General features: G+C 43.8%; 1 protein-coding gene across 1 annotated transcript; it reads left to right on the top strand.

The window, feature by feature from the left end:
• The first annotated feature begins 21,715 nt into the window (after positions 1–21,715).
• LOC143942343 (uncharacterized) lies at positions 21,716–40,542 on the top strand. The gene is made up of 2 exons (XM_077463595.1): positions 21,716–21,810; positions 39,541–40,542. The coding sequence occupies exon 2, from the start codon at positions 39,560–39,562 to the stop codon at positions 40,175–40,177; it is 618 nt and encodes a 205-aa protein (XP_077319721.1). The 5' UTR covers positions 21,716–21,810; positions 39,541–39,559; the 3' UTR covers positions 40,178–40,542.
• The last annotated feature ends 25,248 nt before the right edge of the window (positions 40,543–65,790 follow it).

The following is a 65,790-nucleotide window of genomic DNA, read 5'->3' as shown; positions in this document are numbered from 1 at the left end:
AAAATACAAGATCCCCAACGACAATCGGAGGGAATTGTGCGCATCTGAGGGAGGAATCACATAATCAGGTATAACTAACACCACAATTCCCCCCGATATGAAGCAACCAATGACACAGAAGCAAACATATGGGGTGCATACATAAGGAAACATTATCCGACTCACAAATCCCCGCACCTCCCGCCACCCCACACACCAAAACCAAAGTTAACAGGTCCACTCCCCCGCAGCAACAAACGTCAAATGTTGGTGGATTGCAGCAAAAAAAAAAAAAAAAAAAAAAACCCCAAAAAATATCCGTAGTGTTCACCACGCCAGCCGGGATGGAATTAGGTAGCCAACCCCCATCCCCCTCCCCACCCGGGCCGAGAGAATACACATCCGGTTTCCATGGCAAGGAGGAGAGCGACCAAACGCACCAATAACCAATAGACCGGTGGGGTACTCCGAGTGTTATAGAAGTCACAGCCCGTTCTCACCGCATAGTAGCCAGGAGGGGGGGGGGGGGGGGGGGGGGGGACATCAGGCCGTCCAACACTGGAACGACAACACCCGCAGTAGTGGACTAGATCTGGAGTGCGCATCATGTCAGCCGGCATGTGGGTAGATTGCCAACCCCCACCCCCCCCCACCCAGGCCGAGAGAACACACCCAACCTATCTCCGCGACTGGGAGGGGGTCGATCAAAGGCAGCAGAGTCAGTTCGGTCTAGGAGAGACATTGAGTAGTAGAGGGTACATGTCCCGGTCTCTCTTCATAGCAATAAGGGGGGGAGAGGGGGAGGGAACGGCTGGCCGCTCGCCTCCGGGGCGACCGCCTCCGCCGAGGCGGTCTACATCCAAAGTGTACACCACATCAGTCAGCATGTAGGAAGGCCGCCATCCCCCACCCCACCCGAAAGAACACACATCCGGCCTTCACGATAGAGAGGGGCGCGACCAAAAGCACCATAAATGGCTAAACCGGTGGGGTGCACTGAATGGTAGAGGATGCCTGGCCTGTGCGCACCCCAAAGCACTAAGGTGGGAGTCCCCGGGTAACAGAAGGGATCACTCGGGTAGGCCCGACACAACAAAAAAAAAAAAAAAGGGGGGGGGGACACCCCCATAGGCTGCAAACCAAAACGTTACGACAGGGGCACTGCAGTGGGGGGGGATGGCAGTTGCCAATGATAGAGTTTGCGGTTGTATGCAGGAACAGAGGGCAACCAGTCTACTCACGTGGGCCCTCTCTGGAGGCCGAGCGACGTCTTCGTCCGGCTCTTCGCTGCTGGTGCTGTAGCGGGCCGCGGATCAAGAAAGCACCCGCTCTTCCGGCCTGACGAGGGAGGATCTGCAGCCAATCAGGGACTGGAACCGGGTCAGTGCCCAAGAGCTGGAAGAGGGCTGGTAGGTCCGCAGGGGTTTGCAGTGTGTAGGCGTCAGCATCCTTGCGGAAAGTTACAGACAGGGGGTACCCCCAACGGTAGGTAAACCCTCTCTGCTTCGCAATGTCCAGGAGGGGACGGAGTAAAGCCCTGCGCCTCAGGGTCGCCCTAGATAGGTCCGGGAGAAGTTTCACATTCGAGCCGTCTACATCCACATCGCCGTGCTCCCACGCCCGTCGCAGGATGTTTTCCTTCTGAGAGTAGAGGATTCTGCAGACTACATCTCGGGGTCTGCCTGGGTCGGTCGGCCTCGGGCCTAGCGCTCTATGGACCCTGTCCAGCTCGCACTCCAACTCCGGGTTCGCCGTCACCATACGGAAGATCCGCTGCACCAGGGCCCCCAGGTCCTCCGAAGCCGAGCTTTCCGGGATCCCACGGAGCCGCAGATTGTTTCGGCGGCTCCGGTCTTCCATGTCTTCAAGGTGGAGCTGGAGAGATATAGCAGTATCCCGATGCCGCTCACTTGTCCGCTCTAGTAACGACACCCTGCGCTCTAACGAGGAAGTCGAGGCTTCCCCCGAGGACACCCGCTCCGCAAGAGTTGCGACCTCCCCCCGCACCTCCTGAATGTCTCTGCGATGGGTTTCCTCCAGGCGCAAAATCAGCGCTTCAATGTCAGACCTGGTAGGGAGGGCCTGGAGGAGAGTCCTAATGTCATGGTCCGCAGAACGGAGGTCGGGTGGAGGGCTGACGGCCATCGTTTCCCCCTGTGTGTTTCCCTGGGTACTCCGGGGGAGATCGCTGGGTGTTGGAGAGTCGGGAGGGGCCGCGCTGCTGCTCCGAGATCCGTTTGGCAGACGAGCGACACGTGCAGGGCCTCTGGAAGCCGCGGGTGGAGTGCCTGCGGAGGGGCTTTGTAATTGCCGGAAAAAGCGGTGGATATCGCCCGATTTGCTAGCGACAGGGGTCCCCCGGGTTGCTGCTCTCGTCCTGTGTTGCTTAGCAGGTAGCATACCAGTATACAGTCACGGAGATGCCGGGTGAGGGAGGCCGGGACCAGGAGCTCTGCAAAAAACCTGCCTCACTCGGCCATGTCCAGGCCACGCCCCCAGGAATATTACACTTTTATTGTTTCACTTTAATCATTATTAAAATCACTGCTCCTGAAAAAGCGGCCGTTTTTAAAACTTTTTTTTTGCATTGATCCATGTCCCTTGGGGCAGGACCCAGGTCCCCAAACACTTTTTAGGACAGTAACTTGCATATTACCCTTTAAAATGAGCACTTTAGATTTCTCCCATAGACTTGTATAGGGTGTTCCGGCTTTTCGAATTTGCTGCGAACAGCCCAAATTGTTCACTGTTCGATGAACAGGGGAACAGGCAATGTTCGAGTAGAACATGAGTTCGATTCGAACTCGAAGCTCATCCCTACCCACCACTAAAAGATCATTATTAAAGAAGAAATCTACTTTTTGTCCAGCCCCAAGTACCTGTTCCAATGCAGCAGTATTCCTTAAATTGGTCTGTAGTGAACTGGACAATCTAAAAAAATATAGTAGGAATCCGGTAAATCTAAATGAGAAAATGCGTCCCTTAAACAACTCTCTAAGAACAAGAAAATTACAATTAAGCCGGCAGACAAGGGTGGAAATATTTTATTTATAATATTTTTTATGTTAACATGTGCAATAAAATAGTACCGCCGGATTCCGGCTGACATTGTAAAAAAGTATAATAGAGAATTTTTCACGCTTATCGACACCACCTATACAAACAATACAATTACCAAACAGCTCTGGGAATTCATCAAAAATGAATTTCTACGTACACCATTACCAAAGATCCATAAGGACGCTAACAATCCACCTGGGAGACGGATCATTTCAGGTGTAGGAGCCATTAGCGAACATGCAAGTCAACTAGTAGATGAATTCCTTAAACCTTTTGTTACATCGCTGCATCCTTTATCAAAGACACACTCCACTTTCTACAAGTGGATGCTGTGACGAACGGGTGGATACATCTAATACAACTTTATTAATGACTTTGACATATCTACAATCAATATTATGGTCTATATTTTGCACAATAATTGACAATTATTAATGAGTGTTATTAACAATAAATATATGATAACTGATGAACTTTATTAATAATTAATATATTTACATCACTGATAGTAATTAAATTCTATGAGTGCTCAGTATCTTCATTTTTAAAATCATTTATTGACAACGTTTTTGGATCTTATCAATTAAAATCATTCAAATTCTTAAATTTAAAAAATGTATTTATGATATCAGACTAATATATTCTGACTGGGTTGATATATTTATCGGCCTAGTCAATTTATAGTGTTGTCTGGTCGCATATTATAATCAAAATTCAATACCAGCTTGATTTTTAAAACATTTATAAATGTCCTATGATAAGACTAGGCTCATATATTTATATAACATCCAATTTGACGCTATGGTGAGCTGTCTGGCCATAATGCTCTTGGCCTACTGTTGCACACTAGCTGAAAATTTATATTTCCTTATAATAAAGTTATCAATCTAATTTTTTTAGGAGCAGCCCCGCTTGCCAATTCTACTATTATAATATCTACGGTATTTCAGGTATGATATTCTTTGCAAAAAAATAATTTCTTTATTTTTGGATGTTTAAAAAAGACTGTTTTGTCTATACATTTTTTTTTTTTATATATATGTATAATAAAGAAATTTCTTATACATAGAATTACACAGGGAGAGAGGGGATTTTTCTATTTCTTTTCCCCTTACCTTCCCGTTATAACTTTAAAATACATTTTATTTTTCTACTTAGGACCGATTGCTTTGCCCCAGTGTCTTTCTCAGGTTGGGGGCTTTCAGCTCCAATCATCCATCAGCACTAGGGGGGGCGGGTCTAATCTTTACATCTGCGGCTCTTTCAGCCTTTCCTGCCGGGGCGATCACACTAGAAGGCTTCGAAAGGGAAAATAACCATCAGCAACATTCACCCTGTTATTTTGTCATGTTTTTAATTACAAATCTTATGGAATGCCTATTCAACACACTGTTCTAAATATGTAAGTGTTTATTACAATAGTAAATTATACACTATATACAATATATGTATGTTCTTCTGCAGACAAATAACTCTTTTTAATGTATATTCTATTTTCTGTTTCAATAGACCACCTCTTACATTTATACATACCCCTGAAGAAGGAGATTCAGTCTCTCCGAAACACGTAGGGTATTTCGAGTAATCAGTGTATATACAGATTATCAGTGTATTTATGCATTTCGTGTTTTATGTACTTTTCTTAATTTTTTCAATAAAAAAACTTATTTGTATCTTCAAAAAAATTCTGATATCTATTGTACGTGCCTAAAAAGTCCACCACTAGGGGTTTTCCAATTTTAGTCTAATATAACAAAATGTGGACAAAGTGAAGTGCTGTGAATACATTCCGGATGCACTGTATGTATCTGAAACGATGGGTGAAATGTTTCCATTCTAAAGGTTTAACTGAAACTTTTTACTTTAGAAATTTAAAAGAAAAATTATAGATGATTACCATGTGCTCGGATAGTTTTTATTAAGCCCTGGGTCACACTGCTGCGACTTCTCATGCGACTTGCTGAGACGTGTAACAAAGTCAAAACAAATCAACTTCAATGGGTGTCTCCTTAATTGTCTGTGATGGAAAAAAATGACCGTGCAGAACAAGACCTGTACTTCAAGAATTTCAGCTGAGAAGAGGACAACGTTGGGTTTGATGGCCTTATAAATATATTTATCCTTAGTAATAAATTGAAGTCTTTCCTAAGCAGAGATATATGGAATTCTAAGGTTCCTCAAGCATGGAGCAACTTCTGACTCTCAGATAAGGGGGAGTATTTCTATTGACCAAAAATGTCTGTCAACAGATGTGGAATGTTACTTGTCACACTGCCTGCTACCAGATGTGGATTGCCAGGTGCCACGTCACTTGCCTCTCTGCCTGTCACCAGATGTGGAATGTAACTTGCAACGTCACCTACCACACTGCATGTCACCAGATGCGGAATATCACTTTCCACGTCACCTGCACGTTGCCAGTCACCAGATGCGGAATGTCACTTGCCATGTCACATGCCACGCTGCCTGCCACAAGCTGTGGAATGTTACTTGCCATGTTACCTTTCACCAGATGCGAAATGTCACTTGCCACGTTGCCTGTCACCAGATCTGGAATGTCACTTGCCATATCACCTGCCACGTTGCCTGCCACCACTGCATTGGTGGCAGCACTGGTCCATTTAGCACAGAGACAGGCCTCTGTGCAGTGGTGGTTTCCAAATGAAGACAGAAGAGCGGTGATGCTGTGCAAGTGGTGAGAGATGATGTCATCTCTCTTCTCCCCGCCACACCTCCGACATTGAGGATGACAGAAAACTGGCTGTGAGGGGGCGGAAGAGCGATGATGCAGGGGCGGAGAGAGAGATGATGTCATCTCTGCTTCCTCCATCCACCCAGCTCTCATATGCTGGCTGCTCGGCTGTCTCATGCCGCCTGCCCGGCTCTCTTATACCGGCCGCCCCGGCTCTTTCATGCTGCCCGCCCAGGTGTCTCATGTCGGCTGCCTGCACCGTTGGCCTGGCTGCAGAAAGGCCACTGCCTGGTGGTTGACGACCCCTATAAATAGGGATGATGGTGGACAAACATCTGTAGAAAAAACACCCGGGATTGTGCATCCACCACCCAAGGAAAGGTGTAGGTATTTCTTACCGGAAGATGTGGACACACACGCCAGTGGCGGTGGGTCAAACAAGCATGGAATGGAAACAGAATCTCAAACCACGGTCTCCAGAAATCCAAACGGTACCCACGAATCTGAACAGCTTAACCAGACACGTCCTGGGTGACCTTTAGTAAATCAACCCCACTGTGTCTACTACAACTTTTTTTCTTTGGGGGAAAGCTTCAAGGAGTGGGAAAGGGGCACCTGTGTCTCCAATTAATTGAAGTGGACCAACCATAGTGCCGCCCCTTCCGCAGTGCCTGGAGCTACCTGGAATAGAGAGGCCTCTTCATAGAAGGTGTTCCCATGAAAGTATTGTATTGTGGATGAGTGATCCGTGAAATGTGTTTTTTGGGTCTTCGATCCCTCCCATGCCTGGAACTTTAAGAATAGCTCTTACAGATTCTGAGTCACTCCTTTGAGCAAAGCTAACTATTTCGCTTGAGAGGTTGCAGCAGCACAAAATCTCAAGTATCTCTCCCTCCAGTCTGTACTCACTAATGTCCTTGGATAGTTGGATGCCTCCTTCCAATATCTTCAAGACACCTTTTCCAGTGATACCAGATGAAAGTCCATCAGTCAACTCCAGCAGCTTTCAATAAAATAGGCCCCCAAGCTAGTCTAGCTGGGACCTCAATGAACAGCAGATACATGTTAAAGTGGTTGTAAACTCTCCCACACAACTGTGTTCCATGTGAATCAGCATAAAAAACCACAATAAACACTGCTTGTAGATATCTCCTTACTAGGGATGAGCTTCGAGTTCGAAGGAAAAAAAAGGAATTTTTCAAAAGTGTGTTTGTCTTATTTAACTATTTTTTACACTTTCTTTGTGAAATGGTAGGGTTACTTTTGTACCCCCTTACCACTTCAAATGGGGGGGGCAGGATCTGGGGTCCCCTTGTTAAAGGGGGCTTCCAGATTCTGATAAGCCCCCTGCCCACAGACCCTTGTCCACATCAACATGGGGACATGGTGCTTTGAGAGGTCACAGACCCCCAAAGGCATCCTTCCAATGTTGAGGGCATGTGGCCTGGTATGGTTCAGGAGGGGGGCCGCTCTCTCGTCCCCCCTCTTTTCCTGCAGCCTGCCAGGTTGCGTGCTCGGATAAAGGGTCTGGTATGGATATTTAGGGGGACCCCCACGTAAATTAAAAAAAAAAAATTGACGTGGGGTTCCCCTTAATATCCATACCAGACCTGAAGGGCCTGGTAATTGAATTTGGGGGAACCCCACACTTTTTTTTTTCTTTTTTTATCAATGACTTTCAATGAGTTTTCTCTGTATTATGGTAGCCGACAATTCATTATAGCCCCGAGTGATTTTAAAAGACTTTTTTTTCCTGCAGAAATGACACTTTGTGCAGGGACAGTTCTAAGCAAGGGAAACATGCGCCCCTTCACAGGCATACTATAGGCACCCCCAGGTACGAAATTTAAAGGAATATTACACTTTTATTGTTTCACTTTAAGCATTATTAAAATCACTGCTCCCGAAAAAACGGCATCAGAGTGGGAGAGTTTACTTCCTCTTTAAGACTGCAGGTTGGGATCTCCTCCTCTAAGACAAGAACCGATCTGTTTCAAGTCTCAGAATATTTATCCTCTGTTCCAGCCACAATCTGGGCCCGTCTCCCTGGCCAGGGCTGCCTAAATATACAGCTGTTGATTTCACTCTCCTAGACCACTATTTTCCAGAACCTTTCCAGGCAGACAGGGGGAAGCAATCAACCCTGCAGCCAGTGAACACAGAACAGACCAAAACAATCACTTGCAGCTCAACTGATTACAGTGAGTAACCTAGTACTTATCTAGGAGGGTGCTATACAAACCTGTAACAGGAAAAGGCGGTTACAAATAATGCTACTGATTCCCGGCCTTGGGTAGATAATTTAAGAAGAACTACTTTACGGTTTACTTCATCAAATAGTCCTTGGTAAGACCCCCGCCCGGGTTCTGTGTGCCCTCCTCTTCCCCCCTTAAGGCCACCACAAATGTACTGATCTATTGCAGCCAGGCTGGCCAGCTTTAGTTTATTCTACATATTATTCTTCTCCATTATTTAGAATCATATGAGAGTGTGCTGCACCATTATTTCTGCTTTTTAAAGGATGTGGTGGTTGGATACAACTGAGAATTCTGGTCGGGACATTTTGCCACATTTGGTGTCCCTGAAGGAAGATAAACAGCTTATGTTTCAACTTGTCAGCAGCCAGGTCAAGCTAAAATATCAGTTTTAAGTGGAGTCGGCTTTCATAAGGGCAAAAAATCATTAGCTGTTGCTATAAATGGAACTTTAAGGAAGGCTTCAATTTTCACTAATATCTTTTCCCATGCCACATATAGTAAAGAAGATTAATGTGGACGCATACAGCAAGGCAGAGTCACAGTTCATTAAGTAGGAAATATGCCTCCTTTTTCACAACTTATGTGAGCCACAGTATTTATCACTGACATACACTTTGTACATTTTGAATAATTTTTGTTTATTTTAAACTCTGCAAATTAGCTTTAAATGTTTCTTTGGAGATCGCAAAACCTCCATAGAGATAGAAATGTTAGCAAGTGCGAAATGCAAATCCCTCCAGCGGAATATGACTGAAGAGTATTTAGTTTTGTAGCAGACCTTGAACCCCATCAGTCAATGCTAATAACAAGAGTGGTCCAGAATGAGAGCGTCTGGTGGAGCTGCAACTTTCCCTTTTCTCAGCTCCAAACTGGCTCCAGCGATTTAGCACATCTGGCTACTTAATGAGAGATGCATTACCGTTAACTATGTCTATTACTGTCGCTTGTTAAAGCATATGGACTCATCAAAAACATCTAACTGTCTCCACTGAAATTGTTCTCTTAGTTTGCACTGTGAATGCTAATTTGAATACAATAATATGTTCTATCTTGAAGAGTTTACTCTTTCAGTGATGGCTTCAAGTCATTTCTTAAAGAGGACTTCCTGATGGTGACAACAGCAGAACATGCCTGTTCAATGTGAATGAGCTCTTTCTAAACACCACTTAGAAGCATATATGAAAACACAGGAGCCCAGTTGGGAGACAGGGACTGAATGTTTTTACCATAACATAAAATACCTAAACAAGGCAGATTTAGAACCATGAAATCAGACTGAGACAGAGTTACAGTTAAATCACACTTGTTTAAAAATAAAAGTAAAAACAACAAACATAGTCAAAACATAGCCAAAGTTAAGTAACCGGAACGGATAGTCAGCCAAGCCAGAAGTCAGGGATCAATGTAGAGGAACAGCAAGCAGGATCTGGAGCCAGAAGGGATGTCATCAAAGCCAGCCTTTAAGCAGGAACGCCGGGGATGGTTTCTTGTGATGTTGACCAAGTTGATGCCAGAGCTCCTCTGGGCTGGACGGCTTCAGTAGGCAGGACTGACGAGCAGGATCATCAACAGCTGAGTAACTGTGGAGAGAGATTGGAGCTGGCAATTAGCCGACAGCTGAGCGGCCAGTTTAGAGAAGGAAGGGCTGAGCCCAGCCCTGACACATTAGCATGTTAAAAGAGAAGTGTGGGAATGTTATTTTATTTTAGAATTATACTTACCTAGGTAGATGCAGCATCGGTTCGATCAAACACTGCCGATCGCTCAGTTCTCAGAGCTCCCTGAGCAGACAGCTGGTGACTGCCCCTCCAGCGCTCACTGGACTATGGAGGGGGCAGGAGTGGCCGGCTCAGGCTCTTAGCTACTCACTGAGAGGCTGAGCCTGGTGTCATTCCAGGCATGAAGGCCGTTCACAACCATATAATCACCATTTTTCCCAAGCCTGGACCGGCTCTGGGACATCAGCCAACAGCGGGCTTCAGCCCGCTGTCAGCTGAAAACAGGTCACTGTAGGGCAGAATGAACTTCACTCCTGTGATCCACAGGGGAAGTACAGCCAAACGAACTTTAGCTGTACTTCTCCTTTAAAGAATATACAGTGAAGCATCTTGACCCCAAATGGGAAGTGTTTTGAGCAGAGGCAAGGAAATGTATAGACATGTACATGCCGGATATTTTTCTTTCGGATGCATTCATTAATTGAAGAAATTTATTTTATCATAGTTTTGATGTTGAACTGATTTGTTTTCGGAATTAGTTTTATATCTTCGCCATTCATTTCCTATATGGTCCGGGTGGATTTGAAAAATGTACCAGTTTTTACGGGAGATTGCTATATATTCGATACATTATCAAATCGGATGGAATAGAATCGGAAGGATTTGATATTTTTGAACGCTACTCCAACCCATCAAGAGAAATGGCATGAGCTGTTTGGATGATATCAATTGGCATCATGTGCATCCGAATTAACGAATGGAATGAAATTCAGATCTATTTGTTATCTGAATCCGAATTATCGAACAAATTTGAAAACTGAATTTTCCCATGGGCCCGAACTACTATCGTATCATGTGACATTATGCGAATGAAATTAATGAAACAAATGCATTCGTTATTTTTGTTATAACTTTTTTCAGATTCGCTGCCATTCATATCTATGTCCATTCAGAAACTTGAATACATTCAAATTCCTGAAAATGTAATTTCCGTCTGAAAAACAAATGAAAAATAAAGGAATCGCACATGTCTAGAAATATGTCTGGAGACAGTTTCTTCGTAGCATTGAGTGTTTATTGAGCATAAAAAATATATAAAACACTGCTAACGTGTTTCATGGCACATAAATGACTACTTCTTCAGCATAGTGTGTCTATTCACCATCCTGGAGAAGTGGGCATTTTTGTGCCAAGCGTTGACTGTGTTTTATATCTGCTCAATATACATTAAAGCAGAACTTCAGTCATTTTTTTCATCTTTACATCTATTAAATCTTCTGCCCTTGTTGTTTTAACTTTGGATAGTAAAACATTTTTTTTCTGCCAGTAAATACCTTATACAGCCCCCTTCCTGTTTCTTGTCTGGAAAAAAAGCTTAGGTTCATGACATCATGCACAGCTCTCTCTCTCACTCTCGTGAGAGTTTACCAGGAAGGGAGGGGAGAGAGTCATAAGAGGGCCAATGAGGGCCAATGAGAGCTGCAAAACAGGAAGTAAACAGGCAGCAGCTTCAGCTGCCCACAGTTAAAATGGCTGCAGCCAGACTCAGTGGAGGGAGATTTCTGTAGCATATTTGGCAAGTACAGAATCACAGTATATATTAAATAATATGCAAAGTGGTTGGAGGGAAGCTTCAGAATGGCAAAGATGTTTTTATTACAAATTATGTGAAGTTCCCCTTTAATCTCTATGATACAACTATCTCCAGACATATTTCCATATAGGGAGCCTCTACTCAAAACACTCACCATTTCCTTTGGGGCCCAAACTTTAGACAGCATACTACACTGGGATCCATAGACTGCTAGCATACTGTAGAATCAGCTGTGAATATGTTTCTTTATTAATATATGGTACTTATACCTGTTTAACCGATTGAGATCCGCGCTATAGCCAAATGACGGCTACAGCGCGGACCTGCTTTGCCGGGACGACGTCTATTGACGTCGTCCCATGCACGAGCGGCCTGCGCGCCCCCTGAGGGGCGCACGCGGCTCGCTCTGTGATCAGCGAGTCTATGAGACTCGCCTGATCACAGATCGGAGCAAGCGGTCGATCCCGATCCCGACCCCTTACCATGTGATCAGCTGCCAGCCAATGACAGCTGATCATGTGATCACAACAGAGCCGGTAATCGGCTATCGATCACCGGCGGCCATGAGAGGGACATCGGTCCCAATCACGGCGAGCTGGGGCCAGTGCAATAGGTGCCCACCTGCCCCCTGCCAGTGCCACCTAAAATATGGCAAAAAGTGACACCAGTTAGTGCCCATAGTGCCACCCATCAGTGCCCACTCTGCCACCTATCAGTGCCCACAGTGCCACCTATCAGTGCCCACAATCTGCCTCAACAGTGCTCCACCCCAGTGCCACATATCCGTGCCCATCAGTGTCATGTACCAGTTCCCATCAGTGCCCAGCAGTGCCACCTATCAGAGCCACCTATCAGTGCCATCTATCAGTGCCCATCAGTCCCATCTATCAGTGGTACCTATCAGTGCCCATCCGTGCCACCCATCCATGCCACCCATCCGTGCCACCCATCAGTGCCATCTTATCTGTGCCCATCTTTGCCCATTAGTGCCGCCTTATCTGTGCCCATCAGTACTGCCTTATTTGTGCCTATCGGTGCCACCTTATCTGTACCTATTAGTGCCGCCTTAACTGTGCCAATCAGTGCCCACCAGCACCGCCTATCAGTGCCCACCAGCGCCACCTCATCAGCGCATTTCAATGAAGGAGAAAAATTACCTGTTTGCAAAATTTTATAACAAACTATTAAACATGATTTTTTATTTTATTTTTATTTTGCATCTTTTTTTGTTTGTTTAGCAAAAAATAAAACTCCCAGCTGTAAATAAATACCACCAAAAGAAAGCTCTATTTGTGGGGAAAAAATTTGGGTACAGTGTTGTATGACCGCACAATTGTCATTCAAAGTGCATCAGCGCTGAAAGCTGAACATTGGTCTGGGCAGGAGGGGGGTTTAAGTGCCCAGTAAGCAAGTGGTTCATTATGATATAGCACCAGTCCCAACAGGTCCCTTTGTGGAAAAGGGGGTTGAAGATATTTAATTGTGACATAGATGGTCTGACAGACAGCTGTGATTAAGGCCTCACCAGCCAAACTTACTAGCGTCTTTTTCATGATTGGATTTTAGCTGTAATAAATTGTTGCTGAAGGATCTGCAACTGAATGCCAGTCTTTTTTTCTATTGCACTTATTGATGGGCTGCAGGAGTCCTAGTTGTGCATCGGTGTTCTGTTTCAATTAAATTGGGCAGTGGAGGTTTGATTGCTCCTTTATACAGTAGCCTGGGCAAAAATTGACATTTAACCCTTGCAGTGCAGGGGTAGTCCCACTGTGAGGTTAGTTTTTTTTTTTTATTCCTCTGAGTTCAACTTTACATCAGGGTCTCCCAGTTTAAAGTGGAACTCCTGGTAAATATCTCAATGCATCATTTAAATATATTTATTTACTGTTTAATCCAATAAAGGGTTTGTAATTGTATGTTGTATTAGAGGAAAAACCAATGGCAAGTAATGAGAATTGTCAACTACCTTATCCCCTCTCCAAAGCCTCCATCTACATCTATAGCATACAGTATTCCAGTGACATTCAACCTGAAAGAATATCAACACCTAGTAGAGTAGCTGACATTTTGGAGGAGAACACTATTGAATTAATTGAAAGCCTCTTATAGTAAATTGGCCCAGCCAATAGATTTTTACGATTTTTTTTTTTTCGAATAAAAAAGTTTTATTGAGCATTGAAGGTACATGTTCGTACATGGATCAGAACAAAGCACATGTAAACTACAAATTCCACTGATTCTAGTATCAGCATGTTACATTTCGAGACAAAAAGTGGTATTAGCCCACACTCAATAGTGCACATATAGATATTCATTTTCCCCATACATTGCAATAGTAAAGCAAAAACAGTGGTAAACATTGAATCAATCCTCAGAACAATCAGTCATACAGCAGGTCTAGTGGAGCTAGTGCAGGAACATCTAACCATTGGGACCACAGTTAGTTAAATTTACCTCTCTTACCCCTGTGCTGATATATGAACTTTTCCATAGTATTGCCCATTTGGGTGATCCACTTCTGTAGTGTGGGGGTTCTGTGGATTTCCAGTGTCTCAGTATTAACTTTTGAGCCTGGAAAAGGGCTCTCGCTACAGCCTGTCTGGGAGTATCCTTCAAGGGTAGTGCGTCTAGTATGTCTAATAAACATATCTTAGGTTCAGTAGGTATCTTGGCTTGGAAAACCCTATTAATAGTATCCAGGACCTGTGTCCAGTACCTGTGGAGCTTTGGGCATCTCCAGAGGAGATGTATCAGATCTCCATTTTCTCTATTGCATCTAGTGCATGCGGGATCTGATCTTACCACCATAGTGGCCAATCTGGCAGGTGTATAATGCACTCTTAGCCGAATGTACAGCTGAGACAAACGCTGAGCCACATTCAGGGAGCACTGGGGAACTGCCTGTAGGGCCTCCTCCCACTGCCCTTCCTCAAAAGCACCCACATCCCGTTCCCACCGCAACACCACCTTGAGCGCCACCATGGAAAAGGCAGAGAAACATGGAATAGCAACAGGATATAAATACTTTATATGTTGTAATCTCAAATAAGTATTTGAATATAGGTGTGGGATCCAAGGACCATTGGTCTCCATCCCCCTGTGCCCTAATCGCGTGCTGAAGCTGCATGTAATAAAAATGCATTGAAGCTGGAAGCCTGAAGGCAAGATTTTATTCCTGATCTAGAGTTGGACATCGATCAAAAGATAGTCCAATAAATTGGACCCCATACGCCCTTCCTTAAGGGCAATTATTTACCTAGTAGTGAACTGGTAAAGGTTTTCTTTGGACCCTTTGCTAGTTGACTTCTTTTCATTCTCCATCCAAAAGCATGGGCCCCTACTGAGACAGAATCAGAATTTATCATCACTTATGTTAGACTTCATATTTCTGTGTCACATCAGCCCTGTGTGAATCAGTTTTGTACTTTTTGTACTGTTGCTAATAGGAGATAATATACATACAAACAAGGACAATAATGTATGTGGTGCAACCATAATGCTGATGGAAGTGTGGATGGTGGTTCTGACTGAGTTCCAATACAGAATGTGCTCTATTCCAAAGTAGAAGTGAACTGCGTAGGTCATCAATTCTACCGCTATTGTAAAATAAATTATTTTTACATAATAAATGCAGTGAAATTTGTCCTGTAGATAAAACTGGCCCTTGTACATGTTCTTCTGCTCAGTGCCGTTCCTTGGTCCTGCGTACTTGCTTAGCACAAAGTAACAGCTGTTCCCATTAATTGGTTGTTATTAACCTTCGGTCATATCACTTGCCATGCTTGGTGAACTTCATTCAGTGCTCCGGCACAGACCAGGAGGCAGAATGATTTATAGACTAGATTTTCTTCTTCCTCCTATTGATCTAGAATATCAAGCACCTGTGAGAAATGAGAGCAATTAAGTACATTTTCCGACACAATGGAAGAATCAGCAGCTAGAGACGGATATTATGGTATAAATAGCTTTACATTACTCCCAATGTACTCCCGATGACTGTAGAAGCTAAAAGGCATTCTCATTTCCAGTTAGTCACACGTATAGCTTTTGTTTCATATTGGCATACCTTGGGGCATCCCCATCAAAAATATTGGTGCCCAACTGTAACAAAAACTATCAAATATTTTTGGGCAAAATTTTTTTTTTTGGATCAGTGACTTTTATAAAGTGGAACTATAGTCTTTAAAATATTTTGATTTAATGTATGTAGCACCCTCAGTGCACAGTGTAGGTAAATTTAGATGGGCTCCTCTGTAGGCAGAGGAACCAGGGTTCGTTTGTTTAGAGTTAGCTGACAGAGCTACATCGACTGACTGTGTGTTGCCTCCCCCTGGCTTCTGGAACTGCTGGAGGGTTCTGGAATTTAGAGGGTGGAGGGGTAGAGATGAGGCCTGAATACTTATGGAGTCTCCTTCAATCCCTGGGTGGTGGTGGCCAGACGGAGAGAGAGACCATAAATATTCTGGAGCTTGGCCATGTGGGTGCAGAGTCTAGGGACCAGTTGCCTGGAAGGGCACTCTGCCCCTGGGCAGAACGAAGGAGCCAGAAAACAGAGAGATCGGGAGCAGATGAAGCCTCACACCTTTTCAGCCTCAGCTAGGCTTATGTGAAGCCATCCTGGGAGCCATTGGGACCTGTCCAGCAGGAGGTCTGTTCATCAGTTACTTGAATCTCATGATTCACCAAAGGGTCTGAGTAAGTGGCTTCAACCACTACATCCCAGAGCCTGATAGAGGAGAAGCAGGAAGGTGAAATACTCAGCTTGCTTACTACTGAGGGACAACTTAGAGCCACTTAAAGTCAGTACAGCTACCCTACACTTCTTGCTTGGAGAATCTAAGGAGCAGCCAGGTGCATCTGCATCTTCTACAGAGAGAGGGAGAGAGAGAGAGAGAGAGAGAGAGAGAGAGAGAGCGCATCTGCATTCAGTGTTTGGAATATCCTTGTTATCAGTTGAGCTGATCAGTTTATTCCACTGGAGAACAGCATAGTGACTTTTAGCGGCCTGAAAGTTAGCAAAGTTCTCAGTTTGCATTCAATGTACAGTTTTGGGCATCCCATATCTTTTTCTACCTATCCAGGTTCATCCCCTAATAAACCAAAAACAAAACAAACCACCCTGGACTGGTTCCTGTCTACTGTGTGGATGCTGGAAAATTCCTAGTGCCTGGCTGTGCATGTGAAGGAGGACTCAAAAATTCAGCGGCCCTTGAGGGGGTAGAGCTACATGTACATAGTCTTAAATGATGCATAAACTTTAAGACAAAGGCCACTCATTCTTTTTGTCCCTTACCTCTGACCTTACCTAACCCACCCTCCTTCTCCAAAGATGCATACTTACTTAGATCCACTGGCCATAGACTTCAGTGTTTATTTACATCCAGTACCACAAGTCTCCCTGCCCTGGGCCATTTCCCTTCACCTGTGGCCTCAGGGCTCAACCTCATTGAAGTCTTTTGGGCTGTAATTAGCAGGTATGGCCAGGACAGTAAGCTCTGGGTGTAAACAATTACCAGAGTCCATGGTCATCAGACTGAGGTAAGTATGTATTTGTGGAAGGGGAGGTGGGTAAGGTTCAGTCATCAAAAATTGACAAAAAGGACAAGTGCACTTTGTTTTAAAGTGCACTTGTTCTTGCAAGTCTAACTCCAGGCTGTGTTTTTTTTATTTTCACTTTATTTCTTTTGGCTAGTCACATGCTAGGTCCTCTTTGTCTTCAGCATTCTCTCTGCAGTGGGGTGTCCTAAAGTAAATATTAAGCTATAGTGTAGCGCTAAAAAAAGAAAAGTGACCTTGTATGTAACCACACAGTGATCTCACAATATTATATAAATATCAAACCAGGATTATATAACATTCATTTGAAAATAATATTCATCCGAATACACCTTACGTGCACAATTTTTAAATGTGAAAAAATAAAAAATAAAAAACATAAAATGATACAAAAAAAAGTCCAAAAAGAAATACCGGTACACAAAAGTCTCTTATAGATATAGATCCAATCCACACGTGAAGAAAAAATCACCGTCCACCTTCTTTATATGAAGACAGCATGCAAACACCACGTGGTATTTCCATCACCTATTATAATATAGGCTTACCAGACTTATTAGATCCAAGCGAATATATATTCGAAGGATCATACAGGCTTTATGCACTCATATGCAGATCTCTCAGAAGTAAACTCTCCAGGGAACTTTCAGATCAGACTATTCCATTCCAGTACTCAAATAATGAAAAGATCTTCAGCCATATAATCCAGCTCACATTGTAGAACTCATACAGAAAGGAAATGAGGGCCACAATAGTGTAATTCCGTTTTAAAAGAAAATTTAATAAAACAAGTAATGAACTTACATGTATGCAATGAATCAAGCGCTTATTTCATAAAAAACACAGCTGCAGTAGGAGTCCTGACGCGTTTCGTCCTCAAAAGACGTCATCTGGGGTCAAGACGTCTTTTGAGGACGAAACGCATCGGGACTCCTACTGCAGCTGTGTTTTTTATGAAATAAGCGCTTGATTCATTGCATAAATGTAAGTTCATTACTTGTTTTATTAAATTTTCTTTCAAAACGGAATTACACTATTGTGGCCCTCATTTCCTTTCTGTATGAGTTCTACAATCTGAGCTGGATTATATGGCTGAAGATCTTTTCATTATTTGAGTACTGGAATGGAATAGTCTGATCTGAAAGTTCCCTGGAGAGTTTACTTCTGAGAGATCTGCATATGAGTGCATAAAGCCTGTATGATCCTTCGAATATATATTCGCTTGGATCTAATAAGTCTGGTAAGCCTATATTATAATAGGTGATGGAAATACCACGTGGTGTTTGCATGCTGTCTTCATATAAAGAAAGTGGACGGTGATTTTTTCTTCACGTGTGGATTGGATCTATATCTATAAGTATTTCTTTTTGGACTTTTTTTTGTATCATTTTATGTTTTTTATTTTTTATTTTTTCACATTTAAAAATTGTGCACGTAAGGTGTATTCGGATGAATATTATTTTCAAATGAATGTTATATAATCCTGGTTTGATATTTATATAATATTGTGAGATCACTGTGTGGTTACATACAAGGTCACTTTTCTTTTTTTAGCGCTACACTATAGCTTAATATTTGCAATTTGTTCACTGCTTTATATCCTTGTGATTGTGTTAGCAGCTTTCTTTTATTTTTTTGGGGATAGCGCAGTGTTGATTGGTATTGACGTTTTTGGGTGTCCTAAAGTAAAATAGACTCTGCACTTTTCAAAGTGCAGTTACACTCTGCAAGAGCAGTTGCTCCAGAGCTTAGTAAATAAGCAGAAGCTCTACCGACTTCCATCATCCAATCATGCATGCATGCTCCCAACTGTCTTCAAGGGACGGTCCCTCATTTGGAACTAAGTCCCTCTGTTCCTCTTTCCTCTACACTTGTCTCTCAATTTGGTCTGATCTATATCGTGGTATATAAAATGCACTATTTATCTTTCAAAAAGTGTTTCCCAGTGATAAACCTTTTATCCAATTTCTAAATTGCTGCATTTGTAAATTCCAAAAGTCAATATAAAGGAATAGTAGTGGTAAAAAAGCGGTTTAACCAATCATTTTTATTGGTATACTTCTCCTTTAAGTGGGCGTGACAGGTGGTGTTTCCTATACCTACATACTTTTGCTATCTTACTTTTTATATCTCAGAAAGTTGGGAGGTATAAATCACGTGTAAACAAAAATACTGTTTTTTTTTCTTGCACGTGGCCATCAGTGCCACATATCAGTGCCACCTATCAGTGTTCATCAATGCTGCCTATCAGTGCTCATTAAATGCCCACCAGTGCCGCACCGCCTATCCGTGCCATAGACCATTGCCCATCAATGCCACATATCAGTGCTGCGTATCAGTGCTGCCTATCAGTGCAGCCAATCAGTGCCTATTAGACATGTGCAGAACGAAAAAATGTGTTTAGTTTAATTTACTTTCGTTATTTACATAAATTTGTTTAGTTAAATATGTTTCATTCATTTAATTCGTTATCAGAATTTGTTTTGTTTATTTGTTTTCGAATTGATTCAAAAAGTTTTCAAATCAATTTCAAATAGTTTTCAAATTTGAATAGTGTTCGAATTCGAATCGTTTTCCAATTTCCAAAAAAACATTTTTTTCTATTATTTTCCTTTGTTTTCTATTCTATTTTATTCTTATTGGAAATTGGAAAACTATTCGAATTCAAATTCTGTCCAAATTTTTTTTCGTTACTCCGGATTCATTTAAATTTGGTACTATTCTAATTTGGATACATCCAAATTGCCCGAATAACGAAAATTTGTCCGAATTTTAATTCGGAACTAAACGAACTGCACAGGTTTAGTGCCTATCAGTGTCACCTATCAGTGCCCATCAGTGCCCCCTATCAGTTCTCATTAATACTGCCTAAATGTGCTCATCAATGCCCATCAGTGCCACGCCGCCTATCTGTGCCACAGATCAATGCTCATCAATGCCACCTATCAGTGCTGCCTATCACTGCCCATCAATCCCTCCTATCAGCACTGCCTATCAGTGCCCATCAATGCCTCCTATCAGCACTGCCTATCAGTGCCCATCAATCCCTCCTATCAGCACTGCCTATCAGTGCCCATCAATGCCTCCTATCAGCACTGCCTATCAGTGCCCATCAATGCCTCCTATCAGCACTGCCTATCAGTGCAGCTGATCAGTGCTCATCAATGCTGCTTGCCTCCTCAGTGCGGCTCTGAGCGGAGAGCGGCTCTCATACAGCTCAGAGCCGACAGTTCTCCCTGCTCCCCACTCCCTCCTCTCTCGCACAGGATGACACAGCCGATCTGCTCCTTCTCCCCCCACGATCTCCCGTATGTGTACCATGGGAGGTGTGAGCTTGTTAGTTTGACACTTTTCTTCCCGTAAAGCACACACAGGAGAGTGGAGGGGGGAGAAGGAGTAGATTAGCTGTGTCATCCTGTTCGAGAGAGGAGGGAGTGGGGAGCAGGGAGAACTGTTGGCTCTCAGCTGAATGAGAGACGCTTTCCGCTCAGAGCTGTGAAACTAGTGACCCAGCAGTGGCCCTCCGACAGTGGCAGAATGCCCGGGCCTGGTCGCAAGTGCAACTGCTGCGACCCTGGTAGTTCCTCCACTGGAGTTTTGTTTGCACACGTGTGCAAATTTCCTCCACTGGTTTACATTAAAAACAGGGGTTTTGCACACGTTTGCAAATAAATGCGTAAGCTGCAGAGCCACTTCAGGACACCACAGTTCTATCTGCATTCCTTATTTTTGAGAGACTCCATTGTAGAAGCATATGCATGAAAAGGGATAGATAGAGGGCAGGTTAGCCTGGAGGAAGCCCACCCCTCCTTAGAGGCACAGGGATGCACTGGGTACCCAGCATATAGCACAATGGCAGCAAAGGTGTCCAGTGCGTCCCCTCACCAGTATTCCAACAGTACAAACAAATGTCCACTACCCCCAGCTATAACTGGCCTTCGCAGTAGGGAGCACATGGAAGGGCAACGGATGCAAAACAAAACCAAAGAAAACTCCCAGCTCAACTTACCAACCAGCCTGTCTGCTCACAGTCTTCTGCAGAATGTACTCTGAGCTGCACATGTGCAGGAGTGATGCCATCCAGCACCGGCCAGATGGCTGAAGACGAACATCTGGAAGAAGTCAGGGAGAAGATGCCAGTGCTGGAAAAGGGAGCTCGTGGGCATCAGACCATTAAAGCAAAGGTAAATATTGGGGAGTACAAATCCACTTTACCTATACCCTGCAGACTGGTCAATATGATTTTGTTGGTTGACTGTTGGTCAAGAACATACCCCAAGCCTGCTAACTGGACAATAAAGGGGCAACAGCCCAATGAGGTCAGCATCTGCATGGTCTGTTACCTCCTTCTGTCAGCATGGTCACTGCCAGCACATGTGCACGCAGAAGAGCCCTGGTTGGTTCCTAATGCTACCATACCTTCTCCCAGTGATGTTGAAGTGCAAGAAAAGCTGATATCAAGAAATATTCAGGTCTTTATGTTAGTTGTATTTAAAAATACATTCATTTTCTTTTAATAAAAATAACCATATTAATTAGTGTTTTGTTATAGCTGCTTGAAGTTCCTAATTAAATCAAAAATTATTAAATTACAATTTTATTATTTTAAGAACCAAGCTGTATTTTACAAAAATAAACAAAAAATCAACAGTCAGGAAAAGTAGATATTTAAATAAACCTAAAAACTTTTCACACTTGAGAGCGAGTCTTGGCATTCCTCTCCAGAATGTAATTACCATTTCACAGTTGACTTTGTGTGTATCGAGTGTGTTTGCTAAGGGTGGATAGATAGTTGCTAGCAGTTTAATTGGACATGCAGGTTTTTATTTGTTGACAATGCTTGGCTATAGTTCATTTTACTAACGTAATTAGCCAGTCTGCAGAGTGTTCTACAGAGCAAGCACGACGCACTGCGAATCCCAAAGACTACCAGTCCCTGGAAAAGTGCTATCGGTATGTTTTTATTATATTTCATTTAAATTGCACAGAGAAAAGGAGGTGCACATAAACATAAAATGAATGATTCTGCAAATTTGACTAAATACTCCTGGGCCCTTTGAAAATCAAAATCAGTGTTGTTTTTTTTTTTTTTTTTAGTAAGTTTACACTGGAGAAATGCAAAGAAATACAATTAAAATGATTCTAGTTTTGTTAAAATGTTTTATATAAATATGTATGTTAATGCAATCAGCCTATTTTACATTGTAATTTTAATGTTTTAAAAACACTGTAATTATATAATAGTAAAATAACTATTATATTTATAGACAGGAGTTATCCATACCATTTGGACTTCTGAAATTCCAACTTAACGAATGGGCACACTTTTCCTTGTATTGCATAAAGTGGATGTAAAGCAAATGAATAAATCATAACTCAAATAGGTAAATGTAATTTCAAAAGTAATTTCAATATATTTTAAAATCTGTAGCTTATTAAAATAATACCTGGTTGTAGGTCTTTGTTTATGTACAGTATTTCCTATTTCAGGGTGACAACTCTCTGGTCCCTGTGTACCAGTTGTGCTCCTGTGTTGTCACCATGTTATTAGACTTGTGATGGTGACAAGTGGCAATTTCAACAAACTAGTAAAATGCAGCGATTTACAATCTTGTTAAAAACCTTTAGATACAGACATATCTCCCAACATTTTGAGATGGGAATAGGGGCACCCACTAAATAATGTATATAGGCATAGAACACGCCCCCTGTCACACCCCCTTAAAGGAGAATTAACTAAAAAAAAATGGTTAATTAAATCCAGGAGGACTTTTTTTTTACCACTACTGTTCCTTTAAATTGGCTTTTAAAATGTACAAATGGCGCATTTTAGAAATTTAATGAAAGGTTTAGCACTGGGAAACACTTCTCGAAAGATAAAAAGTGCACTTTATATACAATTTTACAGATTAGAGCAAAATGAGGGACAAATGAGGAGGAAACAGGGACAGAGGGACATTGCTCCAAATCAGGGACAGTCCTTCGAAATCAGGGACAGTTGGGAACTATGTACAGAGTACATATGTATGTGAATTTATTTTGTATATAGCAATACCCCCAAAGTAGCTGCTTAACCACTTCAATACCAAGAACTTAGGCCCCTTTCACACATGCGGACATTATGTCCGTATTTCATCCATCTGTTTGCGGAGGAAATACGGACATACATGCATCACAGTGGTGTAGCACAGTGGTGTAGTGGTTAGCACTCTCACCTAGCAGTAAGAAGGGTCGCTGGTTCAAATCCCAACCACGACACTACCTGCCTGGAGTTTACATGTTCTCCCTGTGCCTGCGTGGGTTTCCTCCGGGAACTTCGGTTTCCTCCCACACTCCAAAGACATGCAGGTAGGTTAATTGGCTTCTGTCCAAAATTGGCCCTAGTATATGAATGGGGACCTTGGATTGTGGGCTCCTTGAGGGTAGGGATGTACAGGGATAGGGAAAATTGTAGACACTCACTCAGGTTGAACTGGATGAACTGGTGTCTTTATTCAACCTAACTAACTATGAAACTATGAAACTATGCATCCCTATGGGATAGCGGGTGTCTGCGGATGAACATCCACAGACACCCGATATCGTCCGTCTCCTCTATTGTCCGATTCTGCTGACGGAGGAAAATCCTATTTTTCTATCCGTCTGCAGAGCAGATCAGATGAACATGGACAGATGGTCCGTGTTCATCCGATCCCCCATAGAGGAGAGTGGAGATCTGCAGTGTGCAGGGACCACCCTGTCATCCGCCGGCTCAGCGGGGATAAACGGAGCGATCCCCGCTGAGCAAGTGGATCATCACGGGGCGGATCATTACGTATCCGTCCCATGTGAAAGGGGCCTTATACACCTTCCTGCCCAGACCAATTTTCAGCTTTCAGCGCTGTCGCACTTTGAATTACAATTGCACAGTCATGCTACACTGTACCCAACTAAATTTTTATCAATTTGTACCCACAAATAGAGCTTTCTTTTGGTGGTATTTGATCACCTCTTTTCTGTTAAACAAATAAAAAAAAAGAACGAAAATTTAGAAAAAAAATTTTTTTTTGTTTCTGTTACAAAACTTTGTAAATAAGTATGTTTTCTCCTTCACTGATGGGGCTGCACTGACAGCCACTGATAAGGTGGCACTGATGGGCACCGATGAGGTGGCACTGATGATGGGCATAATATGCAGCACTGATGGGGCACTGATAGGTGGCACTGATGGGCACTGATATGCAGCACTGATGGGTACACATAGGTGGCACGGATGGGCACTGAAATGCAGCACAGATGGGCACTGATAGGCAGCATGGATGGGCACAGATAGGTGGCACAGATGGGTACTGATTGGCAGCACAGATGGGCACTGATAGGTGTCACGAATGGGCATTGAAGGGCACCGATATGTGGCACTGATGTACAGTAATTGATGGTATGGATGGATGCCAATCAATAATGCCTGCCAATCAGTGATGCCCATTGTGGGCACTCATCCCTGGTGGTTTAGGGTCATACCTGGTGGTGACATCCCTGGTGGTTGATTGGCAGCACAGATGGGCACTGATAGGTGTCACGAATGGGCATTGAAGGGCACCGATATGTGGCACTGATGTACAGTAATTGATGGTATGGATGGATGCCAATCAATAATGCCTGCCAATCAGTGATGCCCATTGTGGGCACTCATCCCTGGTGGTTTAGGGTCATACCTGGTGGTGACATCCCTGGTGGTCCTAGTGGCATCCCTGGTGATCCAGTGTGGGCATCCTCCGGGGAGGGGGGGGGGGGGGGCTGCACTGATAATCAACCAGTACAGAGCCCTCTGTCAGTGGATCAGCTGATCGGCTCTCCTCTACTGACAAATGCGAGTGAGGAAAAGCCGATCAACAGTTCTTCCTGTTTACACTATGATCAGCCGTGATTGGACATGGCTGATCACGTGGTAAAGAGTCTCCATCAGAGACTCTTTACCTAGATTGGTTTTGTGGTGTGTCAGACTGACACATCACACCACCGATCGCCATGATGCGTGACCCCCCCGGTGGGCAGTGGGTGTTATCCTGCTGTACATCATATGACGTCCGATACCACTTTGAAACCACTTTGCCGCCATCATTTTGTTCTATGGTGGGCCGCAAGTGGTTAAGTATATATTGTCCGTTACTCTGCCTCTCAACCCTACTAACAGCCTCAGGCCACTCTGGCACACCTGGCAATAGTGTAAGTGCAATGACCAATGAGAAACACACACGTTATGATAAAACACAGAAATTGTCTTTACTGCAATATTTCTGTGGAAGAATAACAGACAATAACAATATATATTCAAGTAATCAACTAGAGAGCAATAACTGAGATTTAAGAGCAATATAGTTCTCAATCGTATATTCAAGCTGCTTTCAGGGGATTCCAAACCTAAAGCCGCGTACACACGGGCGGACTGTCTGGCCAACTTAGTCCGTCGAAACACATTTCAGCGGACAGTCCGCTCGTGTGTGGGCTTCAGCGGACTTTTTCAGCGTGCAGTCTGGCGGACTAAGTATTTCGGAATTTCCGTAATATTGTCCGTCCAACTTTGGTTTCAGCGGACAGTCCGCTCGTGAGTAGGCTAGTTGGACGGACTAAGTATGGCGCATGCTCAGAAAGGATTTACACGGCGAAAGGTTGCATTGCTGTGTATTGGACGTCCTATTTCTAGTCCCGTCGTATGTGCTGTACACGTCATCGCGCAAGCTTTCGACGGACTGTTTGTTCATCGTGTGTGGTCAAGTCCATTCATTCGAAAGTAGGACGGACTGTCCGTCGGATTGTCTGACGGACTAAGTTGGCCATACAGTCCGCCCGTGTGTACGCGGCTTAAGAATATCCCAAAGAGCAGAGGCACACTAAATGGTAAATAAAGCACAATATGACACTTTAACCACTTGCTTTCTGGGCACTTAAACCCCCCTCCTGTCCAGACCAATTTTTAGCTTTCAGTGCTGATGCAATTTGAATGGCAATTGCGCAGTCATACAACACTGTACACAAATTTTTCCCCACAAATAGAGCTTTCTTTTGGTGGTATTTGATCACCTCTGTGGTTTTTATTTTTTGTTAAAAAAAATTAAAAAGACCGAATTTAAAATTCATAAAAACAGGTAATTTTTCTCCTTCATTGATATATGCTGATGAGGTGGCAGATGGGCACTGATAGGTGGCAGTGATGGGCACTGATGGGTGGCAGTGATGGGCACTGATTGCTTACACTCATAGGTGGCACTGATTGGCACCACTGGTGAGCATTGATAGGTGGCACTTGTGGGCGTTGATAGGTGGCACTTGTGGGCATTGCTAGGTGGCACTGGTGGGCACTGTAGGCACTGGCAGGTGGCAAAAACAGGTGGCACTGGCAGGGGGTACTGATTGGCACAGATGAGGTGCCTGTGTTCCTTCCTTTTCGGGACCAATGTCCCTTTAACATAAGCCGGTGACCGACTTTTTTTTTCTTCTCACGCTGTCAGAGTGCAGAGAAAAAAAAAACGATTACAGAGCTTTTGTTTACATCATGTGATCAGCTGTCATTGGCTGACAGCTGATCACATGGTAAGGGGCTGGGACATTATATATATAAAATGGCGGTCGTTGCAATACATTACAAGCACACTTTTTTTGCAAAAAATACACTTTTTTTGAATTAAAAAATAAATCAACAGTAAAGTTAGCCCAATTTTTTTTATTTTATATTGTGAAAGATAATGTTACACAGAGTAAATTGATACCCAACATGTCACACTTCAAAATTGTGCCCGCTCGTGTAATGGCAACAAACTTTTACCCTTAAAAATCTCCATAGTTTAAAAGATTCTACAGGTTGCATGTTTTGAGTTACAGAGGAGGTCTGGGGCTAGAATTATTGCTCTCGCTCTAACGATCGTGGCGATACCTTACATGTGTGGTTTGAATACCATTTTCATATGCGGGCGCTGCTCACGTATGCGTTTGCTTCTGCATGCAAGCTCGGCGGGAAAGGACGGGTTTAAAAAATACATTTTTCTTACTTATTTTACCTTTTTATTTTTACAATGTTTTAAAGAAAAAAAAAATTGTGTCACTCTGTAAACAAAAGAAAAGAAGCATGACAGGACCTCGCCCGACAAGAGTAACTGTGAGGGCTTACAGTGTTCTGGCACCACCAACACCTAAGGCCCAATGATCTGCAGCGTGTATATAGGGCAGGCCGTATAGTATATATACTGCTGTTCAGAGTATATAGTGTCTGGGGGACCCCCACGCCATTTAAAAAAAAAATTGGGTGCGGGGTTCCCCTTAATATCCAAACCAGGCCTAAAGGTCCTGGTATGGATTTTTTTTTTGGGGGGGGGGGGTTGGACATCCACACCATTTTTTTTGGGGGTATTTTTGGCATTTTTATATATATTGCCGGGATCCAACAATACATTACAGCCGGGAGCAGTTTTGAATGACATTTTTTCCTTTAGAAATGTCATTTTGCTGTGGTACTGTTATAAACATGGGAAAGATGTGCTACTTTACAGTAAGCACACCCCCCAGGCACGATATTTAAAGGAATATTTCATTTTTATTGTTTCACTTTATTAAAATCACTGCTTCCGAAAAAATGGAAACTTTTAAAAGTTTTTTTTGCATTGATACATGTCCCCAAACACTTTTTATGTCAATAACTTGCATATAAGCCTTTATAATGAACACTTTTGATTTTTCACGTTCGTGTCCTAGACTTTAAAGAGGTTCGCACTCATTTTTTGCCTGTTCGCATGGGGGTGTATGCAGAAAAAAAACTGCCCTGTGCCACTAAAGAGTTTGGGTTTGGCTTAAAGAAAAGGTGGCAACCTTATGTAAAACAAAGGATTAGATCACCACTCAGACAAGTAAATGTAATTTTAATATTTTTTCATTATGTAACTTTCATTAAAATGATACCAGGTTAACCACTTCAATACCAGGCACTTAAACACCTTCCTGCCCAGACCAATTTTGAGCTTTCAGCGCTGTCGCACTTTGAATGACAATTGCGCGGTCATGCTACACTGTACCCAAATTAAATTTTTATCATTTTTTTCCCACAAATAGAGCTTTCTTTTGGTGGTATTTGATCACCTCTACGGTTTTTATTTTTTGCGCTACAAATAAAAAAATACCGAAAATTTTGAAAAAAAAAATTTTTTTTTGTTTCAGTTTCAAAACTTTGTAAATAAGTACGTTTTCTCCTTCACTGATGGGCACTGATGGGGCTACACTGATGGGCACTGATAAGGCAGCACTGATGGGCACCAATAATGTGGCACCAATGAAGTGGCACTGATGAGGTGGCATTGATGGACACTGATAGGCGGCACTGACGGGCGACACGGATGGGCGACACGGATGGGCGACACGGATGGACACTGATAGGAGGCACAAATTGGCACTGATAGCTGGCACGGATGGGCATGGATGGGCGGCACAGATGGGCATGGATAGGCGGCACAAATGGGCATGGATAGGCAGCACAGATGGGCATGGGTGGGCACTGATAGGCGGCACAGGTGGGCACTGATAGGCGGCACAGGTGGGCACTGATAGGCAGCATTGGTGTTATACTGTACTAATGGATGCCAATCAGTGCCAAACAATAATGCATGCCAATAAGTGATGCCCATTGTGGGCACTGATTGGCATCCATTATGGGCACTGATTGGCATCCATTGTGCTGACTGGCATCCCTGGTGGTCTAGGGAGGATTACCGATCACCGGCTCTTCCTATTTACACTGTGATCAGCCATGATTGGACACGGCTGATCACTTGGTAAAGAGTCTCCGTCTGAGACTCTTTACCAAGATCGTAGTTGCCGGGTGTCAGACTGACACCCCGCAACAACAATCGCCGCGATGCGTGCCCCCGGGGGCGCGCAGCGGCTCATAATCCTGATCACGTCATATGACGTCCGATCAGGATTATGAAACCACTTTGCCACCGTCAATTTGTAATAGGGCGGGCGGCAAGTGGTTAAAGGTCCTTGTTCAGGCAATTCTTGTTTCAGGGTGACAACACTCTGTCCCTGTCTCCCAGTTGTACTCCTGTAATGTAAACCATTTTATTGGGCTTCTGATGGAGACTACAAATGGCCATTTCAACACACATTATGTAGGCATGGTCCACTGTTGTCACCATCAGGAAACCCACCACGAGAAATGGCATGCGACCATTGCTGGAGTGCATGTGGACATGAAGTGGCTTCAAAAAGGCTCCAGTAGACCCGCAGTGCTAACATACAACAACGGAATAAAAAAACAAAAGTGAAAAGAAGTATTTGATTTTTACAAAAATCGATTGTTCGTGATGCACAGTGCATCAGTAAACAAAATGTCATTCAAATCTATTTTTGAAAGGGTTTTACAGTAATACACAGCAGGATTATGACCTTATTCAGATAAGAATATGTTCTGCTCTGCAAACAAAGCAAACAATCATTTGTCAATATGTCCGGTGATTAACCTATAGTCCAGTTCTATTTACTTGTCCATTACTAGCTCTACAGAAAGCAGCTGAAGAAACATATTGTTGCTGGGATGCAGTCAGATCCCATAGTCTATCCATCATGAATGAAAACACAGATTGTCCTCTTGTACCGGAATGTCTTGTGGTTTATACAAATGGAGTGTTTGACAAAGAGCTGGCAGCGGCCCTCCTATGTAAGCACAGGAGGAGCAGGGGCTGAATTCAGGCGCTGATTACTTCTTTGAACAATACCTTTCATTATAAGCTGAGTGGTTCTGCTTCAAAAGGCAGAAAAAAACTATTTGTAAATGACAGGTTGATAAGATGGTAGTTCGAGCCTTGATTTTAACCACTTCCCATTCGGACCAATTCTGGCACTTCGCTCCTATATGTAAAAATTATAATTTTTTTTTTCTAGAAAATGACTCAGAACCCCAAAACATTATATATGTTTTTTTTTAGCAGAGAGCCTAGGGAATAAAATGGCAGATGTTGCAACTTTTTATGTCACACGCAGCGATTTTTCAAACGTGTTTAATTCTGATTCCGGCTTTGTTCGAGACTTCGGCTAGCCGGCGGACATGCCGACTGGTCGCTTGGTTCTCTTGGACTGACAAGAGACCCGGGTAGAGTGGCGGAAGGGGGGACGTCCACTCCCATTTCTTGTGACAACGAATGAGTGACTGCTGCTGCTGCATCGGTTGTTATCACCAGAAAGCCGACTGACAGCTCTAAAAAATGGTACAGGGGTTGCAGGCTTCACGTAATTTCTTGGGAAGTGGTTAACCAATTGCAGACTATACTTGAAAGCTACAGCACGGTTGTTCAGTTCTGGGATAGCATCTGTTGAGGTCCTCTCAGAACCACACACACACCCGGCACACTCTTTGATTGCTGTGTCCTTAGTACAGTCACAGTTCAGGGCAAAGGCCAATCACAGCAGCCCTTTACCACGTGATCAGCTGTGTCCAATCACAGCTGATCATGATGTAAACACACTTGCTGGTTATCGGTTTTCCTTTCCTCGTGCTGTCACAGCTTGTCATATGACGCTGAGCACGTGCACTCAACTTCTTTGGCTGACTATAGTGAGGCCTGTTCTGAGTGGAACCTGTCCTATTAAACCGCTGTATGGTCTTGACCACCGCACTGTGTGGTGGAGATCTTGAAATATAATATTTATAGCAAGGAGCTTAAAGGAAACCATTCTGAAGACTTTCTAATTAAATTTCCATGCCTCGTTTTATATATATATATATATATATATATATATATATATATATATATATATATATATATATATATATATATATAGGAATGTATGACTTAATATTTTCAGGTTTATGTGTGTATGTGGGCAGAGGTTTTTACTGGAAGATATCAGGATAAGATTACCTTTTAGAAATACAGAAATGTCTCCTATCTCATGGGAACCATTGAATGTCCCCAGGTGTTAGGTGAATTCCCCTTTTGTGTTACCAATCATCTTTGCAGACATTGAGGCTCCATCTCCCCCGGGGACATTAACATGCTAATTTCGGAACTGTTTGGGCTTCAAAGGAGGTGGTTCATTAATTAATAGACTGAGTGGCACTGGAAGTTCAGACCTGAAACATGGACATTTCAGGGAGCTCCAGAATTAGCCAGAGTGTGAGCCAACTAGAACCAATCGGTGTGAGCCAACTAGAACCAATCAGCATTTAGACTTCAGAATCAGCCAATCAGAGGTTGATGCAAACTCAGAGCCAATGGGTACGTTCCATCTTCTGATTGGCCGAGAATGCATATAAAATAGGGCGAGAGTTAGCTGATGGCCTGTTCAGTTCCAGACCATCGGGACGACAGGATGTCTGTGTAACGTATACTTATATCTCTAACTTATTTCTATCTCTAACCTATTTCTTCCCTAGGACTTGTCTTGAAATATTGATAACCCTATTGATAGTGTATGTCTATTGTAACCATATGGCCTAAATTATCTTTGCAGCCTAAGCAACACTGTACCTGTAACATCACTTGAGTTATATGATAAGTTCTAATTATTCTAAAGTTTCTTTTCTGTATAAATAAATGTCATTGTTTATCTTTTCGTGCTGTTATCGTTCGTTTTTATTCTTATATAGACAAAGGTTTAATTACTTATTTCTTGTATCCTTAATCATTTAAGTGAGATATAAATTTAGCCAAAACAGCTGCATTTCAGTTTCAGGGTCTTGGCAATCTTCTTATAGCCTAGGCCAGTGATGGCGAACCTTGGCACCCCAGATGTTTTGGAACTACATTTCCCATGATGCTCAACTACACTGCAGAGTGCATGAGCCTCATGGGAAATGTAGTTCCTAAACATCTGGGGTGCCAAGGTTCGCCATCACTGGCCTAGGCCATCTTTATGTAGAGCAACAATTATTTTTTTCAGACCTTCAGGGAGTTCTTTGTCATGAGGTTCCATATTGAACTTCTAGTGACCCTTATGAGAGAGTGAGAGTGATAACACCAAATTTAACCAAATTTAACACACCTGCTCCCCAGTCACACCTTAAACCTTGTAACACTTATGAGTCACATGAGGGAAAATGGCTAATTGGGCCCAATTTGGACATTTTAACTTAGGGGCATACTCACTTTGGTTGCCAGCGGTTTCGACATTAATGTCTGTGTGTTGAGTTATTTTGAGGGGACAGCAAATTGACACTGTTATACAAGCTGTACACTCACTACTTTACATTGTAGCAAAATGTCATTTCACCAGTGTTGTCACATGAAAAGATATAATAAAAATGTTTACAAAAATGTGAGGGGTGTACTTACTTTTGTGAGATACTGTATATATATTAATAGTTATTGTCATGTTTGTGCTAATCTCTGTGTAACAATTATTTATGTTCCTTTCATCAGCACATATGTCCAAATAGAACATTTGAGAAATATAATTATTTTTAATAGTTGAATATGAGCACTCTGTTAGCAAATTAGCAAACATCCTTAAAATATCTTTTCACATACATTTTTAGGTCTTGTGTAGTGTAATATAGAAGAATGGATGTATTAAAATGGTGTAGTGCCATCTAGTGTGTGGTATGATGTATTTCAAAGTAAAAACTGTTCCAATGATACAAATGCAGGGGTGAGGTATGTATCTAAATAGCATTTTTGAACTTAAATTACTGCAAGCTGAATATTCCACATCCGCCTACTATCTCCTGTGTAACGTACACCTATGGCATGACACAGTATACAGCATCAGTATATTTATTCTAAAAAGCTCTACCTTTCATCATTAAAGGGTATCTAAACCCAAAACTGAAAAAGTAATATTTTGCACCTTACCTGTCCCTAAAAATGATGTCTGCATTCGTTTTCAATTTATATTTATTGTAGTCATGAATCGAGAGAGCAGCCTGGATGACAACTATGGCTCCCTCATAGATACAGTGGAGGAGTGAGAGTAGCCATCCAGGGACAGGAAGTGTGTTATTCCCAGGATTATCAGGTGAAAATAAAGAGGAAAAACCCTAAGCAAAAAAAAAAAAAAAAACAATCAAAAAAAAATAATGCAGAAAACACATCTGAAGTTCAATAAACTGCTTTGTTTCAAATTTTTGTTTTTGGACTTGGATATACTTTAAAAAACAGTCTGTGAGTTCCAGCCAAGTTGTTTTGCTAAGGCTAGGATAATGTCATTACACTGCTGCATGCAAGAGGAAGCATTTCCTAAGTCTCCTCTGCCCCAGTGACCAAACTTTACCTTTGTAGCAAGGTGAGATGCTTGACCCTGGAACATGCATGCACTCACCATGAAAAAATCTCTATGATGCTAGATGCTACTTTAAACTTTACCACTACCAGAAACGCCCTTGTGTAGTACAAAAGGATACCTCTCATTATATTTCACTTGACTTTTAAAACTTCAACGAAGTTGATGTGTAAACATTTTTTTACCTTAATACAAGGAATGCATTAAGGTAAAAAAAATGTTTAGACTTTAGAAACTCATTAATTTAGATATGATTAATAATGAAACGGTAATAAAATCAGACCTTCACTACCAAAAGGTTTGTTCCCTTCCACTCCTCCTTGCCTGTAATCAGAAATGTTGTTTTCTTCTGTTTTTTTTACTTTTAAAAAATTCTCTCTCCACCCCACCACCATTATTTCCTAGGTGAGAATAATGTGTCCCTCCCTGGTCCTGCAGTCTTGCATGTCCCATTTCCCAAGAGACTATATGATCAGGGACACAGAGTAGATGGAGGGTTGGGCTGGTGAGTTTCACCGGGGACTGGCTGCCTTAAAGTGTTCACATCCTTAAAAACTATCAATAAATTCTGTATTACATGCTGTTCATACTCACTCAGTCACTACAGGGGTGGATCCGGGGGGGGGGCAATTGCCCACCCCCAAAAATATTACTGACAGTCTCTCTCTCACATCATTATCATCAGCATCAGTTGTCTTCACGCCACGCTGGAACCTCTAGAACAGGGGTGGCCAACCCGCGGCTCTCGAGCCGCATGCAGCTCTTTGATCGGTTTCCTGCGGCTCTTGCGTTCGGGCTGGTTCGGGCTGTTTCATTGCGGTGACAGGCAGCCCGAGTCTCTGCACTCCTCCGCTCCTCCCACACATCAACAGCCAATCAGCATGTAGTGTCCCCAGCCCGCCACATTTGAATACATAGGCAGCTTCTTTTCACTTATTTATCCAGAGCTCTGTGTGTGCTGCATGCTTTCTGTGATGTTTTTTGGAAGAATTTACTGCTAGTTCAGGCTAGAAGACCCATTAACTATTTATTGTTATCCTGACCAGTTCACTGTTTGTAAGACAATTTGTATTTTGGAAATTAGATGAGCTGCTGTCTTCTGTCACATGGATGTACTTTCAAAGGAAGATTACTGACCTGTGGTCTTTGTAGTGTTAAAACAGTGTGTGACATTTACAATAAATCCAGCTGAGCAAAAGTATGTGTGTATGAGGAAGGGATGGGGTGATGTTCATGTGTGCCCATGCGTATGATGTGGCTCTTTGCGGTAACTCGGTAAAAAATGTGGCTCTTGGTCTTCGTCTGGTTGGCCACCCCTGCTCTAGAAGATGGAGGGAGGAGCTGGGTGGAGCTGTGACGCTGGCTTGGCCTCTACTGTTCTCTGCACTGGTTTCTAGCACCTGTGCCACCTGGCATCTAGCAACCAGTGACATTGGAACCGCTGCTGAGGAGGAGGAGAAGAGCCCCAGCATTCAGAGTGGAGCCTTCTTCCTTTGCGCCTAATGAGTGTTGGCTCTACCCACCTCTCTCCATCTTTTTCACACTCCAGTGTGGTGTGAACATAGGATGAAGCAATGGCTGTGTGTCAGTGTCACTGTCATGTGATGCTGCCTGCAGTGAAATCCCAAATCCCACTCATTTCCATTGCTCCTCCATGGAGGCCCTTCCCCACCAGAGCACCAAAGTGTTTAAATAAAATGAAGTACAAAAACAAATGAATGTGTAAAATCGCAGAATACATGTATGCCATTATTTATAAAAAAATATAAAAAATGCTGCCCTTTTTGTGTTGACATTTTAGTCTTGTTCAATCTTAACCTCTTCAGCCCCGGAAAGGTTAGTAATGCCATTTGGCCTTTGTAACGCTTCGGCAGTTTTACAGGAATTTATTAACGATGTCCTCCAAGATTTGTTGCAGTTATGTGTGGTGATTTAGCTCAACGATATCCTCAATATTTCCAAGTCCCTGGAGAGCCACCACACAGATGTCTGTCGTGTGCTTCAGAAACTAAGAGAGAACCATCTCTATTGTAAATTGGAGAAGTGCGAATTCCATTGTGAACAGGTTAAATTCTTGTCATTTCCACTGCTGTTTTTTTGATGGACCCAGGGAAACTTTCAGCAGTCCTACAGTGGCCCCAACCAGGGCCGGTGCTACCACTAGACAAATTAGGCAACCGCCTAGGGCGCACTGCTGCCTAGAGGTGCCCGGCCACTGGTTTCCCTCCGCGTTTGCATGCTGCAGCATGTAGATAACTCAGTCTCAAGCAGCTGCTCCATCCGACCAGTAGTGCAATTATAGGCGCAGTGCAGCACTGGAGCCAGTGCTAGAGAAAGCAGAGCCAATGCTTTCTGTATAATGCCACCTCCTGTCACATGGGCAGGGCAAAGTGGGTGGAGTCAGGGGTGGAGCCAATGGGGGCTGAAAAATTAGGTTTCGCTTAGGGTGTCAAAAATCCTTGCACCAGACCTGGCCCCAACCGATGGGTTTATGTCTGCCAACTATTATCGAAACTGCATTCATAACTTCTCGTCTCTGGTCAAGCCCTGACTGATATGACCAGAAAGGACAGTAACCCACGGAGTCCATTAAGGCCTTTGAGAGTCTCAAGGCTGCCTTTGTTTCTGCTCCTGTGTTGGCACATGCCTGATCCTAAGTTACCTTTTATCCTTGTAGTTGATGCTTCTGAAACTGGAGTTGGCACCCTTCTACTTCAATGTCCTACCTCTGAGTTCGCTATGCATACTTGTGGTTACTTTTCCAAGAAATTGTCTGCGGAGTGCAATTACGAGATTGGGGACAGAGAGCTGTTAGCGATCATTTTAGTCCTGAAAGAATAAGGGACATCTCCTCAAAGGTACCACTGTGCTGGTTCTCATTCTTACTGACCATAAGAATCTCACATTCTTGCCTGACGCTAACCGCCTCTCTCCCAGAACGGTGCAATGGGCTCTTTTCTTGTCAAGTTTCAATTACATTGTCTCATGTTTAGCTGGTACTAAGAATGTAAGGGCTGATGCTTTGCTACGACAATTTTCCTCCACTTCCAAGATGGAGTGGTTTCCGGTCCCTGTGATTCCTCCTGAACGCATTCTGGCTACGGTTCGCACCAGTTTCACTTCTCCTTTGGGTGACAAAATTCTTGCTACTCAGGTCCATGCTTCTCCTGATAAACCTTGTGACCGCTGCTTTGTCCTGGAGAGTCTCCGTACTTCCGCGCTCCAGACTTACCATTCTCACAAGGCTGCTGGCCACCCTGGGAAGAATCAACTCTTTTGGGCCATTTCCCAACAATTCTGATGGCCTAGTCTATCTGCTGATGTAACCACCTTCGGAGCTTCACCATAAGCCTTGACGACTCAGGAGGCGTATGCCCTTTGGAGTCCATTAACTCCGGTAAGCCTTGTTGTTGTCGGTGGTGGTCATTTTCCACACTTACTCCCCTCAACCGTTTCCCTCTGATGTTCCAATGATGTCATCCAGTTGACTCCACATTCAACTGCCAGGATTAATCTATAGACTCAATCCCCTTTTAGTTTTACTTATATGTATTTTGTACACATTAATATTTTTACTTTCTGCTTTAAAAAAATGTCTTCATCAATTTTGGCCAATATGTAATCTGCTACATATTTTTGGTAAAAAAAAAAAAAAAATCCCAATAAGTGTATATTAAAGCGGTCCTCCACCCTGAAATGGAAGTTCCGCTCATCTGATCCCCCCCCCCCTCCGGTGCCACAGTCGCCACCTTTCAGTGGGGAGGGGGGTGCAGTTACCTGGATAATCCAGGTATCTGCACCCACTTCCGGGACAAGACCACCGCAGACCGCCGCAGATGCCCCGCCCCCCGTTGTGTTCTGGGAAACACACAGTTCCCAGGACACAGCGGGGACCAGCAGACACGCGCAGCGCGACTCGCGCATGTGCAGTAGGGAACCGGGCAGTGAAGCCGCAATGCTTCACTTCCCGATTCCCCGACAGAGGATGGCGGCGGGGCAGCAGAGAGACGAACGATTGCTCGTCATCTGCCGCCGACATCGCTGGACCCTGGGACAGCTAAGTGTCAATTTATTAAAAGTCAGCAGCTGCAATATTTGTAGCTGCTGGCTTTTAATATTTTTTTTTAAAGGTGCAGAACCACTTTAATTGGTTTGCACAAAAGTTATCTTGTCTACAAAATAGGAGATAGATTTATGGCATTTTTATTTATTTATTTATTATTAGTAATGTCGGCAATCTGTGAATTTTAGTGGGACTGCAGCATTGTGATGGACAGATCGGACACCTAACTGACACTTCTGACACTTTTTGTGGAACTAGTGACAATACAGTGATCAGTGCTAAAAATATGCACTGTCACTGTACTAATGACACTGGCAGGGAAAAGGTTAACATCAGGGGAAATCAAAGAGTTAAGTGTGTCTCTAGGGGGTGCTTGCTAAATTTGTGGGGAATGGATTCACTAGATGAACAGAGTGATCCATGTTCTTGTTAAGCAAGAAACCAAGATCACTCTGTTCATCTCTGACAGAACGGCGGTTTGCCTTGTTTACATTTAGCATTCTATCTTTGTGGGGAGTGATCAGGGGTGGCCAGCGGACATCGATTCTGCCGGGCCAGCTAATTGGCTCCCCCTCTGGCCAATCAGGACTGTATGATACGTTAAATACAGTTCTGTAAGCAACACCTTATTTTCTGGCAGTGCCCCTCCCGAGACTATACTCTGGATCCGCCCCTGAGTCACTACGGGATTAGTTTTCTGTATTCTGCAAAAAAACTGGCTGATTCTGCTGTTCTCTATCTCCCGTCCCATCACATCCATGTCCCCACTGTAGTTGGGAATTTTGCAGACCAAATTTGACAGATAGTGTACATGCTCAGTTTTCAGTGTATTTCTACCCTCCCTATCACATCTGAGCAGCCCATGTGACTATAGAGTCACACATGTGAGCATATAGAAACAGAGAAACATAGAGAAGTGATGCCAGAAAAAAGACTGAGTAGTCCAGTGAGTCTACTTGTTTTTTTGTTTCTGTTTACTTTTGACTGGCTCACTACCTCTGCTGGACATTTATTCCAAGCATTTACACTCTGGTAAATAACAGCCCAAGCCCTCCCTCCTCCTCCACGCCCACTAACCAGCTAAATATAATGGGGGTGGGATATTACATCTTGATTGATGGAGGCTTCACCTCCCTGTTATTCTATTCTAAGACATAGACTGGAGGGGCTTGACACGCCCCTCAGCCACACCATGTTATTGCCAAGAAATAGTAAATATTTGATTTCAAATATATATTTGTATGACAATTTATAACAGTTTATTGATATTAATTATTTATTTTTACTCTGTATCCAAAAAGCTGTTTTTTTTTATTTATCTTGGACAAAAAGTTTTAATTATTAATAATAATAATTATAAAATCGAAGTGAAAAAAATAAATAAAAAATCTGCAGGAAAATAAAATAAATGGAGAAGGATAACTTGACAGGTTGCTTTAAACTGACTCAAGTTCATCCCTTTTATCTGTAAATTAACAAAAAACAGAAGGATAGATAAAAAGAAACAATGTTTCCTCATATCTATCTGTTTCAGCAGCTGAGCAGTGTTGTTGATAAAGCTGCTGCTTTTTTTTTTTTTTGACAGCTCCAATTGCCGGTGTTCTGCCAAAAACTGTCCGGCCATCGGATAGTGTCCGCCCTGTATGGCGCAGGTGCAGGGCTTGCACAGTACGGAGGACAAGGAGACTCCGAAGTCTCAGAAGAAGAATATCGCCTGCGCACTGAGTACAGGTGCAAGCCCCACCATCCAAGTGGACATACGGTAGCACATAGTACAGGGCCGCTCGCCACGTTTCGGGCACGGTCTCGCTTCACTCGGCTACTTTTTCATTCTAACCCTATGTCCACTTGGATGGTTGGGCTTAAACCTGGAATCACTGTGCAGGCGGCGTTCATCTTCGGAAACCTTCGGCGTCTCCTTGTCCTCTGTACTGCCCAGTACAGGGCGGACACTATCCAAAGGGGGACAGTATTCGACACATCACCGGAACTTTCTTTACACTTCAACAGGGGAAACCCACTGACAGCTGATTCATCGGTTAAGCACACCGCAGCCTCGCTCCTTAACAACTGAAAATTGGCAGCTTTTTTTTACATTTCAACTGTCAGTAGGGGAATCCCGCTGACAAATGAAAGAACCGAGTCAGATAGTATTGGTTTCAGGTATCGGAGCATTTGCATGAGCACCGATACTCGTGCAAATGCTTAGTATCGGCACTGATACCGATACCAGCATTGGTGCAACCCTACTTAGAAGTGTTCCATGTACACATTACTTATGCACTTGATGTTATACAAGAGTACTGACTTGGATTTTAAGGATTAAAATTTAGCACTAACTCATTTATGCATTTAACAAGCTATACATTTATTTACAGGTTCCTATGCACTCCAGTTATGAAAGATCCATGGTGGTACCACAAAGCACAGAAAAATGTTTTTGAAAGACTCCAAAAAGATTGGGATCCACCAGCTGCCCCATGTGTGACACCCATGACAAGTTTTCTTAAGAGAAGGATTGAGGCAGTTGTACAAAGCCAGCACCCTGACCATTCCTATTCCAACTTCATTAAGGTCAACAAGATCCAGCAATGGAGGCTTTGCACAAGTTATAATTTGCAATTAAATGACTTAAATGCACTAATGCTAAAGAACAAATGCCAAGATGGCGTCAATAACTTTGAAACTGGAAAGAAAACAGTCCATGATGGAGTCTGCGTATCATATACAATGAAGAAGAGTATGACAAAAAGTGACCGTTTGAGGACCCCAAAAGTCCATCCTGTAGTCCTTCAGTACAAAGGCCCTCAAACCTGCTATGAGGACACCTTGCCGTTCATAAAGAAAGCATTTTCTCAAAAGCTAAGCCACACCTCTAAAGTCAACAGAAAAACCTTGAGTAACTCTCACAAAACTTTCTACATTGATATGCCACAGAGCAGACTGAGAGTCGGAAACTTAGAACCCAAGAAAAGTCAAACTCAGCAGAAAAGAAAAGAGATCTTCAAGCCGTAGCTGAAAGCATAATATAAATCAGGCCAGTTTAAGGACTGGATTTTCATAAGCAGACTCTTGGTTTATGTTGACGAGACACACTGAAACCCAAGAATGATCTACCTAGAGAATAGCTCAGACACTTGGAAAAATGGAATATAAAAAGAGCAACAGATGGAAGCTTGAAACAGCCAAAGGCTTAGAAAGTGTAAGTTGTCACCTTGTAGAGAGCCCTACCACAATAAACCTGCTGGCTCCCTGGCACTGAAAAGCCAGGATCTATTCATCCTTGAAAGGCTTTTGTTTCAAAACAGCTTTTATATTTTTTTCATTATGTTCTGCAGGATTTACCTACATGGGATACAATAAAGATGAAATGCTATTGAGATTTTGTATATATTCTTCTTGTTCTGAATACCAATCTTACATCGATTTTTATGTCAGTTTGTAAATTAAATGGACATTTAATCCAAAATTTAACTTTTCACAAAAGCTGAGATTTCTTTATAATTTTTTTTCTTTATTACAGATATTTACAGTATATAACCCCAAGTTTTTACGCAGTGCTTTACATGTTCTGTGACACGGCCCTGCCCTGCAGGATCTTACAATCTAAGGTTCTTATCTCACATTCATACTTACCAGGGACAATTTATGCTAGGTACACACTATAATTTTTTTTTTTCCGTACAATTAAACGGGCTGAACGAAAAAAAAAAAAAACGGACAGATCACCATACTGACACAAGCGATGTTAGTGTGGCAATCTCCCCCACTGTGCTATTGTGTTCTGACAGAGGGACTACTCCCCTCCCCCCAGCCAGAAGACACCGATCAATGGCTGCCAGTGCTGTTCGGATGACGGTTGGATGCTGGTTTTTTAGCATGCCCGTTTTGACAGAAGGCGGTCGTAAGAACAGCTTCTGCAGAACAGATATCTGTACACACAGGCCAAAGGTTGGTTCCTCCTGAACTGACCATTTTTCAGCCGATTTTTGGCCCGTGTGCCCAGCTTTAGGCAGGAGCCAATTAGCCTACAAACATGTCTTTGGAGTGTGGCAAGAAACCTGGAGTACCCAGAGGAAACTCATGTAAGCACAAGGGGAACATGCAAACTCCATGTAGGTAGCATCCAGGTTAGGATTCAAAAAAAGGAAACCAGTGCTGCAAGATAGGGGTGCTAGCATTCAAGATAACTCTTTCAAGAATGGTAACATTTTGTAGCAAATAAAATGGACTAAAGGATTACTGGAAAGTATACAGACACTTAATCAGTAATTAAACATTTATATTTGTTTTTGGTAGATGCTGTAGAGTTGAAGTGACATTAAACTCTGGTTTAAAAAAAGAAAATTCTATTTAAGTATGTATTCTTAACTCATAAATGTATAGTACATTCTATTGCTCTCAGGCTTCTCTAAATCTCCAAATTCCTTATTTTCTGTTGCTGTTATCAAACCTTCTGCTAGAGGGTGGCTACGTTCATTCTCCACTGTATATAGGAGTGTAGCTAGCCTCTTGCTCCCTCCTGAGATGGACTATAGACTATGGGGTGTATAGTATGCATAGAGCAATACACATGACCACAGATATCCTTCACTGCTCGTTCCAACCAAAGGGAAGTGAGAGGGGAGGTTTGGGAGCTCACAGAGGACAGTACAAGGAGACAGAAAAACCTCATTTACACTTGCAGTAAATACATTTAAAGCGGACCTTCAGTCATTTTTTCATCTTTCCATCTATTACATCTTCTGCCCTTGTTGTTTTAACTTTGGATAGTAAAACATTTTTTTTCTGCCAGTAAATACCTTATACAGCCCACTTCCTCTTTCTTGTCTGATCATTGGCCTAGGCGTATGACATCATGCACAGCTCTCTCTCACTCACCCTTGTGAGAGTTTGCCAGGAAGGGAGAGGGGATGAATCGTTAGAGGGCCAATGAGAGCTGCAGGGCTGCAGAGCTGGAGGTGTGTGTCTGTGTATATCCAGGAAGTGAACAGGTAGCGGCTTCAGCTGCCCACAGTTAAAATGGCTGCAGACAGACTTAGTGGAGGGAGATTTCTGCAGCATAATTGGCAAGTACAGAATCACGGTATATATAGAATAATATGCAAAGTGGTTGGAGGGAAGCCTCAGAATGGCAAAGATGTTTCTATTACAAATGAGCAGATTGCAGTTACTGAGAAAATAAATAGCTCGATAGCCGCACTGGATCAGATTTTTTGAAAGATGCTTCTGACATGATAGGGGATACACTATCTCTGTCCTTGATAGGGCTTTTAATATAGGCAGCAGTGCTGAGAGAAGTGACCTTTGAGATAAAACCAATAGGAATAAAAGCAGAAACAGAGGTAAATACAGATTTGACAAGTCTATTTTCCTGTTTTTTTACTCTCCCTATAGCCTAGAGTCTTAAAAAATTAGAAACACCGCTGAAAAAATATCTGTCAGTTTTGTATTACGACCCTATATATGCTCAATCCTGTCTAAGAGCATTAAATCTGTGTTTTGCAGAGCCCCTACCATTGGTGGGACATTGTCCCGCAGCCTTTATACTGCCTGTGTTGCCCACATATTATGACAAGATATGATTCATTCTAGTTCCTTAACCACTTTCAGACCGGACCATTTTGCTGGTCAAAGACCAGACCACTTTTTGCGATTCGGCACTGCGTCGCTTTAACTGACAATTGCGCAGTCGTGCGACGTGGCTCCCAAACAAAATTGACGTCCTTTTTTTCCCACAAATAGAGCTTTCTTTTGGTGGTATTTGATCACCCCTGCGGTTTTTATTTTTTGCGCTATAAACAAAAATAGAGCGACAATTTTGAAAAAAACGCATTCTTTTTTACTTTTTGTTATAATAAATATCCCCCAAAAATATATAAAAAAACATTTTTTTCCCTCAGTTTTGTCCGATACGTATTCTTCTACATATTTTTGGTAAAAAATCGCAATAAGCGATTATTAATTGGTTTGCGCAAAAGTTATAGCGTTTACAAAATAGGGATAGTTTTATAGCATTTTTATTAATAATTTTTTATTTTATAATTTTTTTTACTAGTAATGGCGGCGATCTGCGATTTTTATTGTGACTGCGACATTGTGGGGGACCCATCGGATATTTTTGACACATTTTTGGGACCATTGTCATTTATACAGCAATCACTGCTATATAAATGCAGTGATTCCTGTGTAAATGACACTGGCAGTGAAGGGGTTAACCAGTGGGTGGCAGTGTAGGGGTTAAGTGTTCCTAGAGGTGTGTTACTAACTGTGGGGGGGCTGGGCTTTCATTTAGTGAACACTGATCTCTGCTCCAATCACATGGAGCAGAGATCAGCGTCACTAGTTGCTAGGCAGAATGGAGAAATGTTGTTTACAACAGCATTTCTTCATTCGGCCGCTCCGTGAGACGATCGCGGGGATGCCCGCGGCGATCGAGTCCACGGGTCCCGCGACTGGACTCACGGGGGTCCCGACCAGCGCAGGAGCGTGCTGCCGCCGGCGCGCTCCCGATGGTAGGGCGGCAAATTTAAAGGGACGTACATGTACGCCCATTTGCCTGCCCGTGCCATTCTGTCAACGTACATCGTCGTGCGCTGGTCGGCAAGTGGTTAAACAAAGATTTTAAGGCATCTTAATTTATCAACTGTGAACAATGTTCCATTCAATACGTGCGGTATACGACCCACAGGCTAAGGGATTGGTTATATGATCACCTCTATGATATACAGTATCTCACAAAAGTGAGTACACCCCTCACATTTTTGTAAATATATTATTAGATCTTTTCATGTGACAACACTGAAGAAATGACACTTTGCTACAATGTAAAGTAGTGAGTGTACAGCTTGTATAACAGTGTACATTTGCTGTCCCCTCAAAATAACTCAAGACACAGCCATTAATGTCTACACAGCTGGTAACAAAAGTGAGTAAAATAATGTCCAAATTGTGCCCAAAGTGTGAATTTTTTGTATGGCCACCATTATTTTCCAGCACTGCCTTAACCCTCTTGGGCATGGAGTTCACCAGAGCTTCGCAGGTTGCCACTGGAGTCCTCTTCCACTTCTTCATGATGACATAACGGAGCTGGTGGACGTTAGAGACCTTGCCCTCCTCCATGTTCCGTTTGAGGATGCCCCACAGATGTTCAATAGGGTTTAGGGCTATAGACATGCTTGGCCAGTCCATCACCTTTACCCTCAGCTTCTTTAGCTAGGCAGTGGTCTTCTTGGAGGGGTGTTTGGGGTCGTTATCATGTTGGAATACTGCCCTGCAGCCCAGTCTCCGAAGGAGGGGATCATGCTCTGTTTCAGTATGTCACAGTATGTGTTGGCATTTATGGTTCCCTCATTGAACTGTAGCTTCCCAGTGCCAGCAGCACTCATACAGCCCCAGACCATGACACTCCCACCACCGTGCTTGACTGTAGGCAAGACGCACTTGTCTTTGTACTCCTCACCTGGTTGCTGCCACACACGCTTGACACCATCTGAACCAAATAAGTTTATCTTGGTTCCAGTAATCCATGTCCTTAGTCTGCTTGTCTTCAGAAAACTGTTTGTGGGCTTTCTTGTGCGTCATCTTTAGAAGAGGCTTCCTTCTGGGACAACAGCCAGACATTAATGGTTGTGTGTTATTTTGAGGGGACATCAAATTTACATATAATAAAATATTTACAAAAATGTGAGGGGTGTGATCACTTTTGTGAGATACTGTATATATATATATATATATATATGTAAACAGATAAGCAAAAAGTGGTACTACTGACATTAGGAAGTGAAGTGCATTGCAGCAATATCTGGAGGAACAATCTGAGCCCTGAACAGGTAAGTTTGTGAATTATATGTGCGATAAAATAAACCCAAAATAGAACCAATGTCAAAATGTTTTTTAGTTTTGAATAGTGTGGGAAATAGTTAAGTACCTTTATTGTTGTCTGTGTTCCCACTGGGTAGATTTGCCCTCCTTATGTAATCTTTTGACCATGTCTCAGCGACAGAAGAGGAAAAAAGTAAAATTTTACAGTTGTCACTCCAATAGGAAATAAGGGGAAATCTTCTAATGGAAATGCAAATTCCAGAGACAACTGAAGAAGAGATTTTTGGAAAGATTTTTTTTTTATAATCTGTACAGAAAGTACAGGAAAATCTTTATATATATAAAATACAGGTAGTAATAAAAAAAGAAAAAAAGGATGACATAGGTTTTAACTAGGGATGCACCGAATGGGTTTTTTGGTGCCGAAACCGATACCGAAAATGAAAAATACACTAGGCCGAAAACCGAAACCGATACCGAAACAGCACCGAAACCGAAAATGGCTTTTTTTATATATAAAAAAAAAAAAAAAGATATATAAAATCGCCTTATATAGTATTATTCATTATAGTATTCATATTCAACTGAATCATTAATTTTATGAATAAAAGAATAGTCCAGTAATGGAAAATAACAGTACTTTAATAAAGCAACCCAAATAAATTGGACAGTGGACACAGAAGATAAAATCATAAAATCAAATAAAATACAAAATTAAATGATAAATTACTACCGCATATCCTACAGTGTAGACTGCAGTCAGTGCACATTGAACCATAACAAAATAAATAAAAAAAATGAAATAAAATAATATAAAAATAAAACGACTAAGACTAAGTCTAAGAAGACTTAATGTCTTAGACTTTATTAATTTTCAACTTAAACCAGAAGAACTAGTAGTAATTCAGTTATCTCTCCCTAAGGTGTCAGCGGCTGCATGTGCGATAAAAGTGTATGTATGTAGCTGCGGGTTACACACACAGTCATACAGTAGACCACACTGTTTTCCGGCCCCCGGGTATGAGCAGAGACATCCTGGAACACAGTCTACAGTCTGGTCTACAGCAGCGGTGTTCGGGCAATCACAGCAAGCAATGTAGACTAGTCTGTTTCTGGAAGTCTCTGCCCATATCTGGAACACAGTGTGGTATAGTGTATAGTACTGGAATATGTAGACAGCCACAGATACAGGACATACAGTTTTGCACATGCAGCGGGCTGAAAGCTTAGGGAGAGACAATCAATGACTGACAGTTTTGTCCCAACAACAAACTATAAAGAATAACAATGGCAGAAGGCTGTTATTCTGTTTCACAGTAATATATAAGTATGCTAAATGCAATAAATATTTTCCAAACCGGGAGAACTGTAGTAATTTATTTTTTCCCCCCTAAGTTCTCTCCCTAAGGTGTCAGCGGCTGCATGTGCGATAAAAGTGTATATATGTAGCTGCGGGTTACATACACAGTCATACAGTAGACCACACTGTTTTCCGGCCCCCGGGTATGAGCAGAGACATCCTGGAACACAGTCTACAGTCTGGTCTACAGCAGCGGTGCTCGGGCAATCACAGCAAGCAATGTAGACTAGTCTGTTTCTGGAAGTCTCTGCCCATATCTGGAATACAGTGTGGTATAGTGTATAGTACTGGAATATGTAGACAGCCACAGATACAGGACATACAGTTTTGCACATGCAGCGGGCTGAAAGCTTAGGGAGAGACAATCAATGACTGACAGTTTTGTCCCAACAACAAACTATAAAGAATAACAATGGCAGAAGGCTGTTATTCTGTTTCACAGTAATATATAAGTATGCTAAATGCAATAAATATTTTCCAACCTGAGAGAACTGTAGTAATTTATTTTTTCCCCCCTAAGTTCTCTCCCTAAGGTGTCAGCGGCTGCATGTGCGATAAAAGTGTATATATGTAGCTGCGGGTTACATACACAGTCATACAGTAGACCACACTGTTTTCCGGCCCCCGGGTATGAGCAGAGACATCCTGGAACACAGTCTACAGTCTGGTCTACAGCAGCGGTGCTCGGGCAATCACAGCAAGCAATGTAGACTAGTCTGTTTCTGGAAGTCTCTGCCCATATCTGGAATACAGTGTGGTATAGTGTATAGTACTGGAATATGTAGACAGCCACAGATACAGGACATACAGTTTTGCTGCCATGCAGCGGGCTGAAAGCTTAGGGAGAGAGAGATATAGTTTGGCCCAACAGCAACAAACTATGTATGATGTGTGTGACTGTGTACAGTACTAAAACTGGAGATCTCTTAAATTGAAGAAGTGCAAAAACTGTAGAACTACTACAATGAACAAACAACTAATGGCAGTATGGCACAACTAGACAACTGGAACATACTGGTAGTCAGTCATACTATGTTGTATGTTCCAATTGTCCAAATAGCACAGTCCAATGCCAATTCATTTACTATGTTCAACAACATGGTAAAGGAATTGGTCTATGCTACGGATTTATAAATCTATTTCAGTATAAGTGGCAGATTTCGCTTTAAGAACAAAAGTTGCTCCGCTTTCTCACAGGAGAGACGGTTTCTCTTCTCGTCAAGAATATGAGATGCTAGACTGAATAGTCTCTCACTCTCTGTACTGGTGCTTGGGGCAGATAAATATCTGCGTGCAATCTGTGCAAGCAAAGGAAAACGTTGTTTGTTGATGCGCCAGTACACAAGGGGATTGTCACTTCTGGCGATAGGCTGTTCAGCTAAATAAATGTCCAGCTGTTGGGTAGCTGCACTTGTTGTTGCACTGCTATGGACCGGGGTGCATTCATGTAAAATTTCTTCAAACATATCAGATATGGAGGGAGCGTGTTCCTCTTCACTTGTATGCAACCGTTTCTTCTCACGTTCCTCTGTGCTACACCTCAAAACTCCTTCACCGGATGCTTCCACCACCTCCATTTGTGCCTGTATCATTTCCCGTGCACGCTGCTTTTTCTCAACATTAAAATAATGCTCTTTAAATCGAGGATCTAGAACTGTTGCAATGCAGTACAGAGGGTTGGACTCGGTGTCTTGAAACCGGTTGGTAACAGCCTCCAGTAGAGTGGTTTTAGCCGTTTTTACGCCATGGTCTGTTTCTATCTCTTTTCCTAGCAGACGCTTCAGTGCGGCAATCAAGGGAATAACTTCAGAAACGGAAGCATTAGTTGAGCTTATTTCTTTTGTTAACTGTTCAAATGGAGATAGAAGAGACAAACTATTTTCAACTAACATCCACTGATGTGCACTCAGTGTTGCCGGCAGCTCGTAATCTGCAATGTATGCAGCTAAAACACGCTTTTGTTCAAAAAGACTTTGCAGCATATAGTAGGTGCTGTTCCAACGAGTGGCTACATCTTGCTGCAGTCGTTTCGGTGGCATTCCAAACTGTATCTGCAAAGCTTGTAATCTGGAATAAGCAAGTGGAGAATGCTTAAAGTGACCCACAATTTTTCTTCCTTTTGATACAATATCAGATATGGTGCGCTGACTCAGCAATCCTTCATTCACAGCCAATTGCAGCGTGTGTGCCATACACGGTATGCTTTTAAGTTCACTGTCCTCCATTGCCTTTGCCATGTTCCGCGCATTATCTCGTACAATCAAATGCACTTTAGACTTCTCAATGTGCCAAGTGTCAAGCATGGATTTTAAAGTGTCAGCTATTGCTGCTGCAGTATGTGATCCAACAAACTCACGTGCGTTAAGTAGGATGTTTTGCAATTGAAATTTGTCATCTATCCACTGCGCTGTCAGGCTAAGCATGCTCGTTGGACTGACGTCTGAACTCCAAATGTCGGTAGTAAAACTGATTGCTATGATGTCGGTAGTCATGAGCTCTTGAACGTGTTTTCTAACACTGCAAAACAATTCAGGTAGACAGGTATCTGCAAAGTAGCGTCTGCTTGGTAGTGAGTAACGTGGCTCAATATGTTGCATAAGCCTACGGAATCCAATGTCCTCCACAACAGAGAATGGCTGGTCGTCTAATGCAATAAATTCCATAATTTTATCTGTTATGGCACGAGCTTTGGGACTGTCACTTGCAAATTTTTTAACCTTTTCAAAGACCGTGGCCACAGATGGTGTTGAGCCTGAGTCACTTTTTGGAAGTGGCACTGTTTTCTTGTAATCTGAATGCTGAACTGGATGTCGTGTTTTCAGATGGTGTATCAAACCTGTTGTTGAAAAATGCCTTGGCACTGTACCCCCTCTTGAAATTTCTGCTGAGCAAAGACTACAGATTGCAAATTTGGGGTCTTTATCAGAAACTTTAAAATATTTCCACACTGCAGACATGGTCCACCTTTGCTGGTAGCGCAGAATAATAGCATAGAATGATCTATAGTGGGAGTGAAATCTGAGGGGGAAAAGAAAAAAAAGGACGAAATTAATTTTAAAGCTAAACCCCAGGAGGCAGCTTTAAAAAATAACAAACTATCACTTTTTTTTTTAAACGCTGCAGCTCTTGCCATGCAAGGTAGTTAATATGTCTGCACTGCAGTATATCTCCTGACTTGTACCAAAAGATAATATAATTGCACTGATTAAATTTCATTGCAAATGGAAAGGATTGCTTGCATGCAAATTGCAATTGCAATTTCATGCTATATTTAATTTTTTGGGCGCTATTCTGCAGTATAATATAATACTATAACTTCATGTGCTTGTTGTTGTACAATAAAATATATAATATATATATAGTTGTTAAATATAATATATTATATTGCGTACTGTCATGTTTTAAAAAAATGATAAATCATGTCATGTCAGTGTGCTATACTATACCAAATGACAAATTCAATGACAACAAGGGCATACATTTTATAGTATACTAGTACTACAGAATAATGAATAGCATGCCATTCCATTTCAAATCAGTTTACATTTTTTTTTTTTTTTGCTACGATGTACTGTAAGACATTTAATTAATACCATACTGCATGGCACAAAAGGCACAAAGGCGTAAGTAATACATGTTGTTTGACTGCTATGACAGTTTCAGTAGTATAGTAAAATAAATTAGTTGGATTGTTTGGCAGTTTAAGGCAAAAAGGCAATGCATTGCTCACCGGCGAATAGTAGTAATGGTAGCCATCCAGGAGGGACAGTGCCCAGTGCCCACTGTTGTACTTTCGGAATGTGCAGCCCTCTATGAAGCCGTCTCGGGTCCCAGCAGCGTCTCTCGGGTCCCAGCAGCGTCTCTCGGGTCCCAGCAGCGTCTCTCGGGTCCCAGCAGCGTCTCACAAGCACGAGGAGCGTCCGCGGGGAAGGTGCCAGCGTCTCAGCAGGGAACGTGCTTACGAGTGCGGCGTCTTATCCGCGAGGAACGTGCAAGCCGCCCACAGAACGGGTGATGTCATCCGAAGTTTCTCCCACCGCTACTGCGCATGCGCGATTTTCGGCGCCATTATCGGCAAGAATTCTCTTTCGGCAAAATGCCAAAAAGGCCATTTTCGGCCGATATGTTTCGGCGGCCGAAATTTCGGTGCATCCCTAGTTTTAACCCTTCTTTATTCTGCCTAAAAATTTTTAATACGTTTTAGCATTAGATATACAGCATTTTATTAGCAACTAGTCAGAGTAGAAACAGAGGGGTTGCCTTTGCTAATATTTTTTTGAACGTGCAAGCTCCAACGTTTGCATCCATGAGCATTTGGCGTGTGTATCAAAGCTGCATTTCTCACTATACAAGTCAATAAGAGTGCAAAAGTAGCTCAAAATTGTTCAGAAAGAAATCAAACACAGGTCAAAAGCATTGTGTATGCATCTTACATGCAAGTTGCATGCTTTCTTTAAAGTGATTGTAAAGTCTTGTTTAAAAAAAAAAAATAACAATCATGTTATACTTACCTCCTCTGTGCAGTTGGTTTTGCACAGAGCAGCCCAGATCCTCCTCCTCTTGTGTCCCTCTTTGCTGCTTCTGGTCCCTCCCTCCTATCGAGTGCCCCCTCAGCCAGCAGCTTGCTATGGGGGCACTAAAGCCGAGTCACAGAGTCAATGTGTCCATTGAGACATGGAGCCCCAACCCGGCCCCACCCCCTCTCCCCTGATTGGCTGACTGACTTTGATTAACAGCCGTGGGAGCCAATAGCGCCACTGCTGTGTCTCAACCAATTGGGAGGAGTGTCCTGGATGGCTTAGACATTCGTGGACATCGCTGGAGAGAGATGGGGCTCAGGTAGGTAAAAGGGGGAGTCTGCTACGCACAAAAGTTTTTTTTATCATAATGCATAGAATGCATTAAGATAAAAAACCCTCTGCCTTTACAGCTCCTTTAACCTCTTCCCGCCATCAAATGATGGCTGGGTGGCATGTCTCTTGTTCTGTTTGGACATCATAGGACAGCCCACCATAACGACCTCTCTCACGCGCCCCCGGGGTGTTGCTAGGACACGGCGTGACCCCGATCTGTGTAAAGAGTTGCGGCTCTTTAACCATATGATCAGCTGTGTCTAATGGCAGCAATGCCACTGCTGGCAATCAGTGCCAACGAGTGCCCACAATTGGCATCAATCTGCCCACAAGTGCCAGCAATGAGTGGCCATCAGTGATGCCAGTCAGTGCTGGCTATCAGTCCCGCCTATCTGTGCCCACCAGTGCTGCCCATCTGTGCCCACCAGTGCCGCCTATCTTTGCCCAGTGCCACCCATCAGTGCTGCCTAATAGTGCTCATTAGTGCCACATATCAGAGCCACCTATCAGTGCTCATAAGTGCAACATATTTGTGCTTCCTCATCAGTGCCCATAGGTGCCGCCTCATCAGTGCCCATAAGTACTGATGGACGAACTTCCGACGGGACGTTTCGCGAACGGCGAACGCGGCCAAAAGTTTGTGAACCACAAAGTTTGCTGCAGACCCCATTGACTTTAATAGCAGGCGAACCTTAAAAACCTACAGGTCATATTTTCAGCCACAAAATACTTACTAGCTGTGCACACATAGTCCCACCACACTGACACTGACATAACAAAGGTATTAAGTGAATATGGGATCGACAACGACAAGCATTTTTTTTTATCTGTGACATTTTGACAATTCAGGAGCGCATGAAGGCCATGGAGGAGAGGCAAGGTCAGGGCAGGCTATGAAGGGGGTGCAGGAGATGATCAGCGCAACAGTCAGGGCAGCGCAGTCCTGTGCCAGTTTCCCAGTGTGCAAACCTGTGCTTGAGCCCCTCCCTCTGCCCGGCCCTTACCTTCACCTATGCAGGGCTCCACTGCAGTGGTCTGGAGGTGCCAGTCCAGTGCTGATCCTCAGCCATGGTGCTGGCACTGCCTGCTGATTGGCTTCTCCGCTGCTATCTCCCTCACTGTCTGAAACCAGCACCGCGATAGAGACAGAGCACTGACACCAGCACCGTGATAGAGAGCACTGACACCAGCACGAGATAGAGAGCACTGACACCACACCAGCACCGTGATAGAGAGCACTGACACCAGAACAGTGATAGAGAGCACTGACACCAGCACCGAGATAGAGAGCACTGACACCAGCACCGTGATAGAGAGCACTGACACCAGCACCGTGATAGAGAGCACTGACACCAGCACCAAGATAGAGAGCACTGCCACCACACCAGCACCGAGATAGAGAGCACTGACACCACAAGAGCACCGTGATAGAGAGCATCGTTGGTGGTAGTGTCTTTGGGGGTGCACACAGCAGAGAGTGAAGAGGGTGCAGAAGAGTAAGGCTTAGTGAGCCACTCAACCAAGTCTGGTGCGTCCTTTCACGTAATCGCACGCACCTTCTGCAATTTGCCACTTTGGCTCAAGTCTGTTGCTCCTGCCCTACCCCTACCACCCCTGCGGAAGGGCCTGCCTCTTCCTCTGCCTGTCATTTTTTAAATGACCCTGTGACAAAAGTCTCTAGAGAAGTGCAGTATGTATGTGGAAGAAGGTATATAACACCCTGCTTCAATCTGTCGTTTTTGGGGGCCATTGGTCTATCACACCAGTTATAATACTTTTTTTTTTATTGCGTTTGTCACTCTTTGTAGCATCGCTGCAGAACCGCTCAGCAGTCACAATGCTCCACAGTGGAAATGCACTATACTATGCTTTCTATATGTGCAAGTATTTTATACGTGTATTACACCCCTATATACTGCACACCAAATAGTACACCTATACCAGTCCTTAAAAGGACCTTTGTGGACCTAGTAGCTAGTGATTTGCAAACTGTCTCTCAGTCCCTACACTGATAAAAGACAGCTGCAGAATCAGTCAGCACTCAACTCAGCAGTCAAGTATAATAGGCTTTCTATATTTGAAAGAAAGTATATTATACGTTTATAACCCTATATACGGTACACCTATACCAGTCCTTAAAAGGACCTTTGTGGACCTAGTAGCTAGTGATTTGCAGACTGTCCCTCAGTCCCTACACTGATAAAAGACAGCTGCAGAATCGGTCAGCAGTCAAGTATAATAGGCTTTCTATATTTGAAAGAAAGTATATTATACGTGTACAACCCTATATACTGTATACCTATACCAGTCCTTAAAAGGACCTTTGTGGACCTAATAGTAATAGCTAGTGATTAAACTGACTGTCCCTGCTCCACACAGCGTCCTGTCCCTACACTGACAAAAGACAGCTGCAGAATCGGTCAGCAGTGCACTCAGCAATCCGCAGCACAGCAGTCAGCAGCAGTGCACCAGAACCCTATATACTGTACACCTATACCAGTCCTTAAATGGACTTTTGTGGACCTAATAGTAATAGCTATTGATTAAACTGACTGTCCCTGCTCCACACAGCGTCCTGTCCCTACACTGACAAAAGACAGCTGCAGAATCGGTCAGCAGTGCACTCAGCAATCAGCAGCACAGCAGTCAGCAGCAGCGCACCAGAACCCTATATACTGTACACCTATACCAGTCCTTAAAAGGACATTTGTGGACCTAATAGCTAGTAATTTGTGTCACTACAGTTTGTGCCTGCTCCACACAGCAACCTCTCCCTACACTGACAAAAGACAGAATGTAAAATGGCCGCCAGATCAGGTCTATTTATAAGGTAGGGGGAATGTCCAATTGTCCATGTGCTGAAATGTTTCAATTGGCTGTCCTGTACCCCATGATGGATGTGTCATCATGGGTCAAAGTTCTTTCACAATGTAAACGCATATGTCCGCCACGCGAACAGAGCCAAAAGTCTGCCGGTTTGGCGAATCATGAACACGCAAAATTCGCCACGAACCGACCGCCGGGCGAACCGCAAGACCATCCCTACCCATAAGTGCTGCCTCATCAGTGCTGCTTCATCAGTGCCCATCAGTGAATTAGAAAAATGACTTATTTACAAAATTTACTGACAGAAACTAAGAAAAACTTTTTTTCAAAATTTTTGGTCTTTTTTTTTTTTTTTTTTTTTTTAAGGAAAAAATTTAAAGCCCAGGAGTAATTAAATACCACCAAAAGAAAGCTCTATTTGTGTGAATAAAATGATAAACATTTCACATGGTTAAAGTGTAGCATGACCACACAATTGTCATTCAAATTGAGACATCGCTGAAAAATTGCCTGGGCGGGAAGGGGGTTAAGTGCCCTGTATTGAGGTGGGTATGCATGTTGCATTTTCACACCTATATGAACCTTCACTACAGGACATTTTTTTACCTTAATGCATAGAATTCATTAAGGCAAAAAAACTTCTTCCTTTAAGACCACTTTAACACAGATCCCTTTGTGCATTCTGTTGTGATTTTATAAACATCAACTGCTCAAGCCCTAAAAAAGGGGAGGCATTTCCCCTCTTAAATGTATTGACTGTATCTGATGCCCTTAACCATTACATATATCAAAAAATCCTCTAAGGGAGATGAAATTTTGTACCAGACACTCCTCTGTACACGTTCAAGAATCTATTTTTACAAGGGAATTATGAAAATAACACATCTCGTGTCTGGTTGACTATGCTCACTGCTCCACTGTATCTATGGAGGGTGCCATGGTTTTCACACAGACTGAGCTTCAAGCAAGTCTGCCTTTGTTTATCACCATTACATGTAGGATTAATACGGTTAGTACGGTAGTTTACAAAAAAAGAATACTTGAAGAATGCTTGTGCTTTCTAATCAGCTCAGAGGAAGCGACAGGAACACTGCATTTCTGGCAAGATGCAGTCACTTAAAGACATAAAACCACATTAAGGACTGCTAAATTGCAATAAAATTACATTTTCGTTTTCGAAATTAGATACACTTACATTTTCTATTTTAACTTTAGTGCCCCTTTAAAGTGTAAAAAGTACTGTTGGTTTAGGACCCAGAGTTCACTTGATGAACCATGGCTTTAAATGGAAATTAAACTGAAGTCTGTACACTGTGACCCTGAGCAAAATGTCACAGAGCATTTCGTTTAACAGTGTAAAAGCACAAATAATCCAAGCGATATATTAGATGCTCCAAATTTGTTCTGGCACTTAATCTCCATTAAATAACATGAAATGTGACAGACATTGATTTCAGAGCTTTGTGAAATGCAAATTGAAGTTTGAGAATTCACCTTGACTGTCTCAAGGCTCGGAAACCCAAGATCAGCAGTGAGGTTTTACTGTTCAGCTGGCTGGAATTAGTACATTGATGCAAGGCCATACGTGGAAGTCTAATGCCGCATACACATGATCGAATTGTCCGGCGGAATTGGTCCAGCAAACAATCGGGCGGACTTCATAACGAATGGACTTGGCCACACACGGACGCTGCGAAAGTCCGGCGATTTCTAACGCGATGACATACAGCACGTACGACTGGACTAGAAAAAGGAAGTTAAATAGCCAGTAGCTAATAGCTTCCTTCTCGTACTTGCTTCAGAGCATGCGTCATTCTTAGTCCGCCGGACTAGCACACTGACGAACGGATTGTCTGCTGAAAGCCAAGTCCGGCGGACAAATTTTGAGTCAACACTACTTTCTTAGTCCACCGGACTTTACGATGAAAAAGTCCGCTGGAGCTCACACACGATCGAATTGTCTGGCGTACTGTGGTCCGGCAGACCTAGTCCGCCAGACAATTCGATCATGTGTACGCGGCATATGAAGCTTTGTTCAATGATTGACCTTTAGCTATCCTGCTCACCATGATGATGCATCTGCTACCAGGCTCATAAACTTTGGGGCCTCTAGATCTGATGTTGACTCAGCAATACTTGCCTCCTCATTCCCATTGTGGCCACAGAATTATAAGTATAGTAAATGTACCACATTTTCTGTAATTTTTGCAGTGCCCAGTCCTAGTTAGCTCTAAATTACGTGTTTGGACTGCTGTACTCATTGAAGCAAGTAATCTGTTTCTAGGTCTGGTCAGGTCTCCCTGAGCTTGGTGGTTGATTACTCCTGCATGTCTCTGTAAGAAGCTTCCAGAGAATAGAGCGGGAGGGTCAACCACTGAAGTTATGAATATTTATCTACTATAAGCAAGTTTCTGGGAGGGGCACCCAGAAAGTGTCCAAGGCAGAAGAGAAATGTTTGGGAGGCCTGTTCAGAGTGTTCTTGTCCAGGGGATGCTACCCCTGGGATGCAGCCTGTGTACCTGAGAGTTGATGATGAGCACATCAGCCTGTGCTTGGCTGAGGGCCTGAAAAACTGATACTTGCTGTAGGGTACCACTATTCAACCATGCTTGTAAAAGCACTATGGGGTATGCAGTAATACCAATACAAACTGTTAACTCGGCAAGACAAGAAGAGGGGTGTAGTTGCTAAGAGTAACCAAGTTCATGACACAAAGCAATCAGTCATTAGTCATGGTACCTGATAAGGTGACAGGTCCTCTGGTAGCGAGGCGAACATTGTTTGGCTCCCCACTGTAGAGAGGCCAGCCTGTGTCACTGTTTATTTTAGCAGTTTAAGCCAGATTTTTGGAGAGGCAGGCAAACTGATTGCTCAAGTGTGGGCTGGGTTCATAATAGACCCAGGGATAGAGCTTAGAGCTCCACCCAACAGACAGGAGAGCTGTGTATGAGAGTCAGTAGGACTCCCATCCTCTCTAGGAGTCAGAGAGGCTGCATGGGGCAGCAAGGGAGGAGGCATATGTAGTCTGTGACTACATGAGCAGCAAGGAGCTGATCGTGAGTAAGCTATGAGAGAGCTTGACTTGAAGGAAACCTTTGTGTTGGTCTGAGGAGCAGACCTAAAGCCTAGGCTTGAGGCCTGAAGCAACCGTGTGGCAAGAGAGTAAGCCAGGAGGCTGAAGTATTGTAAAACTTACAGTAATGGTGGAACCCCTGCGTGGGAAATTGCTGTCTTTTGTGATTTTTTTCCGTTTCTTTAAATAAAAGTGGACTGCAATGCCCTTAAAAATGCAGTTCTGGACTGGCACATCTTAAAAAAGCAGAGTTAGGCTCGATTCACACCTATGCATTTTTAGTGCTTTTTACATTTTGCAGATTTGCACTACAGAACATGTTCCATAGGAAACCATGTTAAATGGACTGTAGTGCAAATCTGCAAAATGCAAAAAGCACTAAAACTGCATAGGTGTGAATTTAGCCTCAGAGGGTAAGGTGGTACTTGGAAAGAGTATAGGAGTGCTGTATATAACCCTCTTCCTAATTAGGGGTGAGTGTGCTAGCAATTTGGCAGTAGGCTTTGTTGGTTACCAGTCTGTTGTATGACAAAGGCAGTAGGGCATACACCTAGTTTTGGTTGTGACCCTTTGGGAACACATTAAAAAGGGGACAATTGCACCCGAGCACCAGATGTTAATAGATCCACTGCTGCAGACTTGATTGCCCCACAAATAGGTGTCTAGTTACGTTTTGTGTCTACAAGAAGCCTTTTTTGTCTTTTAGAAGATCAACAAAGGCCGCCAGAATCCTCACTTTGCACAGTGCGTTTAGTTTCTAGATGTGTTGGTTGACTCCATATGGTGGCACCCTTTGGGCAGTAGGAGCTAGGATCTTATGCAGCTTATTACCCTACTATGCTTTTCCTTATTCTGCAACCCTAACCCCTAGTGCACTCTACAGCCCGGTTTACCAGTATCCATGTTTGAATTTTAAAATAATGAATAGTCAGGAGGAGTACTGTAACCTCATAAAATGTGTGCATATACTTAAAATGGAAAAAAGAACATGTCATGCTTGCCCTTTAATTAGCACCATTTTCAACAAGATATGATGTTCATGACAATATAGTATATCACTGTGATGGTATACAGTTTAATTAAAGTTCAGATCTAAGGGTAAAATCAGGAGTTGGGTTGGAGTTTAAAATTAGGTTTAAGTGTTAAACAAGGAGATACATTTCAGTGAAAGTATATATGGACCTTTATCTTGTAAAACAACTCATTTAGTTTAACTACTTCCAGTCTGGGCTTTTTCTTGCACTTTCTGTTCACATATAACAATCAGTATTTTTTGATAGAAAATTACTTAGAGCCCAAACACTATATATATATATATATATATATATTTTTTTTTTGTTTAATCAGAGGCCCTAGAGAATAAATTGGTGGGTTTTGCATTTTTTATATTACACAGTATTTGCGCAGCGTTTTTTCACAAAATACACTTTCTTTTAATACAAAAAGAAAAAAATATTTTTTTTGTAAAATAAAAAAGATGAAGTTACACCAAGTAAATAGATACCAATCATGTCACGCTTTAAAATTGGGCACGCCTGAGCAATTAGCGACAATGTAAATTTTAGTGATTGCAGGCATCCGTGGGGCCCGGGTCTGAATCAGAGCTCTCCCCAGAAGACGGGGGGGGGGGGCAGGGGCCATTTTTTACCCCCCTTGTGCCCGCACACCGCTTCCACCCTGGTAACAAAGGTCTCCAGGACCGCCATCAAAGCGTCCATAGGCGCCGCATTTTGAGCAGGTGAGCCGGTTGCAATAGTAGGGATGTCTGGGGAAGAAGCGCCAGCTTCTGATGCAATGCTGACCCTCACTCGCCTGCCACAACATAGGGACTTAAGACAAGGTACACAAATCCCACCCTCCTAGCTGCTCGCAGACTGAGGGGCCCCCCCGCAGGACTCACCACCCTGACCGAGTGCTGCGCTGTGCTGCCACCATCCGCTCTGCCCTATGTCAGTCACAAAGTGCCCAGAGTAAAAACCGCGCTGTTCTGAGGTACACAGACACCAGCACTAGAGGTAAACCATGCAGAGGCTACAAGAAAATGGCCACGGCCATCCCAGCAAAAAAATCACCAAGAAAATGGCCGCCGAACCTTCTAGAAAATGGCTGACAGCACATACACTGCATAAGGCTACGGGAAAATGTCTTTCCCTGGTGTGTTTGTGGGCTTTTGCTGGGGTCCATCCTCCCTCCCGCATAATATAAAATGGAAGAGGTCCAGATCCTGGGAGCTCCAGGGAACACTTGGAGAAATACAAGTGGAACACATAACATGTTCCAAGGTATCCCGATGAAACCAGTTTGCAGACCCATTGGTCGGCCAGTAGGGAGGTCCACCGAGCTGAAAACTCACGAAGGCGACCCCCCACCCGAGAGTCGGGCGGGGCAAACCTTCATGCGGTAACATTTTTGCTTACAGATTTGTTTGGCTTGAGAAACCAGGGACGCTTTTGTCTTTCAGCAGGCACCTTTTTGGACTGGGAACGCTTACCTGCCAACCTGGGCGGGCGAAAAAGCTGTTTTTGAGCGGAAAAAGAGGGCCATTGCCTATGGCATGGCTCCTTACCCTTCCTGGACTGTGGGAGCAACCTGCTCTTCCCACTGGTAACATTAAGCTCCAAATAGCCTCTCACCTTGGAAGGGCAAATCCACCAGTGCTTTTTTAGAGACCTGGTCCGCAGACCAGCATTTCAACCAAATCATGTGCCGTAGCACCACTGCTGATACTGATGCTCTAGAGAGCAGGGGGACTGTATCTAGGGCCACATTACAGACATACTTAAGGTCATGCACCAACTGATCTGCCTGTTCTACGCAGACCGGGGAAGACTGTTCCTTCTCCAATTCATCAACTTTGCCCATTCAGTAAGCGTCTGCGACACCAAGGCCATGGCCAGCACAGGTCATAACGCTGACCCCACCACCGTAAACATGGACTGGGCCACAGCCTCAGCCCTCCTGTCGGCAGGGTCCTTGAAGGCAGGAGTCCCTTGTACCAGAATCGTGGTTACTTTATTTAGCAAAATGCCCGCGGCCTCTCCTCATTGCAAATAGCCTAAGCACCTCACAGTGAAGGAAAAAGGCAGGGAAAGAAAAAGCGGCCCCTAACAGCCAGCACAGCCCCCCGCCAAGGCCCGGAGCTCCCCCAGAGGACCCCCGGCCAGATACATACACCGCACCTCATGTCCAGTCACACAGCGGCCCCAGCAGGGGGAGGAGGGAATGAGGGATAGGGAGAGAGGAAAGGGAGAGTGAGAGACCCCCTAGTCGATCTCCCAGGGAATGCCCAGCTGCTCCATCCTGCCGAGGCAGGGAGAGCCGTACTTACCCCTCCTGTCGGGATTGCTTGACGCATGTCGTGGCCGACCCAGCATGTAGCTCGATGGCCAGGTTGGGGAGACTACAAGGATCTATATTATCCAGCCTGTCTCCCAGCCCGGCTGTTGATTGTAGATCACAGGATCGAAATTGCAGAAAAAAAGTGAGCTGCAGGCAGCAGGGTGAGGGGTTATAGCCAGAGGGACCGCCCCTGGGCAGTGCTGTGCAGTCTTACTGTTTTTACATGTTTTACATATTCTGCCTAGTCCTCCCCTGAAGGTGGCTTGATAACCCTAAGGTCAAAAATTAAAGGAGCTGTGTCAGTCACTGAACAAAAGACATACTTTTATACATACATACATATACAAGATAAAAAGGCATCCATGTGAGCCTGAAGTTGGTTGATAGAGCTTAGAAGGAGGTCAACTGCAAGTCAGAAGGTCATATGTACCTGAAATTCCATCTTAAATGGACCTTTAAAGCAGACTATGCCCAGGTTCCCACTGAGTGTGAGAATGAAATAGTGCGAGTTCAGCTTAACTCGCACGATTTCATTCTTGCATGTCAGTCCCGATTTCGGGGGCGATTTCAGAGACATCTGTGCGGGTTTCTGCATAGATGTCAATGGAAATCACATCCCGAAATCACCAAAAGTAGTACAGAAACTACTTTTGGAAATCGGTGCGGTGCCGCAAGGCCATTGCCGGCAATTCCTAACGATTTGGCATGTGAACTGACATGTCAAATCGCATGTCAAATCACACCAATGTGAACCAGGGCTAAAGGAACTTGAGAGTGTGCTGCATTTTTCGATCAACACAAACCCTTAGATTGGTGGTCATTTACAAAGTATTTGGATCTGCTGGCAGCAACCCACATTCGTTTTCTGAGTTGGCTGTCTTGGCAAAGATATAAAAGCAAAATTATTTGATTAGTTCAAATTAAAGCCCACAAAGACAGGAAGACAAACCCCAGAGCACAGCAAGTTCCTGAGTATTGTTGGCGGAATAACTTTAGTATCATAGGCTGGAATCTTTGCAGAATCAATCCATAGCAGTGGTACCAGAGCAGATCACTGAAAATGGTAGAGAGATGAACAGTATCTGTTGTTAGGGCCCTTAAGTCACTTAGACCCCTATATTATAGAATATAAAAAGACAGGTGGAGGGCATGCTGTGGAGTATGCCCCGATTAAAATGGGCAAAAATTCATACTGCGGCATGGCCTGTGAGTCTTCCTTTGGAAAAAAATACCCTAGGAAATGCAAGAAAGAAAAGCAGGCACCCTATTTGTGAAATAAAGGAGTGTTCCTTCTTTACCTTAAAAGGGGTTAAATCACCACATGGTTGAAAATATAACAAATGCTTAATTCTTTATAATTTAATATCCATTGCCATAATTTGTTTGAGTAAAGACTGAGTTGTGACCAAACCTGACTGGACAATCTTCTTTTGAGTAATAGGAAGAAGAGCAATTTTATTTTAATTGATGATGTCACCTAGGCATGCAGCCTAGGTGGCCAAGAAAGGGTGGGCAGCACATGTGCATCCCCACCCTCCTGTATGATACCAGGTCACGTGTCTTTCAACATTGGGGGTACCTGGCTAAGGTAAAGGGGATGGCAAAGCTTCCTGATCAATCACAATGATCTGCCATCTGCCAATATTTACATGGCACACTACCATCATGGCAGATTCCTGCCTGTGGTAATGTAAATTGACTGCTGGAAATCCAGGGAGATACCAGGTAACCAGTGACCAAATTTAATCAAAGATGTCAACTGGGATTCACGACTTTATATTTACATTGGTGCAGCCAGGAAATTTGTCATTTAGCAGCACACAAATATCATCAGGTGGTGAGTAATCGTGAGTAGCAAAGTTTACCCCCACTGAACATGGGCGTCCGCAGAACTTTTTTCAAGGGGGGGCATAATTTTAGGGTCACCCATGCGCCGCCCCTTTTCGACAATGTCATTATCAGATTATCATGGTCAGAAACTGCAGACAGTACAATCCCTAGGATAGGTAATGGATAATGGCCAACAGGCCCTCTTACCAGACCCAGCGAAACAACACCAGTGATCCCTCCGGCTGGAAGATCGCTCACGCACCCCGGGGCGACTCTGGTCAGTAGTGTAGCATGTATGTACCCTGGCAGTGACTCAGTCTTTCTCTCTCTGGTGGTGCTGGGCAGCATGGCTCTCTCTGGTGGCATGGGGCAGTGTAGTTCTCTCTCTGGTGGCGCTGGGCAGCATGGCTCTCTCTCTCTGGCTTCTGCCCAGCACAATCCTTGTTCTTTTTCCTGTAGCACCCTCTCCCTCAGCTTTTTTCCCAGGCTACAGTCTCTCAATCTCTCGATCAAGCTGTATCCTCCTCCCTGTGGAAAATGGGGCCACCAATCTTTGGGACTACATGTCCTATGATTCTCTCCTCTCCTAGTCTCTTTTGATTGGCCCTCAGTTATGGCCAATAGGGAAGGAACAGAGCGGGCATGAACAGTTATGGCCAATAGGGAAGGAACAGAGCGGGCAGGAAGCTGGGCGAGGAACCTGGTGAGAGCCGTCGTCTCTTCTCCCTGACAGGAGAAAGGAGGGGGTGACCGGGGTAAACCTGATAGCACAGCTGCCGAGTTCTCTGCTGGACTGAGCACGGAAAAGAGCCCGCAGTGATGCTACACTGATAGGGGGGCTTGGCAGAACCTTGATGGTGTCACCCCACTGGCGGGTTTCACATGGGTGTGGGCTGCCCGCACCCCGATAGGGATGGAACTGTGTTGAATTTAAGATCTCATCCCTGATTCCAGGGGGGGGCACTTGACCCCCCTTGCCCCTACCTGCGGATGCCCATGCCACTGAACACTGTGACTTTAAAGTGGTTCTAAAGCCTAAACTTTCTGTTACCTTAATGCATTCCTTGCATTAAGGTAAAAAATGTTCCGGTAATGATTTTGCCCCTCACCCTCCCCTTATACTTACCCGAGTCCTCAGTCAATACAGTGCTGTGCGTGTGTAGAGCTCTTCTCTCACATAATTTCTATGTCTCGCTGGCTTTGCTGAAGCACCAGGAGCCATTGGCTCCCAATGCTGTCAATCAAATGCAGTGACGAGGGCGATGGGGGGGGTCAAGTCCTGCTGTGTGTGTCAATGGATACAGCAGTGGGCTCAGGAATAAGCACGCACAAGTGCCCCCATGGAAAGTGGCTTCCCATGGGGGCACTGGACAGAGAGGAGGAGCCAGCAGCGCCGGTGGGGGACCCGAGAAGAGGAGATTTGGGGGCGCTCTGTGCAATTCCATAGCGCAGAGCAGGTAAGTATAGAGATGTTTGCTGTTTTTTTTTTAAATCCTTTACAACCACTTTAATATATATCACTTGGAGCAAAGACCAGAATCACTGGGGTTCACTCTGGGCTCACTCAGGACATAGACCAGTCACCAGTGGTGTACCACAAGGCAGTGTACTGGGTCCTGTTCTGTCTAAACTATATGTAGGCGATATAACTAATGGTTTGTTTGGCAAGGGATGTCTTTTTGCTGATGATACAAAGGTGTGTTATGCCGCATACATACGATCAGACTATCCGGCGGACTTAGTCTGGAGGACAAACCGCTGGAAAGTACGCCGGACTTTCTGAACGAGCGGACCTGCCCACACACGACCAGACTTTTCTGCCGGACTTGGTCCGTCGGACTATGGCGGGAGTTCACCGTACTTTTGAAATGAGCAGACTTGCCCACACACGGAGGAAAGTCCGTTCATTTTGAAGGCGGCTCCAGGTAGCCGGGACTAGCGAAGGAAGTCCATGTCGCCGCCTTTGGCAGCGAGATTGACATGTCGCTGGCCCTGTCACTTAAAGGGGAAGCCCTACGCCGAAAAAACGGCGTGGGGGTCCCCCCAAGGTCCATATAAGACCCTTATCCGAGCACGCAGCCCAGTCGGTCAGGAAAGGGGGTGGGGATGAGCGAGCGCCCCCCCCCCGAGCCGTGCCAGGCCGCGTGCCCTCAACATGGGGGGGTGCTTTGGGGAAAGGGGGGCCTTGCGGCCCCCCCCACCTGAAAGCACCTTGTCCCCATGTTGATGAGAACAAGGGCCTCTTCCCGACAACTCTGGCCGTTGGCTGGGGGCTTATCGAAATCCGGGAGCCCCCTTTAATAAGGGGGCCCCAGATACTGGCCCCCCACCCTATGTGAATGAGTATGGGGTACAATGTACCCCTACCCATTCACCTGGTGAAAAAAAATGTAAAAAAAAACACAACACAAGGGTTTAAAATAATTTATTGCACAGCTCCAGTAGTCTTCTTCCGTCTTGGGGGGTCCTCTTTCACTAGAGGATGCTGGGACTGTGACATCATAATGGGCGGGGACATCACCCAGTGACCCCACCCATTGTCCCTATATAAGTCGCTGTGCAACACGTCCCTGTCATTACGGCCAGAGACAGTGTCGAGTCAACATCTCAAGGAAGAAGAAGAGAAGAACAGAAGAAGAGAAGGCGAAGACAGTGGCGACAGAAGACCGGGCCACTGCCAGTAAAAGAGCTGGAAGAAGGAGCGGAGGCCCAGCAAGAAGACCCCCGAAGTCGGAAGAAGACCGATGGCGGCGGCGACGAAGAAGAAAGTCGGGCTCCTCCACTAGTGAAAGAGCTAGTAAAAGAGCAGAAGATAGCGGAGGAGTCTGGCAAGAAGACCCCCCAAGACGGAAGAAGACCACCGGAGCTGTGCAATAAATTATTTTAAACCCTTGTGTTGTGTTTTTTTATTACATTTTTTTTTCACCAGGTGAAAGGGTAGGGATACATTGTACCCCATACTCATTCCCATAGCGTGGGGGGCGGTATCTGCGGGCCCCCTTATTAAAAGCTCCCGGATTCCGATAAGCCCCCCGCCCGCAGACCCCGAAACCAACGGCCAGGTTTGTCGGGAAGAGGCCCTTGTCCTCATCAACATGGGGACAAGGTGCTTTGGGGTGGGGAGGCCGCACGGCCCCCCTTTCCCCAAAGCACCCCCCCATGTTGAGGGCACGCGGCCTGGTACGGCTCAGGAGCTTTCCTGACCGGCCAGGCTGCGTGCTCGGATAAGGGTCTTATATGGACCTTAGGGGGGACCCCCACGCCATTTTTTCAGTGTAGGGCTTCCCCTTTAAGTCCATACCAGGTAACGGGGCCAGCGACGCGTCAATCTCGCCACCGAAGGCGGCGACATTGACTTCCTTCGCTAGTCCCGGCTACCTGGAGCCGCCTTCAAAATGAACGGACTTTCCTCCGTGTGTGAGCAAGTCCGTTCATTTCAAAAGTACGGCGGACCCCCGCCATAGTCCAGCGGACCTAGTCCACCGGGAAAAGTACGGTCGTGTGTGGGCAGGTCGGCTCATTC

Source organism: Lithobates pipiens, unplaced genomic scaffold (genome assembly GCF_037356315.1).
Source record: "Lithobates pipiens isolate NorthernLeopardFrog02 unplaced genomic scaffold, aLitPip1_a1.2 Scaffold_10, whole genome shotgun sequence".
NCBI lineage: Eukaryota > Metazoa > Chordata > Amphibia > Anura > Ranidae > Lithobates > Lithobates pipiens.
This window is presented reverse-complemented; position numbering and strand designations above follow the sequence as displayed.

Bases quoted from the DNA above. Each gene is read 5' to 3' on its own strand.
- LOC143942343 (XM_077463595.1), top strand. From the start codon at position 39,560: ATGAAAGATCCATGGTGGTACCACAAAGCACAGAAAAATGTTTTTGAA.